This window comes from Musa acuminata, chromosome BXJ3-3, assembly GCF_036884655.1.
Source record: "Musa acuminata AAA Group cultivar baxijiao chromosome BXJ3-3, Cavendish_Baxijiao_AAA, whole genome shotgun sequence".
NCBI lineage: Eukaryota > Viridiplantae > Streptophyta > Magnoliopsida > Zingiberales > Musaceae > Musa > Musa acuminata.
In genome coordinates, this window is record NC_088351.1 from 16,088,149 (window position 1) to 16,160,237 (window position 72,089).

At 40.3% G+C, this 72,089-nt stretch overlaps 1 protein-coding gene across 1 annotated transcript; it reads right to left on the minus strand.

The window, feature by feature from the left end:
• Positions 1–30,582: 30,582 nt before the first annotated feature.
• On the minus strand, positions 30,583–35,786 carry LOC135634077 (uncharacterized). Its single transcript, XM_065144258.1, has 2 exons — positions 33,624–35,786; positions 30,583–30,849 (listed from the first exon to the last, which is right to left on the minus strand). The coding sequence occupies exon 1, from the start codon at positions 35,625–35,627 to the stop codon at positions 33,768–33,770; it is 1,860 nt and encodes a 619-aa protein (XP_065000330.1). The 5' UTR covers positions 35,628–35,786; the 3' UTR covers positions 30,583–30,849; positions 33,624–33,767.
• Between the last annotated feature and the right edge of the window lie 36,303 nt (positions 35,787–72,089).

Sequence of the window (72,089 nt, forward strand, 5' to 3'; positions counted from 1 at the left end):
CGCTCTAATCGGATTCTCCCGGAGAACTCTTTCTCTCTCAACCCGAATGACCCTGGCCAGGGATTTGTCTGAGCAAGAACACATGGGATATTCCTCTCATGATACCGAGAGTGGATGATCCTCTATCGACACTCAATAGCCCTCGTAAGGTCGACTACCACTCCCAATGACCAGCTGTACTAGATCTGGGAACAGCCAAACCTATAAGTCTGGTATCAAAGAGTGGAGCACTCATACAGGACATCCTTGGTGTCTCAAGTCTAAGAACCAGATACACCACTAGGACTACGGAATCGTTGTCTGACAATAAGGCATCATCAACCATCCAGCATTCCGTAAGCGGATCAATCAGTGAACTCATTCTCCAATGAGCACCTGTACTGTATCCCTAGTGTCCCTACACGAGCAGCTATGAGACCAGCTGCATCCATCATATGAACGGGTATACAGCACACCAGTCTATCCGGTTATCACGATGTCCCTCTCGAGTAACCTATGACCGGGATTATTTAAGATATGTGTTTAAAGGTGAATCGATCTCATTATCGTGATCTCATCACGATCCGATTCCCATTGCACAAATCCAAGGACATCACAATATATATGCATTTATGTAATAGTTATAAAGTGATATACGCCAAAATATAATAAGCAAAAAGATTCTGTATCAAGTCACACGTGCCATCACTCACGTGATTGGCTTGCTGGGCACTTATGACTAGCATATTGAACTTATAACTTTCGTAAGAATGTAAGGAGAAGATCAAGGAGATTTGCAATAAAGTAAATTGCACAAAATGGAGATTTGTAGTAAAGTAAATTGCATAAAATAAAAAGCATACCAGAATTTAGAGTGGTTCGGTCAATGAGACCTACATCCACTTCGGATTCCTCCTCCGTCGAGGTAACCGGTGTCCCCTAAAGGCCTTCCTTCAATAGGCGAAGACCAACCACCTTTTACAGTGCTTTCTCCTTTTGCCAGGTGTAGAAGACAATCCTTACAAGTTTCACTCCTCTTTCTTGTATGGTTACAAGGCTAAGAGAGGGAGGAAGAGAACTCTTCTCACTTTTACAACACTTTTCACACCCCAAACACTTAGAATTTTTCACACATATGATAGCACTTTGTTGCCTTTTCATGCAGAAAAGGGTGGGGTAATTATAGGCCTCAATGACTACAAAAGTTGGAGCTAAAAAATTCAAATCCTTGGATTTCGAGATGCTGGCAGGACCACGGCAATGAATGGGCGGTACCACCGCCTAACAGAGCTCAGAGACCGAGCTCTAGCGATACCACCACCTGACAAGGGTGGTACCACCGTTGGCAACATTAATTGTGAGCGGTACCACCGCCCAGACCACTTGGGAGACTAGGTCTCCCAAGCGGTGACACCGCTGGCCATGTTTTCAAGGGTAGAATAGGTTGTTAAATCCGGCCCAATTAAGCCCTGTTAATGGCCTAGTTGGCCCCTAATTAAGTTAGTGTGATTACTGTTAGAACCCTTGCAGATTCTAAACTTGGGGTTGATCTCTTTAAGAGATCGGCCTCCTTGGAACTCTATAGGGGTTCCTCCCTCCAAGTTGCTACTCAAAGGCTGCAGAAAAGATTCATCTATTGCTTATCAAAAGAGAAGGAATACATGGCTATTTATAGGGCTTCTAAACCCTAACTCCTAATAGGACTCCTATTTAAGACTCTTACTTCTAACCAACTCCTAGTCAAGACTCCTATTCCCTTATAACTCCTAATTCTTCTCTAAGAAAACACCTCCTACATGAATGCCCCTCTCAATTAGGACTCTCCTAGCTAGAGTCCTAACAGTTTACATGAATGTCCCTCTCAATTAGGACTCTCCAAGCTAGAGTCCTAACAGACTCGCCCTCTTCAAATCAGCCTTGTCCTCGAGGCCGATGATTCGTGAATTCTGGGAATTTGATCTTCAAGTCGTCATAGTTTTCCCAAGTGGCATCTTCTATTGGTAGGTTCGTCCACTATATTAGCACTTCATTAGTGGGTCGTCGTCGTCGAGTCATGATCCGTCGATCAATAATGGCACTTGGCTGGGTCTGGAGTTCTCTTTAGGTAGTCATATTTGGTGTGTGGCTTTGGGCTGTCTCCAAGCACCTATTTAAAACTTCCGTCTGGCTGTTGGTTTGTGGGTGATATGTCGTACTCCTTTCTAATTTAGTACCCTGCATATGGAATAACTTTGTCCAAAATCTGCTCTTGAAGATGTAAGTAGAATTTGTCACAAGCACAATGTGTCCCTTATAGCATAATTCTTTTGAGTCCCGATTGTAATGAGCCACGGAGCTTGGTGCTTCCTCTAATTTTTTTTGTATCTTACTGGTCTCTGAATCTTCCTGTCATTCCATCTTAATATCATCAAGGAAGTCGCTGGTTGGAAGTAAAACGACCGAAAATTCAGCTTGCTCAGGTAGTTGCGAAAGCACATCTGCAACAATATTCTCTTTCCATCTTTTGTAAGTTATTTCATAATCAAATCCAAGAAGTTTTGTTACCCATTTTTGCTGCTCAGGGGATGATATCTTTTGCTCCAAAAAGTACTTGAGGCTTTTATGGTCGGTTTTAATTTGAAATCGTCGACGAATCAAGTAGGGTCTCCACCGCGTTGCTGCGCGCACAATAGCGAGCATCTCCTTATCATATGTTGACTTATTTTGATAGGAGGGAGATAATGCCTTACTAGTGTATGCGAGTGGTCGACCATCTTGTATGAGAAAGACTCCAATTCTGACTCCAGATGTGTCAGCCTCAATAATGAAGGGTCGATTGAAATCTAGTAGTGTTAGCACCGGCGTCGTCGTCATGGCTGCCTTAAGTTTGTCGAAGGCAGCGAAGGCTCTGTCAGACCATTGGAAGACATCTTTTTTCAGTAAGGAAGTAAATGGTGCACTAATCTCTCCATAGTTTTTCACGAACTTGCAGTAGTAGCCTGTTAAACCCAGAATGCCATGTAGCAATTTTATGTTCCTCGGGGTCAGCCAGTTTTGCATTCCTCCAATTTTGAAGGGGTCTACTGCCACACCTTTCTCTGATATTATATGCACAAGATATTCCACCTTCTTTTGAAGAAAGCAAAAATTCATAGTGGTTGTTGTGTGTTCAAAAGGTGGTTTTCGGTATGTCTTCTTCGCATACTCGTATTTGATGATACCCGGATCGAAGGTCCAACTTTGTGAAGATTTGTGCTCCCTTAGCAACTCATCTACTACTGGAATAGGGTATTTATCCTTGATGGTTATGCCATTGAGAGCTCGGTAATCAACACATAATCGCCATATTCCATCCTTCTTTCGTATGAGGAGCACCGGTGAAGAGTAAGGGCTGCAACATGGCCGAATAACTCCTGTTTTGAGCATCTCTTTTACAATCCTTTCTATTTCATCCTTCTGGAGATGTGGATACTGATATAGCTGAGAATTTGCTGCATATTTGCTTGGAAGAATCGTTATACAATGATCATGCCAACGGGTAAGAGGTAGGTTGCACGGTTCATCAAATATATCTGAAAATTCAGCAAGCAAAGGAAGTAGATTTGGATCTTCAAATTTTGTTGGCTCTCCCTTAGTTTGCTGCTCAAGTTGTACCAAAAGGCCGCTGCATGCTTTATGCAAAACCTTCTTCATTTGTTGTGTGCAAATCGTCATTATGTCGCCCTCACGTTTCCCGTTCAGTATCACCTGTTTCTCCTTACTGTAAAATTTCATAATTAGTTGCATAAAATTCCAAGAAATATCACATAATGTCATCAACCATTTAATTATGAGCATGGCCTCATGATCATTAAGAGGGAGAAGGAAGAAATCTGCAATTATCTCTTGGTCCTACAGCAATAGTTTCTCCTGCGGGCACCTACGATCACAATTCAAAATCCGTCCGTCGACGACCTTAACGTTAAACCTGCTGCAATTCTCAATAGGTAAGGCCATCTGGATAGTAACCTTACTATTTATAAAGTTATTAGAACTGCTTGTGTTGTAATATCCCTCGCTTTTAAAAATTATTAATAAAGATTTATATGTAAATTGGAGGACCTATATGTAAATATAGAAATTACAAGGACTAAACTGCTAAGTTGCAAAAAAAAGAAAAAGAAAAGGGAAAACCGAAAATTCGGTATTATCCCACCGCCTCCCACGCACTCTGTTTCTTCCAGAAACAGAGAGAGCGGTGGGGCGTGAGGAGAAGAAGGAGAGTGGTAGAAGAAGAGAGGAAGAAGAGGGAGAAGAGAGAAGAAGAAGAAGAAGAAGAAGAAGAAGAAGAAGAAGAGGGAAAAGAAGAGAGGAGGAAGAAGAGGGAGTAGAGAAGAAGAAGAAGGAGAAGAAGAAGAAGAGGAGGTGGCTGCAGCGAGGGCTGCAGCGAGAAGCTGTGGGGCGTGGGGAGAAGAAGAGAGGAAGAAGAGGGAGAAGAGAAGAAGAAGAAGAAGAAGAAGAAGAGAAGAGGATAGCTGCGGCAAGGCTGCAGCGAGGAGGTGTGTGGGGTTGGGGAGGAAAAGGGAAGAGGAGAAGAAGAGGGAAAAGAGAGGGAAGAGGGAGAGGAGCGAGAGGTGGCAGCAGCTAGGGCTGCAGCACCTCTGTTTCCTGCAGGTGGAAACAGAGGAGAGGTGTGGGGCGTTCGAAGAGGAGAAGAAGAAGAAGAGGAAGAGAAGAGGAAGAGGAAGCAGGGGAAGAGGTTGTGATACCTCTGTTTCCTGCAGAGGAAACAGAGGAGAGGGTGTGGGTGACGTCGGGGAGAAGAAGGGGAGGAAGGAGAAGAAGAGAAGAAGAAGAAAGGAAGGAAAAGGAAGAGGAGAAGGGAAGAAAGTAGCTGCGGCTGCGGTTGTGGCAGCTGCAGCTGTGGCAGGGAAAGAAGAAGAGAAAGGAAGAAGGGGAGGAGAGGAAGAAGAGTAGGGGCTGCGGCTGCGGCGATGGCAGCTGCAGTTGGAAGAGAAGAAGGAGAGGAAGATGAGCAGGGGAGGAAGAAAAGGCTGTAGCCGTGGCTGAGGCTGCGACTGCAGCATGCAGCTGGGAAAGAAGAGAAGGAAAGGAAGAAGAAGAGAAAGGAAGAAGGGAAGGAGAGGAAGAAGAGAAGGGGCTGCGGCTGCGGCGATGGCAGCTGCAGTTGGAAGAGAAGAAGGAGAGGAAGATGAGCAGGGGAGGAAGAAAAGGCTGTGGCCGTGGCTGAGGTTGCGACTGCAGCATGCAGCTGGGAAAGAAGAGAAGGAAAGGAAGAAGAAGAGAAAGGAAGAAGGGAAGGAGAGGAAGAAGAGAAGGGGCTACGGCTGCGGCGATGGCAGCTGCAGTTGGAAGAGAAGAAGGAGAGGAAGATGAGCAGGGGAGGAAGAAGAGGCTGCGAGTGTGGTGGCTGCGGCCGTGGCTGCGACTCCGGTTGCGGCTGCAACGTTGGCTGCGGTAGCTGCGGCAGCGGTGGTGGCTGCAGTAGCTGCAGCAGCTGCTTTTGGGAAAGAGAAAGAGTAGGAACGAGAGAAGGGAAGAAGGAAATAGTGCAGTGGAAGGGGGCTGCGGTTGTGACCGCAGTCGCGGTCGTGGCTGCGATTGTGGCAGCGGCAGCGGCGGCGGCTGTGGCAGCTGCGTTTGGGAAAGAAAAAAAAGGAAGGAATGAGAGTAAGAGAGAGCAGGTGACTGTGCCTCGATGTTCGACACGTGATGTAGTTACGAAGAAAGGAAGAAAACGGGAGCACAAAACGAAACAGAGAGAGGACACGGAGAAAAAGTAGAAGGATTTGGGCTGGCACCTTCTTTGGATCTTCGGATCGAAATCTTTGAAAGGCAAGTTTCCCGCTTGTTTCAATCCTTTCTATTGCAAGTTCCCTGTTCGTTTCTCCTATAATTGCTCTGATATGCCTTATTGCAAGTTCCCTGATCGTTTTTCCTATAATTGCTCTTATATGTCTTATTGCAAGTATCCTGATCTTTCCCCACTGTCATTTTTATCTCTACATTTGCTTTGATTATGAGGAACTTTGAATTGTACTAGCCTTGCATTTGTTATATCTCCTGTTTACATGTAACGATTCGAATCTGTGCAACTTTTGAGATTCTGATCTTTTGATACCGAGCTGCCTATAAGACTTTGTGGAAACTCTGATTTGTTCAAAACTGATTTCATTGGAAACTAGACTCGTAGACCTTTCTTTGATATATGGATTGAAAGATCTGAAATCCAAACACCTGCCCAGTTATCTGTTGAATCTGACATTATGAATTCTGCCAACAGAGATTTTGTTCTATGACTCTTGCTTACCAAATTATTTGTAACTCTCTCTGTTGGACAGTTCAATTCATATGAAGCCTATCTTATCTGAAAGTATTATCCAATGATTATTTCTGAGTAAATTGGAGCACGATTGATAGTTTGAATCATTTGTTCAATGTGCCTTCTGTATTCTGCCAGAAATCGAGCTTTGGTCGATTTCTCATATTCTGGTTTCATTCCTTTGGAAATTGATATCCTTTAGCCTTCTTATTCAATTGAGCTTTATATTACTACTTTGAATTCTTGTATGCTCTTGTCCTTAAAATTATTGCATTCTTGAAAACTGTTATGTAACGTTTATGCTATATCGTATTGACTCATATAGGCACATGTATATCCTATTGTTCCGCATTTGCTTTCGATATGTGCCTATTCCAGTTTCATTCCTTTGGACATTGAATTCATCAAATCTTCTTAATGAATTGAGTTATTTGTGATTGCTTGGATTCCATATGTGCCCTTGCTTTCAATTCCCTTCAAATCTGAATATACTTGTGAAAGATTATTGCTTACTTCGGATTGACTCGTAAAGGCACATGTACGTTTGTTGTTCCGCGTGTGCTTCCGATATATGCTACTTATTGTTGATACTGTCCTTTTGTACTCTGGTGTGTGGGATTGTCTGGACCTTTGCCAGAAATGGTAAAGGGTATGCGCTGATTTGCCCGCTATGTGGGGTCCCGCTATGTGGGATATTCTGGTATGCGCTTATTTGCCCGCTATGTGGGGTCCCGCTATGTGGGATATTGCTTAGAGCCTGCGATGCTCTGCCGGCCCCCTTTGACTTCACCTAGACGTGGGTGGATGGAACTCCCAGACGTGGGAGACTTTTGTCATGTGGTCATTCAGAAATGGATGAATCACATTCTGACTGAGATCCCACTACACCTTCTGTATGTTTGATATGATATCCAGAGCTTTGGTTATGTGTTTCTGTACATGCTTTGGATAAGATTGATATGTTTGCAACGTCAAAGACGACGTTTGAGCTTCTGTACGATATTTGTTTTCGATATGTTCTGAAATGCTTCATTCACTGATGATATGCTTCGAAATGTTCCATATGCCTTGATATGCTCCGGAACATTTCATATGCCATTGATATGCTCCAATTACTCTGTGCTCCATTTGCTATGAACTGATATGTTCTGAAATGTCCTATCTGCCATTGATATGTTCCAATTACTCTATGCCCCATTCGTTATGGATCAAATATGTTTTTGAAAGACATGATACGTATGATTTGGTATCTATTGAGATGGTATCCTTGAGAATTCTTGTATTCTGCCTTGCATTATGATACCTTACTCGTTTGAAACCGTTCCTTTTGTTCTAAATATGCTTTGTCACTTGCTGAGCCGTTTTTGGCTCACTCCGTTGTTATATAAATCTTTCAGGTCAGCTTGTCACTCTTCGAGATGTTTGATTTGGGCTGAGGCAGTGGATAGCTATTCAGAATAATGGGCAAGTCTGGTTGGTTATTACGATATTGTTGTATAAGTATGTCTTGTATGTAATGAAATGTTGTCGATGAACCGAAATGGATATACTGTGTCAAAGTGTTAGGAGATCTCTCTTATTTGGAATTTCAGAATGTTAAGTCTAATTTATGGTGATATGAACTTGTGGTGAATAGTTGGAGTTCTGATTGTATAATTTATTTAGCTTGTGGATTTATAAATGTTGTTCATGTTTGTCAAGTTGGCTTGGGTTGCCATAAATGTGAATTATCGAGTGATGTGATATATGATTATAAACTGCACAGGTTTTATGGATGTGAATATGAATAGAATGTTTTCAGTGTCCTCAAACGTTAGTTTGGATCCTGGATTGGTCTGTGACGAAAATTTTAAAAATCATGGATATTTTGAGGGGCGTGTCAGAGGTGGTATCAGAGCATTGTTTGAGGATTACTGAAATATTTGATATGAATTGCACAGGGATATGAATTGGTAGATTATAGAAGTGAAATTTTTGATCTGAATGTTTTCTTAGTGACCTCAAATGTGTGTTTGGATCCTGGGTTAGTTATGATGAAAAATTTTTAATATCATGGATATTTTTGGGGCGTGACAGAGGTGGTATCAGAGCATTGTTTGAGGATTACTGAAATATTTGATATGTTGACGTGCAAAATATATTGAGGTCTAATGAACTATAGTGATTGGTGGAAATTTTCTTTGATGTATTTTAGGAATCTGGGATGATGAGGACATTTGGTCCTCCTATTTCATTGTTTCTGAATAATTAAGGGGAATGAAAGGATTGATTGGGGATATTGAATCAGAGTGGCGCAGCGGAAGCATGGTGGACCTAATTTCATTGGTGGTAGAAAAATGAATGATGCAAACAGAGAAGATATTTGATGTACAAAATTGTTTTGATGATCAAAAGATTTCTTTTGCCACCTTATATTGGAAGTAGAGGCTGATTATTATTGGCAACAATGAAAAGAATTTTTGGAGATCAGTGACAAGAATGATAAGGACAAGTTTACCAATAAGAATATGATTGGAAATGAATCAGAAAGTACTGACAAGAGGGTCAAGACATTTGGATTTGAAAAGGAAAGTCACCACCAAAGACTTAATCATGTGTGAATTACAAGTTAAATTATGAAACAAGTTTGTGTTTTCGGGTGATTGGAGTCTATTTTGCTTGTAGAAAGTTGGATCATAAAATAAAAGTTTGCCCTTTGAACAAGAAGAAAGAGTCACTGCCTCCTAAATCATCAGCCCATGTAAGAGTGTATGCTATCACTGAATATGATTCTGAAACTTCTGAATTAGTGGTCAAAGGTATTATGCATGTTTATGAAAGAATGCAAATATTTGTTCGACCATGGGTCCAATCTACGATTTGATTCGTAATATTTTGCTTATCACTTGGGTATTCAACCTAGACCACTACATTATGTGCTATAAGTAAATACGATCATTGGAGATTCTTTGATAACGAAGTTGAATCTGGTCCTCTTGTCTGATTCTTATTGGAGAACTTGAATTTATGCTGATTTAGTTCTCCTAGAGATTTGGAGTTATGATATTATACTTGGTATGGATTGGCCATCTTCTTATCAGACCAGTATGGATTGATATATAACAAATGATCACTTTTTGTATATTTGATCAGTCGATCTTTTACTTTGAGAGTATGGGACATGATTTATCTCCTTGCCTAATGTATCCAGGATGACTTGCTTGGATTACCTCCAAATGTGACTTTGCTTTTGATTTGGTCCTTGGGATAATCCCAAAATCTAAGCCTCTCTACAGAAAGATATCATTTGAGTAAGTGGAATTAGAAAAGCAACTACAAGGATTATTAAATGAGGATTTTATTTGGCTTAATATTTCATCATGGGGTGCTCCGGTGTTAGTTAAAAGATGGATGGAACATTGAGGCTTTGTATTGATTATAGATAGTTGAATTAGGTGACCATCAAAAACGAGTATTTTCTGAAGTAACGACTTGCTCGATTAATTACAGGGTACGCAAGTATTTTTAGAAATTGATTGAAGGTCGGGTTACCGTCTATTGAGGATCAAGGAGGAGAATATTTCGGTCACTCGTGGATAATTATGTAATTGTATTGTATTGATGAAACTATTTAAGAGTAGGAGGAGGAAATAAAGATATCATAATCCTCATCTTTTCATCGATTGAGCTATGATCAATTTAGAGGACTAAATTTTCTTTTAAGGGGGGGAGAGTGTAATATCCCTCGCTTTTAAAAATTATTAATAAAGATTTATATGTAAATTGGAGGACCTATATGTAAATATAGAAATTACAAGGACTAAACTGCTAAGTTGCAAAAAAAAGAAAAAGAAAAGGGAAAACCGAAAATTCGGTATTATCCCACCGCCTCCCACGCACTCTGTTTCTTCCAGAAACAGAGAGAGCGGTGGGGCGTGAGGAGAAGAAGGAGAGTGGTAGAAGAAGAGAGGAAGAAGAGGGAGAAGAGAGAAGAAGAAGAAGAAGAAGAAGAAGAAGAAGAAGAGGGAAAAGAAGAGAGGAGGAAGAAGAGGGAGTAGAGAAGAAGAAGAAGGAGAAGAAGAAGAAGAGGAGGTGGCTGCAGCGAGGGCTGCAGCGAGAAGCTGTGGGGCGTGGGGAGAAGAAGAGAGGAAGAAGAGGGAGAAGAGAAGAAGAAGAAGAAGAAGAAGAGAAGAGGATAGCTGCGGCAAGGCTGCAGCGAGGAGGTGTGTGGGGTTGGGGAGGAAAAGGGAAGAGGAGAAGAAGAGGGAAAAGAGAGGGAAGAGGGAGAGGAGCGAGAGGTGGCAGCAGCTAGGGCTGCAGCACCTCTGTTTCCTGCAGGTGGAAACAGAGGAGAGGTGTGGGGCGTTCGAAGAGGAGAAGAAGAAGAAGAGGAAGAGAAGAGGAAGAGGAAGCAAGGGAAGAGGTTGTGATACCTCTGTTTCCTGCAGAGGAAACAGAGGAGAGGGTGTGGGTGACGTCGGGGAGAAGAAGGGGAGGAAGGAGAAGAAGAGAAGAAGAAGAAAGGAAGGAAAAGGAAGAGGAGAAGGGAAGAAAGTAGCTGCGGCTGCGGTTGTGGCAGCTGCAGCTGTGGCAGGGAAAGAAGAAGAGAAAGGAAGAAGGGGAGGAGAGGAAGAAGAGTAGGGGCTGCGGCTGCGGCGATGGCAGCTGCAGTTGGAAGAGAAGAAGGAGAGGAAGATGAGCAGGGGAGGAAGAAAAGGCTGTGGCCGTGGCTGAGGCTGCGACTGCAGCATGCAGCTGGGAAAGAAGAGAAGGAAAGGAAGAAGAAGAGAAAGGAAGAAGGGAAGGAGAGGAAGAAGAGAAGGGGCTGCGGCTGCGGCGATGGCAGCTGCAGTTGGAAGAGAAGAAGGAGAGGAAGATGAGCAGGGGAGGAAGAAAAGGCTGTGGCCGTGGCTGAGGCTGCGACTGCAGCATGCAGCTGGGAAAGAAGAGAAGGAAAGGAAGAAGAAGAGAAAGGAAGAAGGGAAGGAGAGGAAGAAGAGAAGGGGCTACGGCTGCGGCGATGGCAGCTGCAGTTGGAAGAGAAGAAGGAGAGGAAGATGAGCAGGGGAGGAAGGAGAGGCTGCGAGTGTGGTGGCTGCGGCCGTGGCTGCGACTCCGGCTGCGGCTGCAACGTTGGCTGCGGTAGCTGCGGCAGCGGTGGTGGCTGCAGTAGCTGCAGCAGCTGCTTTTGGGAAAGAGAAAGAGTAGGAACGAGAGAAGGGAAGAAGGAAATAGTGCAGTGGAAGGGGGCTGCGGTTGTGACCGCAATCGCGGTCGTGGCTGCGATTGTGGCAGCGGCAGCGGCGGCGGCTGTGGCAGCTGCGTTTGGGAAAGAAAAAAAAGGAAGGAATGAGAGTAAGAGAGAGCAGGTGACTGTGCCTCGATGTTCGACACGTGATGTAGTTACGAAGAAAGGAAGAAAACGGGAGCACAAAACGAAACAGAGAGAGGACACGGAGAAAAAGTAGAAGGATTTGGGCTGGCACCTTCTTTGGATCTTCGGATCGAAATCTTTGAAAGGCAAGTTTCCCGCTTGTTTCAATCCTTTCTATTGCAAGTTCCCTGTTCGTTTCTCCTATAATTGCTCTGATATGCCTTATTGCAAGTTCCCTGATCGTTTTTCCTATAATTGCTCTTATATGTCTTATTGCAAGTATCCTGATCTTTCCCCACTGTCATTTTTATCTCTACATTTGCTTTGATTATGAGGAACTTTGAATTGTACTAGCCTTGCATTTGTTATATCTCCTGTTTACATGTAACGATTCGAATCTGTGCAACTTTTGAGATTCTGATCTTTTGATACCGAGCTGCCTATAAGACTTTGTGGAAACTCTGATTTGTTCAAAACTGATTTCATTGGAAACTAGACTCGTAGACCTTTCTTTGATATATGGATTGAAAGATCTGAAATCCAAACACCTGCCCAGTTATCTGTTGAATCTGACATTATGAATTCTGCCAACAGAGATTTTGTTCTATGACTCTTGCTTACCAAATTATTTGTAACTCTCTCTGTTGGACAGTTCAATTCATATGAAGCCTATCTTATCTGAAAGTATTATCCAATGATTATTTCTGAGTAAATTGGAGCACGATTGATAGTTTGAATCATTTGTTCAATGTGCCTTCTGTATTCTGCCAGAAATCGAGCTTTGGTCGATTTCTCATATTCTGGTTTCATTCCTTTGGAAATTGATATCCTTTAGCCTTCTTATTCAATTGAGCTTTATATTACTACTTTGAATTCTTGTATGCTCTTGTCCTTAAAATTATTGCATTCTTGAAAACTGTTGTGTAACGTTTATGCTATATCGTATTGACTCATATAGGCACATGTATATCCTATTGTTCCGCATTTGCTTTCGATATGTGCCTATTCCAGTTTCATTCCTTTGGACATTGAATTCATCAAATCTTCTTAATGAATTGAGTTATTTGTGATTGCTTGGATTCCATATGTGCCCTTGCTTTCAATTCCCTTCAAATCTGAATATACTTGTGAAAGATTATTGCTTACTTCGGATTGACTCGTAAAGGCACATGTACGTTTGTTGTTCCGCGTGTGCTTCCGATATATGCTACTTATTGTTGATACTGTCCTTTTGTACTCTGGTGTGTGGGATTGTCTGGACCTTTGCCAGAAATGGTAAAGGGTATGCGCTGATTTGCCCGCTATGTGGGGTCCCGCTATGTGGGATATTCTGGTATGCGCTTATTTGCCCGCTATGTAGGGTCCCGCTATGTGGGATATTGCTTAGAGCCTGCGATGCTCTGCCGGCCCCCTTTGACTTCACCTAGACGTGGGTGGATGGAGCTCCCAGACGTGGGAGACTTTTGTCAGGTGGTCATTCAGAAATGGATGAATCACATTCTGACTGAGATCCCACTACACCTTCTGTATGTTTGATATGATATCCAGAGCTTTGGTTATGTGTTTCTGTACATGCTTTGGATAAGATTGATATGTTTGCAACGTCAAAGACGACGTTTGAGCTTCTGTACGATATTTGTTTTCGATATGTTCTGAAATGCTTCATTCACTGATGATATGCTTCGAAATGTTCCATATGCCTTGATATGCTCCGGAACATTTCATATGCCATTGATATGCTCCAATTACTCTGTGCTCCATTTGCTATGAACTGATATGTTCTGAAATGTCCTATCTGCCATTGATATGTTCCAATTACTCTATGCCCCATTCGTTATGGATCAAATATGTTTTTGAAAGACATGATACGTATGATTTGGTATCTATTGAGATGGTATCCTTGAGAATTCTTGTATTCTGCCTTGCATTATGATACCTTACTCGTTTGAAACCGTTCCTTTTGTTCTAAATATGCTTTGTCACTTGCTGAGCCGTTTTTGGCTCACTCCGTTGTTATATAAATCTTTCAGGTCAGCTTGTCACTCTTCGAGATATTTGATTTGGGCTGAGGCAGTGGATAGCTATTCAGAATAATGGGCAAGTCTGGTTGGTTATTACGATATTGTTGTATAAGTATGTCTTGTATGTAATGAAATGTTGTCGATGAACCGAAATGGATATACTGTGTCAAAGTGTTAGGAGATCTCTCTTATTTGGAATTTCAGAATGTTAAGTCTAATTTATGGTGATATGAACTTGTGGTGAATAGTTGGAGTTCTGATTGTATAATTTATTTAGCTTGTGGATTTATAAATGTTGTTCATGTTTGTCAAGTTGGCTTGGGTGGCCATAAATGTGAATTATCGAGTGATGTGATATATGATTATAAACTGCACAGGTTTTATGGATGTGAATATGAATAGAATGTTTTCAGTGTCCTCAAACGTTAGTTTGGATCCTGGATTGGTCTGTGACGAAAATTTTAAAAATCATGGATATTTTGAGGGGCGTGACATATGTCGACGAGAATAGTGATCGGTTGTTGTTTGAGAAGGCCTCCAACTTTCATCGTTTTTGGGTTTGAGTAGCCGGCTAGTGCATGTACCGTAACTTCAGTCGGTTGTGGGTCTTCTTCTGCATCTTCTTCTTTATGTTCAAGGCTCTCTTCTGGATGTTCAATAATCTCTTCTTCTATTGGTTCAATCATAAGAAGTCTCCCTTTACCACAGCGATGCTCACGGCTCCACGGCTCCACGGCTCGTCACAATGCCAACATAACCCCTTCGCAGATCGCTCTTGAAGCTCTTCTCTTGTCAACCTTTTTGGTGCAGGGACTTGGTCAACAGTAGGGGGGGCTAAGGGCTTCAATATTACTGGTTGAGGAGTGACCCTAGTCCTTCGAGCTTCATGGTTCAATTGCTCCTCTTGATGTCGTGCGAAAGAGATGGCTGCCATAAGCGTGTACGGTTGTCGTGCTTTAACTTCTCCTCGGATCTCCGGCTTCAAGCCCTCAATAAAGGTCCTCAATAGCTATTTTTGAGACCAATCATGAGTTTGATTAGATAACCTTTCAAACCTGGTTTGGTACTCCTGAATGGTGGAAGTTTATCGGATCTTTGCTAGTTGTCCGTCAATATTCTCGTAATCGGTTGGTCTGAAGCGGATCAGCAGTCCTTCTTTGAATTGTTGCCATGAAAGGACTCCATAAGTATGTTCAATCTGGTCAAACCACTGTATAGCATCCCCTTCAAGATTTATAGCTGCAATTTTCACCATAGATGCATCCGCGGTTTTGTGGTACCGAAAATATCGCTCCGCGTGCAAGATCCAACCAATCGGGTCTCCTTCCTCCCATCTAGGGAAGTCCACCCTTATGCGTGGATAGTTGGGATCGATCATAGAGCCTCCCCTCCCTTGGAACTCATCTCTTCGGGCCTGGTGCGATTGGGCAAAGCTCTCTCCGTGATATGATTTTTTCGGGCTTAGTAGTCGGCCCAATCTGAGTTTGGTAAAGAGCGTCCGAATCTTATCCTCCATTCGTGCCTCCAAGGCTTCGAATTTAGCATCGATTGCCTCCTTAGATGCCATAGTATATGCCTCCAAATCTATGATGTTAAGATCTCTCTTTTGTTGTCAGGTTAAAGGCATGTATAGGTTGAGAGAAGTGATGATCGAAAGGGTTGGTGGATCGGTGGATGTAGGCTACGATTTAGGCTGATTTTGTGGTTGTTTTGGGTGCAGTTTGAGGGTGTGGTTTGGTGGAGTTTTAGGGCTGTGGATGAAAGTTTTGGATCTGTGGTAGATGGCAGCAAAGGTTTTGTTGAATCTCGGATTTTGATGATGAAGTCAATTGTCATTTGTTGTCTAATCTATGTGTTGAGATAAGTGTGCAGGATTAACTACGATGAAAGTAAGACATGCAGCAGGAGTTGCGCCGGAGTCATGACAATGATCACGTTGGGAGTTCGAGAGCTCGACGGAAGTTCGGACAGTCGTCGGAGGTTCTGCGGGAACAAATCCGAGAAGTCCAGAAGCTTGCCAAAGGAACTCGTCGGAACTTGCCAAGTGGATCGTCGCAGTCCAGGAGTTTACCGGAAGTCCGTAGGAGTATCACCGAGGGTTCATCGGATGATCGACGGAAGTTCGCCGGAAACTCGTCGGAAGAAGCGAGTGACGCACCAAAGCAAGCTGCAGAATATGTCTTAGGAAATAATCGTAGTTAGCACTTTTATTAAGAAATGGGAGGTGATCCCATTAGCTTAATCCTGGGGCAATTGGGCCCCTGAAGAACTCAGATTGGGTCGAATGGTTCAACCCATTCGGACCCAGGTTGCTGTGGGAGGTGCAACCGCCCAGGCTGTGTCTCCCAGCGAGACTGGGAGGTGCAACCACCCTAGCCGAGAGGTGCAACCGCCCAGGGCTCAGTCTTCGAGCGAGACTGGGCGGTGCAACCTCTCTAGTCAGGTGGTGCAACCTCTCCAGTCAAGAAGTGCAACCACCTGAGCTCGGTCTTCGAGCTCTGGCAGAGAGGTGCAACCGCCTCTAACAGAGGTGGCACCGCCCAAAGGCTCAGTCTTCGAGCTCTGCCAGGCGGTGCAACCTCTCCAGTCAAGAGGTGCAACCGCCTGATCCCGGAATTCCGGGATTTGATCGTTTTGAGCTCCAAATTTGAACTGGGTTCGGGCCTATAAATACCCCACCCATTCAGCACTGAAAAGATACAGATCCACACCGAATTCCTGATCTTTTCTGTGATTCTAAGAGCTCAAATTTGTGTAAAGTCCAAAAGTTCTCCTCTTTCTATTCTTCAAGTCTTGAGTTGTAAAGAGAGGAGAGAAAGGATCTGTAAGGGTTGTCTCCTGAGCCTGTCAAAAGGAGAGAAACTGTAAAAGGGCAGTTGGCCTTCGCCTATTGAAGGAAGGCCTCTAGTTGACGTCGGCAACCTCATCAGTGGAGGAAACCAAAAGTGGAGTAGGTCAAGGCTGACCGAACCACTCTAAATCTCAGGTTTGCATTTATTTTGAGCACTTTATCATTACTGCAAACCTCCTACATAGCTACTGCCCTCTGCGCTTTTACGAACGATTCTCTAAGTTCAGATCTTTCCGAATCTGCATTAAGACGTAAATCGGTGTTTTCGTACGATCTTTACATTACAGTTTACGTTAACGTATTGATTCCATTTATAACTGCAAACTGCTTTCTGCGCATTCATAAAACGCTTTTCAAAGTTCAGTATATGCGTTTAGACGTAAAATTGCGTTTAGACGTAAAACTGCATTCAGACGCAAAACTGCGTTTAGACGTAAAACTGCATTTAGACGTAAAACTGAGTTTAGACGTAAAATTGCATTCAGACGCAAAACTGCGTTTAGATGTAAAACTGCGTTTAGACGCAAAACTGCGTTTAGACGTAAAACTGCGTTTAAACGTAAAACTGCGTTTAGACATAAAACTGAGTTTAGAGGTAAACTGAACTTGGACGCAATTTGCGCTTAGTCGCAAACTGCGATTAAATACAAACTGTGAATCGGCTTTTGCATCATAATAGATTTTATCGAATGAACGCACCTTTCGGTTTTTAATTGCTGTAAGATTTCCGCTGCACTAATTCACCCCCCCCCTCTTAGTGCTCTCGATCCTAACAATTGGTATCAGAGCAAGGTTAACTCTCTAACGGATTAAAACCCAAAGAGAAATGGCATACGCCGGAAACCAATAGGGGCATTCTATTACGCGTCCACCCATGTTCAGTGGGATAGACTACACCTACTGGAAGACCCGAATGAGGATCTTTCTTATTTCTATGGATTTTGAACTGTGGAATCTTATCAAAAACGGATTTTCGAAGTCTTCTCTTCCAATGATCGATTGGAATGATTTGGAGAAGAAGGCTTTCGCTCTTAATGCAAAGGCTATGAATGCCTTATTTTGTGCACTTGATAAAAACGAGTTTAACCGTGTTTCAACTTGTGAAACTGCATTTGATATTTGGCACACACTCGAAGTGACCCATGAGGGCACAAGTAGAGTAAAAGAGTCAAAAATCAATTTGCTGTTACATTCTTTCGAACTTTTTCGGATGAAAACAAGTGAAACCATTGGCGACATGTTTACCCGTTTCACGGATGTCGTCAACGGTCTAAAAGGACTCGGAAAGAGCTTTTCAGATTTTGAGCTTGTTAATAAGATACTAAGATCCCTTCCTAAGAGTTGGGATCCTAAAGTCACTGCTATTCAAGAGGCAAAAGATTTACGAAATTTCCCTCTTGAAGAACTAATCGGGTCATTAATGACCTACGAAATGACTTGTAAAGCTCATGAAGAGCAAGAAGACATCCTTCCAAAGAATAGGAAGGATATGGCACTCAAAACTTCTGAATGCCACTTGAGAGAAAACTCAAGTGATGAGGATTGTGATGATGACTTGGCACTTCTAACCAGAAAGTTTAAAAAGTTCTTTAAAAGAAACAAGTTTAAGAATGATGCAAATAATAAACTTGAACCCAAGAAGGACCAAGTAATTTGCTATGAATGCAAAAAGCCGGGACACTACAAGAGTGATTGTCCCCAAGTCAAAAGGAGAACGTCAAAGAAAAAGTCGCTTCAAGCAACATGGGATGACTCAAGCGCATACGAAGAAGAGGAGTCCAATACCGAGCAAGTTGCTCATTACGCCTTAATGGCCATCGAAGATGAGGTAACAAATTCAATAGATGCAGATTTATCATTCGATGAATTATTAAATGCTTTCCATGAATTGTTTGATGAGTGTAAGACTATCAGTAGTAAATACAAATTGCTAAAAAAGGAGCATGATAGTCTTATTTGTAATTTTGATAAGTTAAATGCTGAACATCATGATAGTTTAAGCCCATGCATAAAATGCCATGATCTAGAAACTCTCCAAAAAGAAAACTTGCTACTTAAGGACACCTTGAAGAAATTCGAGGTTGGTAGCAAGTCATTGAACATGATCCTTACAAACAAGGGTCACATTCCCAAAAGAAGTGGAATTGGATTCGTGAGAAGTCCTCACCAAAATCCAACCACCTTCATAAAAGGCTCCATCCTACATATTCGACATCAAGACAAATGTAACTTCTGTTGTAAATTTGGACACAAGACACATTGTTGTCCATTCAAGAAAATAAGTCCAAACAAATTGATTTGGGTTCCTAAAGGAACCATGATAAACTCTATGCAACATGATAAACAATGCAGATCTATCTTTGAGGCACCCAAAAGCAAATGGGTACCTAAAAATCATCCTTTCTTGTAGAAACCCACACCATCGCAAGCTAGGAGCAAGAGATGGTACCTTGATAGTGGATGCTCAAGGCATATGACCGGAGATCCATCTCATTTCTCTAAGCTCACTAGCATAGACGAAGGCTATGTCACCTTCGGAGACAACAACAAGGGTAAAATCATTGGCAAAGGAACCATAGGTAACAAATCCAACCTTTTTATTGAAGATGTTCTGTTAGTTGATGGTTTAAAACATAACTTCTTGAGTATTAGTCAATTATGTGATAAAGGATATACTGTCAAATTCGAATCTAATGCTTGCATCATTGAAAAACCACATAAAAATATGTCTATGATTGCATTAAAACAAAATAACGTATACACTATTGACATCAATGACTTATGTGATGAAATGTGTTTTGCGGTTATGAATGAGGATGCTTGGCTATGGTATAGAAGATTAGGTCATGCTAGCATGAAACTAATCACTCAAGTATCATCTAGAAAACTTGTAAGAGGAATTCCTCATATCAAGTTCATCAAAGACAATGTATGTGATGCTTGCCAATTAGGTAAACAAATTAAGGGTAGTTTCAAAGTTAAGAATCAAATAAGCACCTCTAGGCCCTTACAATTGATCCATATGGACTTATTCGGACCAATCTCTACTTCGAGTCTTGGAGGTAGCAAGTACGCCTTTGTCATTGTTGATGACTATAGAAGATATACATGGACCTACTTCTTAAAACAAAAAAATGAATGCTTTAAATATTTTACCAAGTTTTGTAAACTTGTTCAAAATCAGAAGGGTTCTATGATTTCGTCAATTAGAAGTGATCATGGTGGAGAATTTCAAAACCATGACTTCCAAGAATTCTGTGAACTCTATGGATATAACCATAACTTCTCTACTCCAAGAAATCCTCAACAAAATGGAGTAGTAGAAAGAAAAAATCGAAATATACAAGAAATGGCAAAAACCATGTTGAATGAACATAGCCTACCCAAATATTTTTGGGCCGAAGCCGTAAACACTACATGCTATATTTTGAATAGAGTTCTAGTAAGACCCTTACTCACCAAAACTCCTTATGAGTTATGGAATAACAAAAAACCCAATGTTTCATATTTTAAAGTCTTTGGGTGTAAATGTTTCATCTTAAATGAAAAGGATAACTTAGGAAAATTCGATGCTAAATCTGATGAAGGAATCTTTCTTAGTTATTCTTCGGTTTCTAAAGCTTTTCGTATTTTCAATAAAAGAACTTTAATTATTGAAGAATCCATCCATGTTGTTTTCAATGAGATTTCCGAAATTAGGAAAAATGATCTTGACGATGATGTTAATTTTGATTCTTTGAATTTAAACGAAACCCCATCTCCAACTAGCAACTTGGATGCATCCACTTCTTAGATTTCCTTACCCAAGGATTGGAAGTATGTAGATGCTCATCCTAAGGAGCTAATCTTAGGAGACACATCAAAAGGGGTTCAAACACGATCTTCTTTTAAAAATTTCTATGCCAACGCCGCCTTTCTCTCCCAAATTAAACCCAAATGTGTTGATGAAGCCATGAAAGATGATTCATGGATTATCGCAATGCAAGATGAATTGAATCAATTTGAGAGAAATGAGGTGTGGACGCTTGTTCCTAGGCCAAATGACCATTTAGTTATTGGTACTAAATGGGTCTTTAGAAACAAGCAAGATGAAAATGGTATCGTGGTTAGAAACAAGGCTAGATTAGTGGCCAAAGGTTTCAACCAAGAAGAAGGTATCGACTATGAAGAAACCTTCGCTCCTGTGGCTCGATTAGAAGCCATAAGAATGCTCCTTGCCTACACTAGCAGTATTAATTTTAAATTATTTCAAATGGACGTTAAAAGCGCTTTTCTTAATGGCTTTATTTCCGAAGAAGTCTATGTTGAACAACCTCCTGGCTTTGAAAATAATAGTCTCCCTAATCATGTGTTTAGATTGACTAAAGCTCTCTATGGTTTAAAACAAGCTCCAAGGGCGTGGTATGAGAGACTTAGTTCCTTTCTTATTGAAAATAATTTCATAAAAGGCAAGGTTGATACTACATTATTCATCAAAGACTTTGAAAATAATTTTCTCATTGTTCAAATTTATGTTGATGATATTATCTTTGGTTCTACGAATGAATCTCTTTGTGAGTCCTTTGCTAAAACTATGAGTCGTGAATTCGAAATGAGTCTAATGGGAGAATTAACATTCTTCTTAGGTCTACAAATCAAACAACTAAGCAATGGCATCTTTATTAGCCAAACTAAATATGCTATGAGTTTACTAAAGAAGTTTAATATGAATAACTCAAAAGCTATTAACACTCCTATGAGCACCTCCACTAAGTTAGAAATTGATGAAAGTGGAGAAAGCTTCGATCAAAAAACCTATAGGGTTATGATAGAAAGTTTACTTTACCTCACTGCAACTAGACCAGATATAATGTTTAGTGTAGGACTTTGTGCTCGATTTCAATCAAACCCTAAGATATCTCATCTCAAAGCAGTTAAAAGAATACTCAGATATCTTAATGGTACCACAAATCTAGGATTATGGTACCCAAAATCAGAGAAGTTTGAGTTAACTGCTTATGCTGATGCGGACTTCACTGGTTGTAGATTAGATAGAAAAAGCACATCAGGAACATGTCAATTCTTAGGACATGCCCTTGTTTCCTGGACATCTAAGAAACAAAACTCGGTTGCACTATCAACAATCGAAGCTGAATATATAGCAAGCGCATGCTGTGCACAAGTTGTTTGGATGAAAAATACCTTAGAAGATTATAAAGTTCATCTCAGAAATATTCCCATTAAATGTGATAACACAAGTGCAATATGCCTAACAAAAAACCCTATACAACACTCGAGAACAAAACATATTGATATCAGACATCACTTTATACGAGATCATGTTACGAATCATGATGTAATCATAGAATTCATTGATACGAAACATCAACTAGCTGACATCTTTACAAAACCTCGAAGTGAAGAACAATTTGATTTCATAAGAAGCGAATTAGGAATGTTGATGTGTCTGAATAGATAAACTTGTTAAAATTATTTTTCGGACTATATTGAATGATCAAATCACTTGATTACCATGTTTCCATGATTATTTTTGAAAATTTGTAACATAATCTTGTTCGAATGCATCTCATTATTCGAATGCTATAAAACAGATTTTCTCGTACACTTTCAAAAAATAAGTTTCTGAAATAAAGTAGTTCCTGTGTATGTGTTCCATCTTGTAATATCTTTGCGTGCACAATGGATTATAAATTATAACAAAAAGGGGAAGAAGCTTTCAAAACAATCTATGTAAAATTCCTCTATAAGCTTGTTAATATTATTTTCCTGGTATCACAATTACCAAGCTTTTTGTTGATGACAAAGGGGGAGAAACATATGAATTGATAAAAACTGCCATGATCATGTCATACTTGCAAAATACTTGAGTGATGCTATAAACAATGTTATGATTATGCCATCCTTGCATCACCAAGAGATATATGAACGTGTGCTATAGTTTGCATTATGCCTTAAGTTGATATCTTACCATGAAAAATAAAAAATAATGCAAAACTCGCTAGAAAATTTGAAATGTGTGCATCATGTAATAGTGCTTCACAGCTTTAATGATAATGTTCAACTACATGATGACAAGTTACAAACACAATCATACAAACTTGATGATGTATGTCAGGCCTTGACATCATCCTTGAAGAGATACATCATGATGGGTATCATGATAGGAATATTGATAAGTTTAACTGATCTAACTTATCAATATGTCACTTGAATTCTAAGATCATGAATTCAAGGTTGACTTATCTCAACTATGGCATGTAGACAGGGGGAGTTAAGGTTAACTCCATTATCAATTGATTATCATCATCAAAAAGGGGGAGATTGTTGAATCTCGGATTTTGATGATGAAGTCAATTGTCATTTGTTGTCTAATCTATGTGTTGAGATAAGTGTGCAGGATTAACTACGATGAAAGTAAGACATGCAGCAGGAGTTGCGCCGGAGTCATGACAATGATCACGTTGGGAGTTCGAGAGCTCGACGGAAGTTCGGACAGTCGTCGGAGGTTCTACGGGAACAAATCCGAGAAGTCCAGAAGCTTGCCAAAGGAGCTAGTCGGAACTTGCCAAGTGGATCGTCGCAGTCCAGGAGTTTGCCGGAAGTCCGTAGGAGTATCACCGAGGGTTCATCGGATGATCAACGGAAGTTCGCCGGAAAGTCGCCGGAAGAAGCGAGTGACGCACCAAAGCAAGCTGCAGAATATGTCTTAGGAAATAATCGTAGTTAGCACTTTTATTAAGAAATGGGAGGTGATCCCATTAGCTTAATCCTGGGGCAATTGGGCCCCTGAAGAACTCAGATTGGGTCGAATGGTTCAACCCATTCGGACCCAGGTTGCTGTGGGAGGTGCAACCGCCCAGGCAGGGAGGTAGCACCGCCCAGGCTATGTCTCCCAGCGAGACTGGGAGGTGCAACCGCCCCAGCCGAGAGGTGCAACCGCCCAGGGCTCAGTCTTCGAGCGAGACTGGGCGGTGCAACCTCTATAGTCAGGCGGTGCAACCTCTCCAGTCAGGAGGTGCAACCGCTTGAGCTCGGTCTTCAAGCTCTGGCAGAGAGGTGCAACCGCCTCTGACAGAGGTGGCACTGCCCAGAGGCTCAGTCTTCGAGCTCTGCTAGGCGGTGCAACCTCTCCAGTCAAGAGGTGCAACCGTCGGATCCCGAAATTCCGGGATTTGATCGTTTTGAGCTCCAAATTTGAACTGGGTTCGGGCCTATAAATACCCCACCCATTCAGCACTGAAAAGATACAGATCCACACCGAATTCCTGATCTTTTCTGTGATTCTAAGAGCTCAAATTTGTGTAAAGTCCAAAAGTTCTCCTCTTTCTATTCTTCAAGTCTTGAGTTGTAAAGAGAGGAGAGAAAGGATCTGTAAGGGTTGTCTCCTGAGCCTGTCAAAAGGAGAGAAACTGTAAAAGGGCAGTTGGCCTTCGCCTATTGAAGGAAGGCCTCTAGTTGACGTCGGCAACCTCATCAGTGGAGGAAGCCAAAAGTGGAGTAGGTCAAGGCTGACCGAACCACTCTAAATCTCTGGTTTACGTTTATTTTGAGCACTTTATCATTACTGCAAACCTCCTACATAGCTACTGCCCTCTGCGCTTTTACGAACGATTCTCTAAGTTCAGATATTTCTGAATCTGCATTAAGATGTAAATCGGTGTTTTCGTACGATCTTTACATTGCAGTTTACGTTAACGTATTGATTCCATTTATAACTGCAAACTGCTTTCTGCGCATTCATAAAACGCTTTTCAAAGTTCAGTATCTGCGTTTAGACGTAAAACTACGTTTAGACGCAAAACTGCGTTTAGACATAAAACTGCGTTTAGACGTAAAACTGCGTTTATACGTAAAATTGAGTTTAGACGTAAAATTGCATTCAGACGCAAAACTGCGTTTAGATGTAAAATTGCGTTTAGACGTAAAACTGCGTTTAGACGTAAAACTGCGTTTAGACGTAAAACTGAGTTTAGACGTAAACTGAACTTGGACGCAATCTGCGCTTAGTCGCAAACTGCGATTAAATACAAACTGTGAATCGACTTTTGCATCATAATAGATTTTATCGAATGAACGCACCTTTCGGTTTTAAATTGCTGTAAGATTTCCGCTGCACTAATTCACCCCCCCCCCCTCTTAGTGCTCTCGATCCTAACAGGTTTGAGAGAAATCAGTGGAAGTTGCAGCAATTATGTGCTGTCTTGTAAGAGCAGAATTGTCGTCGAAGAAACAGCGGTTTCTCGACGTAATTGCCACCAAAAACTTGAGAGAATTGAAAGCAAAAACACAGTTTATATGACAGCAAGGATGACTAATTTAATCATGAAAATTTTGGCAGTATAACAACAAGGAAATTGGTGCAAGTTGCGATAGCAGAATTGTCGTCGAAAAATTTCAGCGGGTTACGATGAAAATTTGCAGCAACATAAAATCGTTTTTAGAGATGAATTTCTTAATAGATCAATCTTAGATGGAAGCCAAGATGATCTATGAAGTGTATAAGAAATTTCATTCAAAAAAGATTGCAAATAGATGGGTTAAGGCAACGATATGCAGCTGAAATTTTCTGCAGCATAGATTTTCAAGTGCAGTAGATTGGACATAAAAGATCAATAGTTTATATTGAGAATTTTTCGATGAAACCAAAGGGAAATCTACTGTTATGAAGTGTCAAAGATGTCATAAAAATTTCATAGAAATTTGGAAAGAAAAAGGACAGTAGCAAGATCAAACAGATGGTGCTATGCGGCTTGAATTCTGCAATGTATCTTTCGTCGTAGAGATGAAAACTTTGTGAAGAAAAGTTTATGCAGCAATATAGGAACAATTTTTTTTTTTTTTTGGATTTTCGAATAAGGATAACTAAATTGCAGCAGCAGTAAGATAGGAAACCAGAACCTGTTGCAATTCACGAGGAGATTAAAAGATGATCCGTGGTGGTGGAGATGATGGCGGAATTCGGTGACGATCTTTTAAGCAATTGTGGGAATTGGTTTGGATGGTTGTAGAGGGTTGATGGATGGCTGTGGAAGGGCAGCGAGACGCCAAGAACGCTGGTCTTATACCAGGTGTTAGAACCCTTGCAGATTCTAAACTTGGGGTTGATCTCTTTAGGGGATCGGCCTCCTTGGAACTCTATAGGGGTTCCTCCCTCCAAGTTGCTACTCAAAGGCTGCAAAAAAGATTCATCTATTGCTTATCAAAAGAAAAGGAATACATGGCTATTTATAGGGCTTCTAAACCCTAACTCCTAATAGGACTCCTATTTAAGACTCTTACTTCTAACCAACTCCTAGTCAAGACTCCTATTCCCTTACAACTCCTAATTCTTCTCTAAGAAAACACCTCCTACATGAATGCCCCTCTCAATTAGGACTCTCCTAGCTAGAGTCCTAACAGAATGTCCCTCTCAATTAGGACTCTCCTAGCTAGAGTCCTAACAGTTTACATGAATGTCCCTCTCAATTAGGACTCTCCAAGCTAGAGTCCTAACAATTACCTCCCAATTCTAACTCAATCAACCATCTAACTACAATAACTAAAACATAATCAAAGCACTCTTGTTCTGGTATGTTAATTACTCTTCCGGCGATCTTCTGGCGAGCTTTCAGCGATCTTCCGACAAGCTTCCGGCGATCTTCCGACGAACTCTTGGCTATGTTCCGACGGACTCCCGACAAACTCCCGGACTTTACAACGATCTTCTTGGCGAGTTCCGATGAGATTCTTTGGCAAGCTCCTAGACTTCTCGGTTAGTTCCGGCAGAACTTCCGACAAATGTTCGGACTTCCGACAAACTCTTGAACTTCCAACGAGATCTCGATCTTGACTCCGGCACAATACATGCTTTATGTCTTACTGCTATCGTAGTTAATCCTGCACACTTTTCTCAACATTGAGATTAGTTCAAATAATTTACATTTGATTTCATCATCAAAATCCAAGATTCAATGGAAAAGACTTTTGAAAGTAGTTTTCCACAATGTTCCACAACTCAAAATCCATAGAAATGAGAAATATCCTCATTCTAGTTCACCAATAGGTGTAGTCTATCCCATTGAACATAAGTGGATGTGTGATTGAGTGACCCTCTTGGTTGCCAGTAAATGCCATCTCTCTTGGGTTTTAAACCAAAATGAGAGTGATCTCGCTAGAATCAAGAACAGCACAAAGAGGGGGGGGTGAATTAGTGCAACAGTAAAAATGACGGTTTGAAAAACTTTCATTCGATTAAAATCATTTTGACAAAGCTTGTATCAGAAAGTAATCAAAGTAATGACTTAAGAGTGAATATAAAAAGAAGTGAGCAGCTAAGTAAATAAAATAAGTAGTAAGGAAAAAACACACCGGAATTTATAATGGTTCGGTCGTTGTGACCTACATCCACTTCCGATTCCTCCTCCGTTGAGGTCACCGATGTCCACTAATGGTCTTTTTTTAATAGGCGAAGACCAACCACCTCTTTATAATACTTTTTCCTTTTTATAGGTTTAAGAGATAACCCTTCAAAGCCTCACACCTCTTCTTGGATAATTACAAAGCTAAAGAGAGAGAGAGGAGGAGGACTCTTTACACTTTTACAACACTTTTACATCCCAACACTTCAAAGATTTTTTGACACTATGATTGCACTTTGTTGCTCTTTTATGCAAAAAATGGTAAGATATTTATAGGTCCCAATGGCTTCAAAATTAGAGCCAAAAAGTGTCTTATTATGGGTTACTAGGGCACTGACGGTACCACTGCTTGTGTTAGGCGATACCACCGCCTGTAGCACTGACATTGGGCGGCACCACCGCCCAGTCTGGCGGTACTACTGCCTGATAGATCCTCGGAGACTAGGCTTTGGCGATACCACCGCTTGATAGGGCGGTACCACCGCTTGGCAGTAATAACTACCGGTGGTACCACTGCCTAGACCACCTGGGAGGCTGAGCCTCAAGCGGTTCCACCGCCCACCCTAGGCGGTGCCACCACCTGACAAGATTCAGCAACCTGTTTGGGCCTTGAATCTAACTCAAACCAGTCTAATTACGGGCCCAATTGGCCCTTAACATGGTTAATGGGATTACCTCCTAAACCTAACCCTAATTATGTGCTAACTTTGATTCTTAAGGCATACAATAAATAAAACAAGCCCGATAAGTCTAAGTTTCTTTCGGTGATCTTCCGATGGACTTCCGATGATCTCTCGGTAATCTTCCAACGGACTTCCGGTAAGCTCCTAGACTTTACAACTTCTTTTACAAGGATTCTTTCCCTCTTTTTCAACTCAATTTCATGTTACTACATGTAAGAAAAGCTGGGGTATTTATAGACCCCAAATAGCTTCAAAATCGGAGCAAAAAAAGGTCTCATCTAGGGTTTTTCGGGTCCTAGCGGTACTACCGCCTATGCTAGGCGGTACTACCGCTTGCAACACTAACACTAAGCGGTACCACTGCCCATACTAGCAGTATCACTGATTGACATAGTCAGGGAGACTATGTCTCGACGGTACCACTACCTAGACCGACGGTACCACCGCTTGACATTAGGCGATACCACCGTCCAATTTGGCATTCTCAGAGACTATGTCTTGGAGACTGAGCCTCTAGTGGTACAACCACTTGACGCAACCTTTTGGTCACTAAATGGGTCTTTCTCGGCCAAAACCAGCCCTAACATTGGCCTAATTGACCCATAATTGAGTTGGCCTAATTCCAACCCAATTACAACTTAAAACTACTTCGATCTAGATAATTATTACAAAGCATTAATCACATGTTGTCCGACATGTCATTGGTTCATCGATGCTTCGTCCTATCCTTTGGTGCATCGTCCTCTTTTGTGGCCATTTGTCTAATCGGCATGTTGATCTGTGCAACTCCGATCTCCTTGGTGCAATGTCCGCTATTTTAGGCTTGATGCCCAAACTCATGACACGAAGTCTTCTGTCGACATGTCAACCGATCCTCTAGCTCGACGTCCAATCTTCTGACATGTTTCACTCTAGCCCAACATTGATACTTCCTAATGTAATTGTCTCTTCATGATCGAAGCTAGTCCTTCGTCTTTTAATACGCATATTAGATCATAAACTTATCAATTAGTTTTATTATCAAAATCTGAGATTCAATACACCAAACCACTATAAATCTAATTTATAATTACTTTATACTTTTTATTTTTATTATAAACTGATTTACTTGCTCACTACTCTTACGAACGTTTAAAGTTAAACTCATTTCTAATGTGAGCTTTATCGAACGAAAGTTTTCTAAATCAAAATCATAATTTTATGACAGCACTAATTCACTCCCCCGCCTTCTCCTCCTCTCTCTTAGTGCAATTTACGGTCCTAACACTAGTATGGCACATACACAATCATGTGTAATGCATAACCAATACATGGGTTGGCCTAACATAGCATTGTGTTATGTAGTCTATTTTGTTTGATGTGGGCCCTAATTGAACTAAATAAAATTTAATTAGTTTATATTAATTCAAGATGATTACGAATCTATTTGACTTATTTAAATTTATTTAATCTAAATTATACCATTCAAATTATACTAATGTAATGTAGTTCTAAACTAGTTAAATGAGGATTAGAGATTAATTCAATTATATTCTAGTTAAAATGAGTTTAATTGGATCTATTAAACTATGATTTAAGTTAGTTGAAGGGTAATGATATTATTTAACTTTAATGATATTTAAAAGATATATTTTAATATATTATTTTATCCCGATATAAATATAACCAATATGAGATAATATTGCTTTACTATCAAAGATAAGTAGGATGATTTCGTATGATATAAATTTGTTTCCATCTGTTGGGAGAACACAATCTGTTGGGAGAACACAAACTCATCCGATATGACAAATTCTCTCCGACTACTATCTGGGAGAGTGATCATTAAGTATTTGATGGAATGTTGATTATTAGTCATATATGTATTCTATATGGATAAAAGAATCTAAATTGTGCTTCAAGTACTCATTGTTATAAAGTTCTACTTTATATTGATGAGGATTCCAAAACACACAAGCATTACATCTCCCCTTGGTCATCAAGATGTATCTGATAAAATCCTCTAGGAGCAATCAGATCAGCACATCACAAATATCTAAATTTTATTTTTCATTCAAATCCCTGTTCCAGATTACATTATATATATGAATGAGGATTCCAAAACACACAAGCATTACATGTCTCCCGTCGGTCATCAAGATGTATCTGATAAAATCCTCTAGGAGCAATCAGATCAGCACATCACAAATATCTACATTTTATTTTTCATTCAAATCCCTGTTCCAGATTACAGCACAGCAAGCATTGGTTCCATGTCAAAACAACCTACTAGGAAAAGCCATAAAAACCACATCTAACAAAAACCCAACCACAGATCCATTCCCCACCTCAATAATACATCTTTAACTCTGGCTACAGATGGTGTATCAGACAACCTGATACATCTTTGACCAACAGCATAAAGGCTACTACAATTTTGACGACATACAACAATATTATTCATCAAAGATTGACACCATCTGACATACTACCATCATATGCTGTACCAATAGAAGCAATCACTGAGTAGACAACTAATTCCGGATACTGATTTCAGAAAAGATTCAGCATTTCATTGCTATGGCATGTGTCCAAATTTACATTGTGAAGAAAGCTCTACATTTCTCCAATCATTAACATATCTAAATGAATGACTTACAAATCACCTAATCTATTAACAAGTTACAACAAGATGAGAAAGACAACTGCCATATCTAAGCAATGACTTGGGCATCACCCTAATCTATCAATCAATACCTACAAGGGGGACAAAAAAAGAACTGCCTTATCTAAGAAATCACTTGGAAATCACCCAATCTATCAACCAGTTACAGAAAGAATGAAAAAAAAAAAAAGTAATTAAGAACAGGCAGATCCAAAATCTCATTCCCATGGTGTCTGGCTGACCAGAGTTACTGTTGGGCATGGTCTTGAAGGACCACCAATATCAATGTGTGGCCACTTTATCAGTTTCAGTAACCCTGCCAACCATGTGCAGCCTTTGATTGACACCATGACAAACCTTGCAAAGAGCTATATAAAAACATGATAATAGTTCCATGTCTGATATAGCATAGCATAACTGATGGAGTGTCTATAATAGTTCTTTCAGCAGACCAATCACACTACCAAGTCCCATATATCATGTCAAAACTTACCACCCAGTAGTTCAATTTTAATTCAAACAGCATGCACCAACGAGGCAAACCACAATCTCGATGCTTGAAGGTCAATGACAACACCAAGAAGAAATTGCCCAGGGTTAGGTGATAAAAGAAACTTCAGCTGCAGATGGAAGACCAAATACACAGAGTCAACTACGTATTTCAGCATACCAGTTCTGTCTATAAGAAAACTAGAATATATATATATATGCACACATATATACACACATATATACACACACATATTATATATATATATATAATATATATATATATATATAATAAATTTCTTGCCTAATGTTCACAAAGCAAAGTTAACATTTAAGGATTTAACGAACAAGTCAATGGATTTAAATTAAATCCTCAGAAGAAGAAGGATGTGTTACGTGTTGCAACTAAATTAAGTCGCCAATTACCAAAATGCAATGAAATATACATGCACAAAGTAAGACTGCTGGTTCAAGTAATTAAACCAGTATCTTATATAACATAAAAGTGTACTTTGCAGATTTCCATATGCTCACTCTTCTTATATCCATATGCAGCATCTAAACTTATCAATTTCTATACATATGCAATTAATAATTGGATTGATGAAAGCAATTATCAAGTCAAGTAAGCATAGATGAGACTTATAGGATACGGGACAACTTCCCCCAACACGCCCAATGGGATAAAAAGGGAACCCTACCTTATAGAAGCATGATTTTTTAGAAATGGCAGCATGCCAGGTTTTTACAGGTACCAACACCTACCTGCTTAGACCAGACATACACATTGATCAGGTTCAAGACAAGCACCAATAGAAAAATAGGTATCAAGTTAGACTTGAACAGGTTCGGGTACATGGCAGTTTGTTTTCATTTTTTTTATGGTACAACCAGCTTCATGAACAGATAAAGAAATTCATGGATACCCATTGCCATCCTTAACATTGTGGAAACTTGGTGTTATAGCATCTTCGGCAACAGCATGCATTATATAATTCTCATATTTGTTCAGATATAAAAGCTACAGAATTTTTTTGTCATGGAACTTTCACTAAAACAACTAACACAACTTTAAAGATTTTGTGACAGAACATGGTGTTCATGATGGTTGCCTCATCAACCAACATTCAAACAAAAAAACTTCTTAAGGTCATTCAGTCACTTAGAAAGAGATTCCCCTCTTGCAGACCTACCTAATTTGCTACCATGTGAGGACATCATCCTTTCCGACTGGACATGATAGTCCAGATTAAACTCCAAGTAAACAAATCCTGTATGGAAAGACACTCAAGCCTAGATAAATTTTAGACTAGTCCTTAAAGTACCTCATTTCAAATGTCTGATCTAATTCCTAGGCAACCCCTGAGAAGGACCATGGTTCAATCTAACTCAACTCAGCTGGTTATAGGCAAGAAAAGAAGGGATCTTGGCATAATCATATATCTATTTATCATATCCTAGGATAGTCTAGGAAGGACCATGTGTCAACAATAGCACAACCCATACAGATCAAAAAGGAAAATCACAAATGCACAATGTAAAATATCAGTAACTAAATAGAAGGATATGAAGAACCAAAGATTCTTGCACTTTGCAGCTTTGTTAGCACCAACTAGTATGCGGAACACTTGGTTTCAGTTAAACTCAATTGATACTGCCCATATCAACTAATTGAAACTTGTTGAAAAAGAAACACAAGATAAAATTTACAAAACACTCCAGTTTTGTTGTAACACTCTCTCATTGTCTCCTCTTCCACTACCCCTCAACCACCACCACTCACCAAATCCGACCAGCTGCCAATTCTCCTCCCTTTGGCAACCCCTCCAGGACACTGACTGTGTGGCAGGAGGAGAAAACGAAAATATTCTTTCTGATTATTCTTTTTTTTACTTTTTTAATTGTTTTGTATGGCAGTGATACACCATACCAACCTATAGCAGAAGTCTGATCAATGACCAGTATGATTTCACATACTATTTCAAAGTACCCAATGTAATTAAAACTTAGCTGACATAATAAGTAATTCAACTCTTATTCATCCAGCAACATAGCATAGACAACACTACACATACAGATATTTTAGTCAACATAGCTGCAAAGAGATGGCCTAAAACTAAGTTTCCTGATAAGTTTGTTAAGTTAATGTTACCACAGGCAGTTGAAACAATCCTCAACGAGCCTAAGCTATCATTCCCAACCAATACACATATTTGCACACATGACTAGTTATATGTTCTTGTATGAATATGATGAATATGTATCTGCATTAGCATATACAACTCATATGTTACTTGGCTAATATACAAAGTGTCTCTAAGTTCAACATACCTACAATACTAGAAATAGCTTCCAAGTTCTTCTGTGTCTTATTGTTCCTCTAAAGAGAATTAATGAACAATATAGTTTTCTTTTTGAAAAGGAGAAAATTTGTGATAACTTATATACATTAAATAGCTCAAATGGAAAACCAACTTTAAGTGAAGTTTGTGGCTCAGACTATTGCACAGGAATCTAGGACTCGATAAAGGTATACTCCATATCAACCACCTGCTATGCTTCAAATGTGGTAATATGAAGATTCTATCAAATGAGAAATAAAAGGAATATCACTATCTTAAAAAAACATGAAATAATTCCCAATCATACAAAACAATACTAATTATTCTAATGAAACTTGGGCGACGAGCTTATGTCAAAAACCTTATGTGAAACCAAACCAAGCCTCAATTAATGAGTGATGAACAACCAACTCAGGTCAAGTAATAGACTCATTGGATGATCATAATATTATTAAAATATATATTTAAAGGTTATGAGATGTCTTTTTGATGAAGTACATCAGCTACCAAAGAATTACATACCAATATGTGTACGAGTACAGAGGAAATGAAAATCAGCTTACCTCTTTGGTCATATCACTTAGCAGGGCCCTCGCAAGGATTCTCAAAAAAGATATATTTAACCTGTCAAAAGAGCAGATACTAAAACATATGCTTAACAGCTTAATAACATCTTTCCGCGCTGAGGACATTGCAAAGGGCCTAAATCATTCAGATGATGGACGGCGCCTCTTTGAATGTTCAACCTCCCTCGACTTGCTGCGAGGCCTAGATGATCTCCCTCTGTCCCGGTCATCATCACGATCTGGCTCCCGATCCCTGTGCCTATAGTGATCACTACGTCTATCTCTGTCATCTCGATATCTATTGCGTTCTCGATCAACTTCGTGCTCCCTTTCCCTATCTCTTTCTCTGTCCCTCTCCCTTTCCCTCTCCCATTCTCGATCCCTCTCAGGACCCATTTCCTTATCTCTCCCTGTATCCCTTTCCCTCTCATCACGGTATCTTCTCTCTGGCCAGTCCTGCCCAGAACCCATATCTTTCTCCCTTTCAGGTTTCCTGTCTGGAGCACTGTAGCGGTCCCTTTCCACCATCCTATCCTTCCCATGGCTCCCTTCTCCATACTGCTGATCAGATGTGGCATCCTCTCCATAGCTGGACTGCTCTTCACCTCCCCATCCACCCATATTGGGATCAGACCACATCCCAATGCCACCAGGAGCCAATCCCCGCCCAAAGAAAGCTGGGTTGACATGAGGAGCCACAACAGGCGGGAACGACGGCATCATTCCAGGAAAAGGAGCCCCAGCTGCACCGGCGGGAAAACCTCCAAAGCCAGCACCCATTCTCCCCATTGCTGCTCCATAGCCCGTCGGATCGAAGCCTTGACCAAGCATAGCTCCAGGATGCAACACAGGTGGCGGTGGGGCAACAATTCCACCATTACCCATGATACCCCTTCCACCAACTGGACCTATTCTGTTTCTCATATTACCCATCGGCCCTCTGTTTCCCATCCCACCACCTCTTCCCCAATTCCCACCACCACCGCCACCTCCACGTCCACCAACTGAAGGCCCACCACCTCCTCTACCCTTCTGAGCAAGTGCAGGTGGCTGGGACTGGGCTGATGCCTGCTGGTTCTTGTTCACTTGGTTCTCACCCATTCGCCGAACAGTGTGTGGTGAAGCTAATGCCACAACACAAGGCCTACCATTGAAAATGTACCCATTCATACCCTCTTTGCAGGCTGCTGCAGCCATTGGGTCATAGAAATCAACCTGACAGTATCCTTTTGATTTCCCGCTCGCCCTCTCATCAAAAAATTTCACTTCTTTCACCTGTCCATATTTGCAGAGCTCTGCCTCAAGCTCTGCATCCGTCGTCCACCAATGGAGTTCGCCAACAAAAAGAGTGGTGCCACCAACTCCGGCTCCGCCACTGCCACCTGCATCAGCCACGCCATTAGAGTTACCTGCAAGTACAACTACACCTCCGCCACCTCCTTGCCTCTGGAAACCCTCGTTCCCAAAGCCACCCCCCGGCCTCTGTAAACCCTCGTTGACGTAGCTAGTATTCTCATTATGTCCCTGGATCTGGACAGATCTACTGGAAGACTGACCCAGATCAGTTCTACCTGTACCCGACGCCACCGGAAGCCGCGGTGGAGGTAGCAGCGCAGGCTGTCTAGCCCCATCTACCGACTCGCCCCCTGGTCTAATCCCTGGGTCGGGGAAACCGCCGGATCTATCAGCAGGCCGCTCGATCTTCGGCTCCCCGGCGATTCCGGGTATCTGAACCCTTTCCAAGGGCTCCACCACCGGCTGCTGGGGCGGATCCTGAGGCGGTGGCGGCGGGTGGTCGCTCAGTCTCTCGTCCCGATCCTGGAAGCCCCTTGCATCGTCGCCACCGTGGAACGTCTGGTGGAATCCCTCCCCGACGTTGACGTCGCTGTAGAGGTCGTCGTATTCATCGTCCTCCCCGTAGAACTGCTCCTCGTCCTGCACGGCGGAGATCGCCTCGCTCCGATGGAACCCTCCGCCTCCCCCGCCGCCGCCGTGGTCCATCGTTGAGGAAGGGAGATCTCCGGTTAGGGTTTCAAACGAATTACAGCAGTAAAACCCTAATCGTGAAAAGCTATGCGCAAGGACGAGAGAGAGAGACAGAGAGGAAGAAGGAGAAGAAGGGGAACGCCTCTTTTTCGCGTGTTGAAGTTCGACAACTGTTCTGTTAATTCTTCGGATCAGTTCAACTAAAACTATAGCTTATGGTTTACCCTTCATGTTGTTATGATCTACTTTGAGATTGGCATTTTTTGTGATGGAATTCCACAGCGACGATGCGCTTGCGGGCACCGAGTCGCAGCCATCGTAACAGCTCACATGAGCCTATGAATAATAAATAACGATCTCATGCGTCAGTTTTTCTCACGTGATGATAACGAACGATAGATATCTATACCATTTGGAGTTCGCATGACCCTACGAATAATAAATAGACAAACGATCTCATGCGTCAGTTTTTCTCACGTGATGATAACGAACGATATATACCATCTATACCATTTGGAGTTCGCTGTTTGAAGCTAGTTTAGTTCTTAAGGGTAGACTATGGTGGCCTATATTTTAACTAGAAATTTGTTATTTAAGTGATAGGATGATTTTTTTTTAACAAAATACTCAATAGGTATTTCTCAAAATCATCCCTCTTTTATTTTTTTTTCAATTTGGTGATCCTTTAATTTTAAAATCTCAAAATTACCCCTTCCAAAAGTTGATCTCTCTTTTCCCACAGTGTGCTATATCCTATGGATCAGTTCATGTGAATGGATCGGCGGCCTGATCCATTGGAGTCAGTTTAGGACTTTATATTGTTTAGATCGAGGGTTCCTCTCTTTCGCTTCAGCACACCCCCTTCTTGTATCAAGTTGTGATTGTAATCTCCCTTCAAAGAAATCATTGTGTTTTATGTTCTTCCAATTAGGGGATTATTTGAGGTAGGTGTTCTTTCAAATCTTATGTTCTCTTTTTGTTTTCTCTTCTTTAAATTATTTCTTACTTATGTTGACAGTGTCTTGTAGGTTTTCTTTCCCTATCAATCCCAAGAGTCTCATTGGTAAAAATGTAAGTTTAATCAATCTTTTTCATTAATTTCATCATGTTTTATTTCTTTTAAAATTGTTTCGTACATGAATATATTGAATGATTAAGGTTTTACAATATTTTCTGAATACAAATGAAAATATTGTAAAGTCAACATAAAAACACTATCAACGAGATATTTTCATCACTTGCATAATAAACATGATGCCGAGTATATACTACTGTAATTATTTAGATGGTATGGGTTGGAATGAATGAAAGAATTAGAAAAATGAAACCTTTACATTATTTTTATGTGAACTTTACAGTATTCTTTGTATACGAATAAAAACACTTTAAAGTTAATATAAAAACACTTTACAGTATCAATGAAAGTAGGGAAACAGAGCCTTTACATTATTTTTATGTTAACTTTATAATATTTTCTGAACATGATTGACAATACTGTAAAGACTTCATAAAAATGTTGTAACAATATTTTTATATCACTTATTTAAAAAACATGATGTAAATGATGTCATATATTGTTTAGATGATATGAACTGAAATGAATAAATAAGTAGGGAAATGAAACCTTTACTGTGGTTGATGCTCTTCTAGATGATGCTTTCTCTATTCTCAACTACATTGATAAAAAAAAAGGATAAGTTTCCAATGGGAGATGAGTCATTGGTCAGCACATACAATTGACAGAGAAATCACTTATGACAAAAACATTCGAATGCGAACTTACGGATTTGACTTAAATGATAGTGATGATATAGTAAAAATTGAATTGGTTGAGGAACATATAGTAAATTAAGTTGAAGAAAACATTCATCAGAATATATATATATATATATATATATATATATATATATATATATATATATATATATATATATATATATATATATAGCTTGTGATATTGTCGGTGATATTGTCTATATAAATGAGGGTATGCAGAAGAATGTTGGTGATATAGTCGGAGGTAATTAGTGTTAGCTATGGAGGACTAAGGATCTTTTACTAGTATATGGAGGTAATGGCCTTAAGATTGAAGGCTACACAGACTCAAGTTTTCAGTCTGATGTCGATGATAGCAAGTCGAATTCAGGGTATGTGTACACCTTGAATTGAGGAGCAGTGTGCTGGAAGAGTTCCAAGCAAGATACCACTGCTAACTCGACCACAAAGGCGGAGTACATTGCTGCATCAGATGTAGCAAAGGAGGGAGTCTGGTTGAAGAAGTTCATTACAGATTTGGGAGTTGTGCCGGGTAGCGAGGAGCCGATTTCCTTATATTGCGACAACTATGGGACGATTACTCAAATAAGAGAACCCGGGTCTCATCAGAAGTGTTCTGAGGAGGTTCCAACTTATCAAAGAGATCGTAACCCAAGGATATGTAGAAGTGGAAAGAGTTCCATCCGAAGATAACATTGCAGATCCACTAACAAAGCCGTTGTCTCATTTTATCTTTGAGCGTCACAGGGGTCTGATAGGGATCAGACACATAGGTGATTGGCTTTAGGTCAAGTGGGAGATTGCTAGTCATAGGTGCCCAACAAGCCGATCACGTGAGTGATGACACGTGTGACTTGATACAGAATTTTTTTGCTTATTATATTTTGGCGTATATCACTTTATAACTATTGCATAAATGCATACATATATTGTGATGTCCTTGGAATTGTGCAATGGGAATCGGATCGTGATGAGATCACGAGAATGAGATCGATTCACCTTTAAACACATATCCTAAATGATCCCGGTCATAGGTTACTTGAGAGGGACATCGTGATAACCGGATAGACTGGTGTGCTGTATACCCATCCATATGATGGATGCAGCTGGTCTCATAGTTGCTCGTGTAGGGACACTAGGGATACAGTACAGGTGCTCATTGGAGAATGAGTTCACTGATTGATCCGCTTACGGAATGCTGGATGGTTGATGATGCCTTATTGTCAGACAGCGATTCCGTAGTCCTAGTAGTATATCTGGTCCTTAGACTTGAGACACCAAGGATGTCCTCTATGAGTGCTCCACTCTTTGATACTAGACTTATAGGTTTGGTTGTCCTAGATCTAGTACAGCTGGTCATTGGGAGTGGTAGTCGACCTTATGAGGGCTATTGAGTGTCGATAGAGGATCATCCACTCTCGGCGTCATGAGAGGAATATCCCATGTGTTTTTGCTCAGACAAATCCCTAACCAGGGTCATTCGGGTTGAGAGAGAAAGAGTTCTCCGGGAGAATCCGATTAGAGCGAGACTCGAGTAGAAACCGTATGGGTCTGACAACACCATGCTCGATATACGGTCTCTGGGATATTAGATGGATGAGGGATTATAGGTACATGGTAACTGAGGACAGACAGGTCCAATGGATTGGATTCCCCTGTATCGTTTGGGGACTACGGCGTAGTGGCCTAGTACTTCCGTAGTCGATGAGTCAAGTGAATTATTACAGAGATAATAATTCACTGAGTTAGAAGGAGTTCTGACAGGTATGACTCACGGCCAGCTCGATATTGGGCCTAGAGGGTCACACACATATGGTAGGCATTGCGATGAGTAGAGGTTCGGATATGAGATATCTGACGGAGCCCTTGTCTTATTGGATGCAGATCCAATACCCACTAGGGGAGGACCCATTAGGGTTTGACAGGGGACCTCTATAAATAGGAGGGATTCAGAGCCTCATAGGCTAGAGCCTTTGCTTGCCTTTCCTATTCTCCTCTTCCTCTCCACCTCAGATCAGGCCTGGAGTTTCTTGAGGAGCATCGTCGCAACCCTGCTGTGTGGATCACCGCTAGAGAGGAGGACGCTTGACCTCCTTCACCCTCTCCTAAGGATCTGCAAGGAAATAGGGATATACGATCTCCCTAGGTAACACAATCTACTCTATACGCAGTTTTATGTTTCGCGGATTTTGCGCACCAATCTTCGCACGACGACGAACATCTTTTTGGGAATCGGGGATTTTGTTTTCTTGTTCTTCCGATGCGCATGTGATGTCGCCCCCATGATTTTCCAACAAAGATGGGCATTGGAAGAGGAACTACAAAGAGTACCTTGCAGAGAGAGCAAAATAGAAGCTTGAAGAAGCTTCAGGTACATTCATGATCAATCTATAATTGTCAAATTTTTGTGATAGTGCATTGGTATTGGATACCAGTATTGCTTATCACATCTACAATTTATTATAAATTCTAGCAAAGCCGAGGGGAGATTGGCGAGAGGAATATTGTATAAAGGTTTGTTTGTGCTAGATACTACTCCACCTATCATGAATGTAAGTGTGTCTAAGAGAAAATGAGATTAAGTGAACAGTACATACCTATGACATTGTAGGCTAGGTCACATCCATGAGGGAATGATTCAAAAGTTGCTAAATGATGGATATGTAGATCCATTCAACTATGAGTTATATGCAACTTGTGTGCCTTGCTTTCGTGGAAAACTGACCAACTCTCCATTTAGTGGAACTGGAGAGAGAGCCACTGAGCTGTTGGAACTCATACATAGTGATGTATGTGGACCCATGTCAACTCATGCCATTGGTGGTTACTCCTACTTCATTACCTTTAGTGATGATTTCTCAAGGTATGGATATGTGTATTTAATGAAGTACAAGTCAAAGGCTTTTGAGAAATTCAGAGAGTATAAGACTATTAGAGGAGAGGATGTTGAGGATATTGATCCTCAGACCTACGAAAAGGCTATTATGAGTATAGACTCCGGGAAGTGGCAAGAAGCCATGAATTCTGAGATGGATTCTATGTACTCCAACAAGGTTTGGAACCTAGTTGATACGCCCGAAGGTATTGTTCCCATCGATTGCAAGTGGATCTTTAAGAAAAAGATCAGAGTGGATGGAAAGGTAGAGACCTATAAAGCAAGGCTAGTGGCTAAGGGGTATCGTCAAAGGTAAGGTGTTGACTATGGTGAAACCTTCTCACCCATAGCAATGCTAAAATCCATCAGAATTCTATTAGATATTGTAGTACACTATGATTATGAGATCTGGCAGATAGATGTAAAAACTGCATTCCTCAATGGGAACCTCGAGGAGGAGGTGTATACCAAGCCATATACCAAAATATTATAAACATTAAATAAAAAATTATAATGACCAAATGCACTGTATCACTTATAACTAAGCCATATACTAAAGCAGTATATATTTACTCATATAAAAAAAATAACTATAATTACTATCGAAAATATGTTTAATTTAAAATATGAGTAAGTGTAGTAAGTAATTAAATAAATAAATAATAATAATAAATAGCATAAAATGAAATGTACATTGGATTTATAGTGGTTCGGTCATCGTAACATATGTCCACTCCCGATTCCTTCTCTGTCAAGGCTATTGACTTTTACTAATAATCTTCTTTTCGATGGATAGAAGATTAACTACCCTTGTTATAACTCTTTTCTCCTTTTCACAAACTTATGAGAGAACTTTTATAACTCTTTTTTATAAGTAATCCTTACACTTCCCTTAGAATGACTTAGATGCTTAAGGAGGAAAGAACTCAACACTTTCAATAGAGTTTATACACTTCGAATCGTAAGTTTTTTGTGCTCTTTTCTTGCTATCTTAAGTAAGAATAAGTGGGTGTTAGGACTCTAGCTAAGAGTCTTAATTGAGTTTCATTGAAAAGGGGCATTTATGTAAAACCCACCTAGCTGACCCCTATTAAAGAGGTGAAGAGGCCGGCTAAGGTTAGGATTAGTTTGGAGGTTGCTTCTTAGAGAAGCATTAGGAGTTGGTTAGAAGTATGAGTCTTAAGTAGGAGTCCTATTAGGAGTTGGTCAGAAGTAGGAGTCTTGAGTAGGAGTCCTATTAGAAGTTGGGGTTTAGAAGCCCTATAAATAGTTATGTATTCATCCTCTTTTCTCAATGAATAGATCAATCCTTTTAGCAGCCTTTGAGTAGCAATCTGGAGGAAGAAACCACTATAGAGTTCCAAGGAAGCCGATCCCCTAAATGATCAACCCCAAGCTTAGAATCTATAAGGGTTCTAACACTTGGTATCAAAGCAGCATTCTTGGCGTCTCACTGCCCTTCCACAACCATTTATCAACCCTCCACAACTGCCCAAAGCAATTCTCACAATTGCTTAAAAGATTATCGTCGAATTCTGCCGTCATCTCTACCACTGCGGATCATCCTTTGATCTCCCCATGAATTGCAATAGGTTTTGGTTTCCTACCTTACTGCTGCTACAATTAGTTATCCTTATTCAAAAATCCAAAAAAAAGTTGTTCCTATATTGCTACATAAACTTTTCATCGTAAAGTTTTCATCTTTACGATGAAGATGTACTGCAGAATTCCAACCACATAGCATAGTTTGTTTGATCTTGCTATTGCATTTTTTTGTCCAAATCTCTACAAAATTTTTACAATAGCTTTGACACTTCCTAATAGTGGATTTTCATTTGGCTTCATCAAAATTTTTTTTAATATAAACTACTAATCTTTTATGTCCAAACTACTACACTTTAGACGTAAAAATCCACTACAGTACTTATATAAAAAAAAATCCACTACAGTACCTTTCCGTGATCCTCAATTTTTTTGAACCTTCCACCACCCCATGCCATTAACATATCAATAGAAAAAAGATAGGGACATCTCTGATCTACAAGTATATGCTATGGCTTCTAAAAATATAATTGATGCCAAATTTGAAGCATTGGAATCTCAGACTGAATCGCGGCTTGAATCACGCTTGAAAGACAAATTGCGCGCTTTGTTTGTAGAATTTAGAATTGGACAACCGTTGAGTCCAACCAAATTTTAGCAAGGAGAGAGTTCAAAGAGGCCTCTAGAGAAGAAGGGACTACCCTCGGACATGCTTCAGCCACGTATGAGGGTGGACTTCCCGCGATGGGAAGAAAGGGACCCGCAAGGTGCATTTCGCACGTCGAATGTTATTTTTGCTACTACAGAACGTCGGATGATGCTATGGTAGAAATTATTGTCATCCACCTTGAAGGAGATGCTATTCAATGGTACAATTGGTTGGAATACAATCGTGGGGCTCCGACATGGAATCAATTTAATAATGCACTACTGAATCATTTAGGACTTACGGAGTATGAAAATATTGATGACCAACTCACAAAGATTCAACAAACCTCTACGAGTCAAGAGTACCAAACTAGGTTTGAGAAGCTATACTACCTTGCTCATGATTGGACTGACTGTCAATTGTTAGGAACATTCATCGAAGGACTCAAGCCAGAGAGAAAAGTGGAGGTTAAAGCACAACAGCATCGTACCATGACAGCTACGATTTCTTTTGCCTGAATACAAGAACAATGGCTCAACCAAGATGCTCAGAGGATGAGAACCTTTCCTAGGCCCACGACATATAAGCCTCTTTCTACTCCCAACCGTCCTTCGTGCTAGTCATAGGTGCCCTATAAGCCAATCACATGAGTGATGGCACGTGTGTCTTAACATATAGTCTTTTTGCTTATTATATTTTGGCATTTATCACTTTATATTACTTATTGCATATATGCATATATATATATATATATATATATATATATATATATATATATATATATATATATATATATATATATATATATATATATATATATATTGTAATGTCCTTGGATTTGTGCAATGGAAATCGGATCATGATGAGATCATGATAATGAGATCGATTCACCTTTAAACATAAATATTAAATAATCCCAATCATAGGTTACTCGAGAGGGACATCGAGATAACCGGACTAACTGGTGTGTTGTATATATGTCCATATGATAGAGGTAGCTGATCTCATAGCTGCTTATATAGGGACACTAGGGTTATAGTGGAAGTACTCATTGGAGAATGAGTTCACCGATTGATCTGCTCACGGAATGCTGGATGGTTAATGATATCTCTTTGTCAAACAACGATTCCGTTATCCAAGTGATGTACATAGTCTTCAGACTTGAGATACCAAGGATGTCTTATATGAGTACTCCACTCTTTGATACTAGACTTATAGGTTTGGAAGTTTCAAATCTAGCACAATTAGTCATTGAGAGTGGTAACCAATCTTGTAAGGACTATTGAGTATCGATAGAGGATCATCCACTCTCGATGTCATGAGAGGAATATCCCATGTGTTTTTGCTTAGAAAAATCCCTTGCTAGGGTCATTCGGATTGAGAGAGAAAGAGATTTATAAGAGAATTCAATTAGAGCGAGACTCGAGTAGAAACCGTATAGGTCTGACATCACCATGCTCGGTATACGATCTCTAGGATATTATATGGATGAGGGACTATAGATACATGGTAATTGAGGGCAGATATGTCAAAAGGATTGGATTCCCTTGTATCGTCTAGGGGCTGCGTCATAGTAGCTTAGTATGTCTATAATCGATGAGTCGGGTGAATTATTATGGAGATAATAATTCATTGAGCCATAAGGAGTTCTGACAGGTATGACTCATGGTCAGCTCGATATTGGGCCTAGTGTTAGGATCGAGAGCACTAAGAGGGGGGGGGGTGAATTAGTGCAGCGGAAATCTTACAGCGATTAAAAACCAAAAGCTGCGTTTGTTCAAAAACTATTATGATGCAAAAGCAAATTCTCAGTTTGTATCTAAGTGCAGTTTGCGTCTAAGCGCAGATTGCGTCTAAGCGCAGTTTTGCGTCTAAGCGCAGATTGCGTCTAAGCGCAGTTTTGCGTCTAAGCGCAGTTTTGCGTCTAAACTCAGATTTACGTCTAAATGCAGATTTACGTCTAAACGCAGATTTACGTCTAAACGCAGTTTTACGTCTAAACGTAGTTTTACGTCTAAACGCAGTTTTACGTCTAAACGTAGTTTTACGTCTAAACGCAGTTTTACGTCTAAACGTAGTTTTACGTCTAAACGCAGTTTTACGTCTAAACGTAGTTTTACGTCTAAACGTAGTTTTACGTCTAAACGCAGTTTTACGTCTAAACGCAGTTTTACGTCTAAACGCAGTTTTACGTCTAAACGCAGTTAGACGCAGATTTACGTCTAAACTTTGAAACTCGTTTGTATACTCGCAGAAGGCAGTATGCAGTTGAAACCAAGACGTAAACGTGAACTGAAATCTGATGATTGAGCGAAGAAAGCCGATTTACGTCTGAATGCAGTTTTACGTCTAAATGTTGAAACTCGTTCGTAAAATCGTAGAGGACAGATTGCAGTTATTAATAGGATTAAAATGTAAGCGTAAACTGCAAGGAAGCTCGTTCGTAAAAGCACGGAAAACAGTTCTGCAGAATCAAACGTAAACGTAAACTGTAATGTATGAAAATACGAGTTTACGTCTGAATGCAGATTTGGAAGAACAGCACTTAGAACTTGTTCGTGAAAGCGCAGAGAGCAGTAGTGATGAGGGAGGTTTGCAGTAATGATAAAGTGCTCGAAAATAAACGCAAACCAGAGATTTAGAGTGGTTCGGTCAGCCTTGACCTACTCCACTTTTGGCTTCCTCCACCGATGAGGTTGCCGACGTCAACTAGGTGCCTTCCTTCAATGGGCGAAGGCCAAACTTCCCTCTTACAATTTCTCTCCTTTTGACAGGCTTAGGAGACAACCTTTACAGATGTTTTCTCTCCTCTCTTTACAACTCAAACTTGAAGAACAGAAGGAGGAGGAAAACTAGCAGTTTTGAGCTCTAAGAACCACTGAAAAGATCAAGATTTCGGGTCAGTTCTTGCTCTCTTCAGTGCTGAATGGGTGGGGTATTTATAGGCCCCAACCCAATTCAAACTTCGAGCTCAAAACGATCAAATCGATCAAATCCCAGAATTCTGGGATCAGGCGGTTGCACCTCTCGACTGGAGAGGTGGCACCGCCTGGCAGAGCTCGAAGACTGAGCTCTGCCGATTGCTTCTCTCTGCCAGAGCTCGAAGACTGAGCTCGATGGTTGCATCACCTGGCAGAGCTCGAAGACTGAGCTTGGTGATTGCATCACCTGGCAGAGCTCGAAACAGAGCTCGGTGGTTGCATCACCTGGCAGAGCTCCAAGCTGAGCTCAGGCTGATCCACCTCTCTGCCAGAGCTCGAAGACTGAGCTTGGTGAATGCATCACCTGGCAGAGCTCGAGACTGAGCTCAGGCTGATGCACCTCTCTGCCAAAGCTCGAAGACTGAGCTTGGTGGTTGCATCGCCTGGCAGAGCTCGGAACTTGAGCTCTGGCGGTGCAACCTCTTGGCTGGGGTGGTTGCACCTCCCAGCCGTGCAGCCCTGGCGGTTGCACCTCCTGGCTGGGGCGGTTGCACCTCCCAGCCTCACAGCCCAGGCGGTTGCACCTCCTGGCTGGGGCGGTTGCACCTCTCAACCCCACAGCCCAGGCGGTTGCACCTCCTGGCTGGGGCGGTTGCACCTCCTGGTGCAATCAGGGTCCGAATGGTTCACTCCATTCGACCCACTTTGAATCTTTTCAGGGGCCCAATTGCCCCAAGATTAAGCTAATGGGATCACCTCCCATTTTCATGCTTAATCATCGTGCTAACTACGATTATCTCTAAGACAACTTCTGCAGCTTGCTCCGATGCGTCAATCGCTTCTTCCGGCGAGTTTCCGGCCAACTTCCGTCGATCAACCGATAACCCTCGGTGATCCTTCTGCGGACATCCGGCATACTCCTGGACTTTGCGACGATCCACTTGGCGAGTTCCGACGAGCTTCGCTTGGCAAGCTTCTGGACTTCTCGGATCTGTTCTCTCTGAACCTCCGACGACCGTCCGAACTTCCGTCGAACTCTCGAACTCCCAACGTGATCATGATCTTGACTCCGGCGCAACTCCTGCTGCTTGTCTTACTCTCATCGTAGTTAATCCTGCACAACAAATCAAAACTTCGATCGAGACAAATAATCCTAAGCAATTAACCAAGTTGTCCGACATGTCATTGGTCCCTCGACGCTTCGTCCGATTCTTCGGCGCATCGTCCTCTCGTGCAGCCTATTGCCCAATCGGCCAGTTGACTCCGCAACTCCGATATCCTTGGCACAATACCCGCTCTTCTTGGCCCGATGCCCGAGTCCACGGCCCGAAGCCTTCTGTCGATACGTCGACCGATCCACCGGCCCGACGTCCAATCTTCTGACATGATCCTTCGGCACAACATGATTTTCCTGCTTTAATTGTCTCATCCTGATCGAAGCATCCTGCGTCACTCAAAACGCAGATTAAATCATAAACATATATCAAGTAGTTTCATCATCAAAATACGAGATTCAACAATCTCCCCCTTTTTGATGATGACAACTACTTGATGACGGAGTTAAACTTAACTCCCGGAGTTTAAACAAACTCCCCCTATCAATATGCCATATTGATAGAACCTCTTAGATTCAAAAATCTAAGCAACATGTCATCATAAACGGAGTTAACCTTAACTCCCGGAGTTTAAACAAACTCCCCCTATCAATATGCCATATTGATAGAACCTTGAATTCACACTGAATTCAAGTCATTGCAATATTCATCATGAATACTTGCAACACGTCAACATGAACTTATGCATAAACTTATGCATCACATGTCATGTCATCAACATACTTCTCCCCCTTTGTCATCAACAAAAAGGAGAAGTACTACAATCAAGTGTGTGTGATATTGGTTCAACTCATTGCATGAAGAACATAGTATCAAGTTTTATCATCATGCAATCTTGGAGCTAGAAGATTTAGCAAGTGTTACATCATGCTTTGAACATTCATGCTATCAAGTTTTAGATATGCAAGTTTTATAGCATATAAGATAGCACTTTTGGTAATGTTCAAGATAGCAAGTTCTACATCATGCAAGCTAGCAAATTAGAGATGTTCAAGAAGGCAACTCTTGCTTCTTGAAAATTTTGCTCACTTTGCTAGATGCGCAAGTTAGCATTTTTGCCTCTTGAGATAGGCAAGATAGCACATTTGCTTCTTTTGAGATAGCAACTTTTTGCTTCTCTTTAGACCAACAAGCTAGCAATTTTTACGATATACAAGTTTCACAATATATAAGCTAGCAAAAATTTCGAAAGCAAATGCAAGATAAATTTCTTGTGTAAGCTCATGATTCTTGCTTCCTATTACAATGTGCAAATTGCAAGTTTTGCTTCTTGAGATATTCAAGATAGTGATGTTCAAGAAGACAATTTTTCTTCTTGAAATAAGCAAGTTAGCAATCTTTGCTTCTTAAAATAGGTGAGCTAGCAAATCAAGTTTTTGCATCTTCTTGACTTGTACAAGCTAGCTATCTCCCCCTTTGTCATTGTAAAAAAAAGAAAGAGAGAATACAGTTTTGTAGTTCTCTTTTCCTTTTAGAACGATTTCAAAATCATGACAAATGATGGATAATCAAGTTATGAATGTCAAGACAATTTTTCATCATGAATATTTTATCATTGCATGCATCATTATCATAAATTGAAGTATTACATGCATGATATCATATCACCATTCATAATTACATTAATATTTCAATATAACAATTTCTTCTCAAAATGTGTAACTTGGCACTCATAGCATTTTAAATTATGCAATACATCATAATTAGAAAGCACAAGTATTGCATGCATAATTGTACATCATAAATGTTTCATATCATGATGGTATCAATTTTGTCAAATTATATCCTACCATGCATGATCAAAACTTCTCCCCATTTTATCATTGAAAACAAGAAGAAAATAGGGGGTAGAGCATAAAAGTGTTAAATATTTTAATCATTTCAAGGCATTTATATCATAGATCAAGTCATGATTCGTAATTCATCATAAAGCAGATTAGTTTTCAATCATCACATAAGGCATTTAAGGAATCTTTGAAACATAGGAGAATGATTAAATTAAGCATATAATGTTTCAATCCAATTCAAGTAATGAATATCAATGCTTTCATATTGTGAGTATCAATTCATGAATACCATGAGATATTATTTGTGACTTCAATTTTGCAAGATCAAGATTATGATTTAGATAAAACTTATTCAAATTAAATCATTAACTTGAAGTTCATAATCAAGTCTTTAAAATTAATTTCGAGATTCATAAAATATCATGAAATCATTAATCTCGATCAGATGGGAAAAGCATTTTTTAAGAGATTCTTTTTCTGCACATGAATCATAGGAGATATGAACGTGAAACAAATCTTTGTAAGCAAAAACACTATCATTCATATTTCAAGATGGAATTTATAAGCAGGAATCATTTCATCAAATCCATTTTAGAAAAATATTTTTCATAAGTGTATGAGAAAATCTGATTGTTAGGATACCAATTGTTAAGTGAATCCGAAAATGAAATTAACACTTTCATATATTCAAACATGATTTTTGCTATAGATCTTGAAATTAAGTCAAGAAGATCAAACAAGCTCATGATCATGGATAACTTAAAATCACATGCATAAGATTGTTAATAACCATTTCATATTACATCTTTATGCATTACTTTAAATCAAACGTGATTTCATTCAACAATGTTAATCAAACATGATACACATTATTACTTCTTAACCATGATCAAAATCATTTTGTTTGTTTATCATAAAATATGCAATATTATTTTCGAAATTATCAGCATGATCATAATTTTTGTATTTTTATTTTTAAACATGTAATTTTCAAGAAAATTAATTCTAAACTAAAAAAGAAAATATATCATGAAAGCATCAAGTAATTTCAAAATAAACCAAAGGCATTTTAATTACCTCAATGTCGTAGGCTAGTAAGGCGTAGTTTGCCGCCTCGCTTTTGTTGACTTTCTCGTCTTCAGATGAGCTCGATTCATCCCAATTTTTGTTCTTCTTCTTGCGTTTAAAGCAAGTAGTTCCATTCTTTTTGCTTTTTAATTTTCGTTTCATTTGTAGTTTAAGTTCACCATCACTTGAGCTTATGCTCGAGTGGTCTTCAAATGTTCTATGTCCCAAATCCTTCCTGTTCTTTGGAAGGTTGGTTTGTTCATCATTGTCCTCATCACTTGAGTCATCGCTCAAGTGGCATTCATTTGTCCAGAGTTCCAAATCCTTCCTGTTCTTTGGAAGGTGGTTCTCAAGTTCTTCACGTGCATTGCACGTCATTTCATATGTGATCAATGAACCAATTAGTTCTTCAAGTGGAAAATGGTTCAAGTTTTTCGATTCTTGAATAGCAGTTACTTTTGAATCCCAAGTTTTAGAAAGTGAGCGCAAAACTTTGTTAACGAGTTCAAAATCCGAAAAGCTTTTACCAAGTGATTTTAAACCATTGACGACATCCGTAAAACGGGTGTACATGTCAACAACGGTTTCGCTTGGTTTCATATGAAAAAGCTCGAAATCAAGCAGTAGAATATTAACTTTCGAGTCTTTGACTCTACTAGTTCCCTCGTGCGTGATTTCAAGAGTGCGCCAAATATCGAAAGCTGTTTCACACGTAGAAATCCGATTGAACTCATTTTTGTCCAATGCGCAAAATAAGGCATTCATAGCCTTTGCGTTTAAAGAAAAATTCTTCTTCTCCAAAACCGACCATTCGTTCATCGGTTTGGAGGGAAGTTGAAAACCGTTTTCAATGATATTCCATAAATCCAGATTTAGAGAAATTAAGAAAACTCTCATTCGAGTTTTCCAATAAGTGTAGTCCAATCCGTTAAAGAACGGTGGACGAAAGACCGAACAGCCCTCTTGAAAAGTCATTTCTCTCGGGTGTAAATCCGAAATGAGAAAAACCCCGCTCTGATACCAATTGTTAGGATCGAGAGCACTAAGAGGGGGGGGGGTGAATTAGTGCAGCGGAAATCTTACAGCGATTAAAAACCAAAAGCTGCGTTTGTTCAAAAACTATTATGATGCAAAAGCAAATTCTCAGTTTGTATCTAAGTGCAGTTTGCGTCTAAGCGCAGATTGCGTCTAAGCGCAGTTTTGCGTCTAAGCGCAGATTGCGTCTAAGCGCAGTTTTGCGTCTAAGCGCAGTTTTGCGTCTAAACTCAGATTTACGTCTAAATGCAGATTTACGTCTAAACGCAGATTTACGTCTAAACGCAGTTTTACGTCTAAACGTAGTTTTACGTCTAAACGCAGTTTTACGTCTAAACGTAGTTTTACGTCTAAACGCAGTTTTACGTCTAAACGTAGTTTTACGTCTAAACGCAGTTTTACGTCTAAACGTAGTTTTACGTCTAAACGTAGTTTTACGTCTAAACGCAGTTTTACGTCTAAACGCAGTTTTACGTCTAAACGCAGTTTTACGTCTAAACGCAGTTAGACGCAGATTTACGTCTAAACTTTGAAACTCGTTTGTATACTCGCAGAAGGCAGTATGCAGTTGAAACCAAGACGTAAACGTGAACTGAAATCTGATGATTGAGCGAAGAAAGCCGATTTACGTCTGAATGCAGTTTTACGTCTAAATGTTGAAACTCGTTCGTAAAATCGTAGAGGACAGATTGCAGTTATTAATAGGATTAAAATGTAAGCGTAAACTGCAAGGAAGCTCGTTCGTAAAAGCACGGAAAACAGTTCTGCAGAATCAAACGTAAACGTAAACTGTAATGTATGAAAATACGAGTTTACGTCTGAATGCAGATTTGGAAGAACAGCACTTAGAACTTGTTCGTGAAAGCGCAGAGAGCAGTAGTGATGAGGGAGGTTTGCAGTAATGATAAAGTGCTCGAAAATAAACGCAAACCAGAGATTTAGAGTGGTTCGGTCAGCCTTGACCTACTCCACTTTTGGCTTCCTCCACCGATGAGGTTGCCGACGTCAACTAGGTGCCTTCCTTCAATGGGCGAAGGCCAAACTTCCCTCTTACAATTTCTCTCCTTTTGACAGGCTTAGGAGACAACCTTTACAGATGTTTTCTCTCCTCTCTTTACAACTCAAACTTGAAGAACAGAAGGAGGAGGAAAACTAGCAGTTTTGAGCTCTAAGAACCACTGAAAAGATCAAGATTTCGGGTCAGTTCTTGCTCTCTTCAGTGCTGAATGGGTGGGGTATTTATAGGCCCCAACCCAATTCAAACTTCGAGCTCAAAACGATCAAATCGATCAAATCCCAGAATTCTGGGATCAGGCGGTTGCACCTCTCGACTGGAGAGGTGGCACCGCCTGGCAGAGCTCGAAGACTGAGCTTTGCCGATTGCTTCTCTCTGCCAGAGCTCGAAGACTGAGCTCGATGGTTGCATCACCTGGCAGAGCTCGAAGACTGAGCTTGGTGATTGCATCACCTGGCAGAGCTCGAAACAGAGCTCGGTGGTTGCATCACCTGGCAGAGCTCCAAGCTGAGCTCAGGCTGATCCACCTCTCTGCCAGAGCTCGAAGACTGAGCTTGGTGAATGCATCACCTGGCAGAGCTCGAGACTGAGCTCAGGCTGATGCACCTCTCTGCCAAAGCTCGAAGACTGAGCTTGGTGGTTGCATCGCCTGGCAGAGCTCGGAACTTGAGCTCTGGCGGTGCAACCTCTTGGCTGGGGCGGTTGCACCTCCCAGCCGTGCAGCCCTGGCGGTTGCACCTCCTGGCTGGGGCGGTTGCACCTCCCAGCCTCACAGCCCAGGCGGTTGTACCTCCTGGCTGGGGCGGTTGCACCTCTCAACCCCACAGCCCAGGCGGTTGCACCTCCTGGCTGGGGCGGTTGCACCTCCTGGTGCAATCAAGGTCCGAATGGTTCACTCCATTCGACCCACTTTGAATCTTTTCAGGGGCCCAATTGCCCCAAGATTAAGCTAATGGGATCACCTCCCATTTTCATGCTTAATCATCGTGCTAACTACGATTATCTCTAAGACAACTTCTGCAGCTTGCTCCGATGCGTCAATCGCTTCTTCCGGCGAGTTTCCGGCCAACTTCCGTCGATCAACCGATAACCCTCGGTGATCCTTCTGCGGACATCCGGCATACTCCTGGACTTTGCGACGATCCACTTGGCGAGTTCCGACGAGCTTCGCTTGGCAAGCTTCTGGACTTCTCGGATCTGTTCTCTCTGAACCTCCGACGACCGTCCGAACTTCCGTCGAACTCTCGAACTCCCAACGTGATCATGATCTTGACTCCGGCGCAACTCCTGCTGCTTGTCTTACTCTCATCGTAGTTAATCCTGCACAACAAATCAAAACTTCGATCGAGACAAATAATCCTAAGCAATTAACCAAGTTGTCCGACATGTCATTGGTCCCTCGACGCTTCGTCCGATTCTTCGGCGCATCGTCCTCTCGTGCAGCCTATTGCCCAATCGGCCAGTTGACTCCGCAACTCCGATATCCTTGGCACAATACCCGCTCTTCTTGGCCCGATGCCCGAGTCCATGGCCCGAAGCCTTCTGTCGATACGTCGACCGATCCACCGGCCCGACGTCCAATCTTCTGACATGATCCTTCGGCACAACATGATTTTCCTGCTTTAATTGTCTCATCCTGATCGAAGCATCCTGCGTCACTCAAAACGCAGATTAAATCATAAACATATATCAAGTAGTTTCATCATCAAAATACGAGATTCAACAATCTCCCCCTTTTTGATGATGACAACTACTTGATGACGGAGTTAAACTTAACTCCCGGAGTTTAAACAAACTCCCCCTATCAATATGCCATATTGATAGAACCTCTTAGATTCAAAAATCTAAGCAACATGTCATCATAAATGGAGTTAACCTTAACTCCCGGAGTTTAAACAAACTCCCCCTATCAATATGCCATATTGATAGAACCTTGAATTCACACTGAATTCAAGTCATTGCAATATTCATCATGAATACTTGCAACACGTCAACATGAACTTATGCATAAACTTATGCATCACATGTCATGTCATCAACATACTTCTCCCCCTTTGTCATCAACAAAAAGGAGAAGTACTACAATCAAGTGTGTGTGATATTGGTTCAACTCATTGCATGAAGAACATAGTATCAAGTTTTATCATCATGCAATCTTGGAGCTAGAAGATTTAGCAAGTGTTACATCATGCTTTGAACATTCATGCTATCAAGTTTTAGATATGCAAGTTTTATAGCATATAAGATAGCACTTTTGGTAATGTTCAAGATAGCAAGTTCTACATCATGCAAGCTAGCAAATTAGAGATGTTCAAGAAGGCAACTCTTGCTTCTTGAAAATTTTGCTCACTTTGCTAGATGCGCAAGTTAGCATTTTTGCCTCTTGAGATAGGCAAGATAGCACATTTGCTTCTTTTGAGATAGCAACTTTTTGCTTCTCTTTAGACCAACAAGCTAGCAATTTTTACGATATACAAGTTTCACAATATATAAGCTAGCAAAAATTTCGAAAGCAAATGCAAGATAAATTTCTTGTGTAAGCTCATGATTCTTGCTTCCTATTACAATGTGCAAATTGCAAGTTTTGCTTCTTGAGATATTCAAGATAGTGATGTTCAAGAAGACAATTTTTCTTCTTGAAATAAGCAAGTTAGCAATCTTTGCTTCTTAAAATAGGTGAGCTAGCAAATCAAGTTTTTGCATCTTCTTGACTTGTACAAGCTAGCTATCTCCCCCTTTGTCATTGTAAAAAAAAGAAAGAGAGAATACAGTTTTGTAGTTCTCTTTTCCTTTTAGAACGATTTCAAAATCATGACAAATGATGGATAATCAAGTTATGAATGTCAAGACAATTTTTCATCATGAATATTTTATCACTGCATGCATCATTATCATAAATTGAAGTATTACATGCATGATATCATATCACCATTCATAATTACATTAATATTTCAATATAACAATTTCTTCTCAAAATGTGTAACTTGGCACTCATAGCATTTTAAATTATGCAATACATCATAATTAGAAAGCACAAGTATTGCATGCATAATTGTACATCATAAATGTTTCATATCATGATGGTATCAATTTTGTCAAATTATATCCTACCATGCATGATCAAAACTTCTCCCCATTTTATCATTGAAAACAAGAAGAAAATAGGGGGTAGAGCATAAAAGTGTTAAATATTTTAATCATTTCAAGGCATTTATATCATAGATCAAGTCATGATTCGTAATTCATCATAAAGCATATTAGTTTTCAATCATCACATAAGGCATTTAAGGAATCTTTGAAACATAGGAGAATGATTAAATTAAGCATACAATGTTTCAATCCAATTCAAGTAATGAATATCAATGCTTTCATATTGTGAGTATCAATTCATGAATACCATGAGATATTATTTGTGACTTCAATTTTGCAAGATCAAGATTATGATTTAGATAAAACTTATTCAAATTAAATCATTAACTTGAAGTTCATAATCAAGTCTTTAAAATTAATTTCGAGATTCATAAAATATCATGAAATCATTAATCTCGATCAGATGGGAAAAGCATTTTTTAAGAGATTCTTTTTCTGCACATGAATCATAGGAGATATGAACGTGAAACAAATCTTTGTAAGCAAAAACACTATCATTCATATTTCAAGATGGAATTTATAAGCAGGAATCATTTCATCAAATCCATTTTAGAAAAATATTTTTCATAAGTGTATGAGAAAATCTGATTGTTAGGATACCAATTGTTAAGTGAATCCGAAAATGAAATTAACACTTTCATATATTCAAACATGATTTTTGCTATAGATCTTGAAATTAAGTCAAGAAGATCAAACAAGCTCATGATCATGGATAACTTAAAATCACATGCATAAGATTGTTAATAACCATTTCATATTACATCTTTATGCATTACTTTAAATCAAACGTGATTTCATTCAACAATGTTAATCAAACATGATACACATTATTACTTCTTAACCATGATCAAAATCATTTTGTTTGTTTATCATAAAATATGCAATATTATTTTCGAAATTATCAGCATGATCATAATTTTTGTATTTTTATTTTTAAACATGTAATTTTCAAGAAAATTAATTCTAAACTAAAAAAGAAAATATATCATGAAAGCATCAAGTAATTTCAAAATAAACCAAAGGCATTTTAATTACCTCAATGTCGTAGGCTAGTAAGGCGTAGTTTGCCGCCTCGCTTTTGTTGACTTTCTCGTCTTCAGATGAGCTCGATTCATCCCAATTTTTGTTCTTCTTCTTGCGTTTAAAGCAAGTAGTTCCATTCTTTTTGCTTTTTAATTTTCGTTTCATTTGTAGTTTAAGTTCACCATCACTTGAGCTTATGCTCGAGTGGTCTTCAAATGTTCTATGTCCCAAATCCTTCCTGTTCTTTGGAAGGTTGGTTTGTTCATCATTGTCCTCATCACTTGAGTCATCGCTCAAGTGGCATTCATTTGTCCAGAGTTCCAAATCCTTCCTGTTCTTTGGAAGGTGGTTCTCAAGTTCTTCACGTGCATTGCACGTCATTTCATATGTGATCAATGAACCAATTAGTTCTTCAAGTGGAAAATGGTTCAAGTTTTTCGATTCTTGAATAGCAGTTACTTTTGAATCCCAAGTTTTAGAAAGTGAGCGCAAAACTTTGTTAACGAGTTCAAAATCCGAAAAGCTTTTACCAAGTGATTTTAAACCATTGACGACATCCGTAAAACGGGTGTACATGTCAACAACGGTTTCGCTTGGTTTCATATGAAAAAGCTCGAAATCAAGCAGTAGAATATTAACTTTCGAGTCTTTGACTCTACTAGTTCCCTCGTGCGTGATTTCAAGAGTGCGCCAAATATCGAAAGCCGTTTCACACGTAGAAATCCGATTGAACTCATTTTTGTCCAATGCGCAAAATAAGGCATTCATAGCCTTTGCGTTTAAAGAAAAATTCTTCTTCTCCAAAACCGACCATTCGTTCATCGGTTTGGAGGGAAGTTGAAAACCGTTTTCAATGATATTCCATAAATCCAGATTTAGAGAAATTAAGAAAACTCTCATTCGAGTTTTCCAATAAGTGTAGTCCAATCCGTTAAAGAACGGTGGACGAAAGACCGAACAGCCCTCTTGAAAAGTCATTTCTCTCGGGTGTAAATCCGAAATGAGAAAAACCCCGCTCTGATACCAATTGTTAGGATCGAGAGCACTAAGAGGGGGGGGGGTGAATTAGTGCAGCGGAAATCTTACAGCGATTAAAAACCAAAAGCTGCGTTTGTTCAAAAACTATTATGATGCAAAAGCAAATTCTCAGTTTGTATCTAAGTGCAGTTTGCGTCTAAGCGCAGATTGCGTCTAAGCGCAGTTTTGCGTCTAAGCGCAGATTGCGTCTAAGCGCAGTTTTGCGTCTAAGCGCAGTTTTGCGTCTAAACTCAGATTTACGTCTAAATGCAGATTTACGTCTAAACGCAGATTTACGTCTAAACGCAGTTTTACGTCTAAACGTAGTTTTACGTCTAAACGCAGTTTTACGTCTAAACGTAGTTTTACGTCTAAACGCAGTTTTACGTCTAAACGTAGTTTTACGTCTAAACGCAGTTTTACGTCTAAACGTAGTTTTACGTCTAAACGTAGTTTTACGTCTAAACGCAGTTTTACGTCTAAACGCAGTTTTACGTCTAAACGCAGTTTTACGTCTAAACGCAGTTAGACGCAGATTTACGTCTAAACTTTGAAACTCGTTTGTATACTCGCAGAAGGCAGTATGCAGTTGAAACCAAGACGTAAACGTGAACTGAAATCTGATGATTGAGCGAAGAAAGCCGATTTACGTCTGAATGCAGTTTTACGTCTAAATGTTGAAACTCGTTCGTAAAATCGTAGAGGACAGATTGCAGTTATTAATAGGATTAAAATGTAAGCGTAAACTGCAAGGAAGCTCGTTCGTAAAAGCACGGAAAACAGTTCTGCAGAATCAAACGTAAACGTAAACTGTAATGTATGAAAATACGAGTTTACGTCTGAATGCAGATTTGGAAGAACAGCACTTAGAACTTGTTCGTGAAAGCGCAGAGAGCAGTAGTGATGAGGGAGGTTTGCAGTAATGATAAAGTGCTCGAAAATAAACGCAAACCAGAGATTTAGAGTGGTTCGGTCAGCCTTGACCTACTCCACTTTTGGCTTCCTCCACCGATGAGGTTGCCGACGTCAACTAGGTGCCTTCCTTCAATGGGCGAAGGCCAAACTTCCCTCTTACAATTTCTCTCCTTTTGACAGGCTTAGGAGACAACCTTTACAGATGTTTTCTCTCCTCTCTTTACAACTCAAACTTGAAGAACAGAAGGAGGAGGAAAACTAGCAGTTTTGAGCTCTAAGAACCACTGAAAAGATCAAGATTTCGGGTCAGTTCTTGCTCTCTTCAGTGCTGAATGGGTGGGGTATTTATAGGCCCCAACCCAATTCAAACTTCGAGCTCAAAACGATCAAATCGATCAAATCCCAGAATTCTGGGATCAGGCGGTTGCACCTCTCGACTGGAGAGGTGGCACCGCCTGGCAGAGCTCGAAGACTGAGCTCTGCCGATTGCTTCTCTCTGCCAGAGCTCGAAGACTGAGCTCGATGGTTGCATCACCTGGCAGAGCTCGAAGACTGAGCTTGGTGATTGCATCACCTGGCAGAGCTCGAAACAGAGCTCGGTGGTTGCATCACCTGGCAGAGCTCCAAGCTGAGCTCAGGCTGATCCACCTCTCTGCCAGAGCTCGAAGACTGAGCTTGGTGAATGCATCACCTGGCAGAGCTCGAGACTGAGCTCAGGCTGATGCACCTCTCTGCCAAAGCTCGAAGACTGAGCTTGGTGGTTGCATCGCCTGGCAGAGCTCGGAACTTGAGCTCTGGCGGTGCAACCTCTTGGCTGGGGCGGTTGCACCTCCCAGCCGTGCAGCCCTGGCGGTTGCACCTCCTGGCTGGGGCGGTTGCACCTCCCAGCCTCACAGCCCAGGCGGTTGTACCTCCTGGCTGGGGCGGTTGCACCTCTCAACCCCACAGCCCAGGCGGTTGCACCTCCTGGCTGGGGCGGTTGCACCTCCTGGTGCAATCAAGGTCCGAATGGTTCACTCCATTCGACCCACTTTGAATCTTTTCAGGGGCCCAATTGCCCCAAGATTAAGCTAATGGGATCACCTCCCATTTTCATGCTTAATCATCGTGCTAACTACGATTATCTCTAAGACAACTTCTGCAGCTTGCTCCGATGCGTCAATCGCTTCTTCCGGCGAGTTTCCGGCCAACTTCCGTCGATCAACCGATAACCCTCGGTGATCCTTCTGCGGACATCCGGCATACTCCTGGACTTTGCGACGATCCACTTGGCGAGTTCCGACGAGCTTCGCTTGGCAAGCTTCTGGACTTCTCGGATCTGTTCTCTCTGAACCTCCGACGACCGTCCGAACTTCCGTCGAACTCTCGAACTCCCAACGTGATCATGATCTTGACTCCGGCGCAACTCCTGCTGCTTGTCTTACTCTCATCGTAGTTAATCCTGCACAACAAATCAAAACTTCGATCGAGACAAATAATCCTAAGCAATTAACCAAGTTGTCCGACATGTCATTGGTCCCTCGACGCTTCGTCCGATTCTTCGGCGCATCGTCCTCTCGTGCAGCCTATTGCCCAATCGGCCAGTTGACTCCGCAACTCCGATATCCTTGGCACAATACCCGCTCTTCTTGGCCCGATGCCCGAGTCCACGGCCTGAAGCCTTCTGTCGATACGTCGACCGATCCACCGGCCCGACGTCCAATCTTCTGACATGATCCTTCGGCACAACATGATTTTCCTGCTTTAATTGTCTCATCCTGATCGAAGCATCCTGCGTCACTCAAAACGCAGATTAAATCATAAACATATATCAAGTAGTTTCATCATCAAAATACGAGATTCAACACCTAGAAGGTTACACACATATGATAGGCGTTGCGACAAGTAGAGATTCAGATATGAGATATCTGCCGGAGCCCCTACCTTATTGGACATCCAATAAGTCCCTAAATTATTGGATCCTATAGATTGTTGAATCTCGAATTTTGATGATGAAGTCAATTGTCATTTGTTATCTAATCCATATGTTGAGATAAGTGTGTAGGATTAACTATGATAAAAGTAAGATATGCAGCAGGAGTTGTGCCGAAGTCAAGACTATGATCACGTTGGGAGTTCGAGAGTTCGACGGAAGTCCGGACGATCGTCGGAGGTTCTGCGGGAACAAATCCGAGAAGTCCAGGAGATTGCCAAAAGAAGCTCATTGGAACTCGCCAAGTGGATCGTTGTAAGTCCAGGAGTTTGCCGGATGTCCGTAGGAGCATCACCGAGGGTTCATCGGATGATCGACGAAAGTTCGTTAGAAGCTCGCTGGAAGAAGTGATTGACAAACCGGAGCAAGTTGCAGTAAATGTCTTAAGAAATATCGTAGTTAGCACGATGATTAAGTTAGAAATGGGAGGTGATCCCATTAACTTAATCTTGGGGCAATTGAGCCCTTGATAGACCCAAATTGGGTCGAATGGATCAGCCCATTCGGACCCAGATTTCTTAGCCAGCGGTGGCATTGCCTAGGTCGGCAGTGGCACCGCCTAGGGCTCAGTCTCCGAGCTAGGCTGGGCGGTGCAACAACCCCTGACAAGCGGTGGAACCGCCTGAGCTCGGTCTCCGAGCTTTGCCAAGTGGTGCAACCGCCCCAGTCAAGCGGTGGCACCGCCTGGGCTTAGTCTCCTAGCAAGACTGGGCGGTGCAACCCCCCCTGTCAAGCGGTGGCACCACCCAGAAGCTCAATCTCCGAGCTACCAAGCGGTTGTACCGCCCCAGTCAGGAGGTAGTACCATCAGGACCCCGAAAATCCGAGAACAGATATTTTTGAGCTCCAAATTCAAACCAGTTTAGGGCCTATATATACCCCACCCTTTCCTGCATGAAAGGGCACCGAAAATCCAATCTTACTCTGTGATTTTTAGAGCTCAAAAGTGTTGTAAAGGCTAGAAGTTCTCCTCCCTCTTTTCTTCTAAGTTTTGATCTTTCAAGAGAGGAGAGAAAAGTTTGTAAGGGTTGTCTCCTAAGCCCGTCAAAAGGAATGAAACTGTAAAAGGGTGGTTGGCCTTCGCCTATTGAAGGAAGGCCTCTAGTGGACGTCGGTGGAGGAAGCCAAAAGTGGATGTAGGTCAGAAACACCCTTCTCCAACTAGCAACTTGGATGCATCCACTTCCGAAACACCCTTACCCAAGGATTGGAAGTATGTAGATGCTCATCTTAAGGAGCTAATCCTAGGAGACACATCTAAGGGGGTTCAAACATGTTCTTCTCTTAAAAATTTTTGTGCTAACATCGCTTTTCTCTCCCAAATTGAACCTAAATGTATTGACGAAGCCATGAAAGATAATTCATGGATTATCGCAATGCAAGATGAGTTAAATCAATTCGAGAGAAATGAGGTGTGGAAGCTTGTTCCTAGGCCAAATGACCATTTAGTTATTAGTACTAAATGGGTCTTTAGAAACAAGCAAGATGAATCTAGTATCTGGTTAGAAACAAGGCTAGATTAGTGGCCAAAGGTTTCAACCAAAAAGAAGGTATCGATTACGAAGAAACCTTCACTTTTGTGGCTAGATTAGAAGCCATAAGGATGCTCCTTGCCTATGCAAGTAATAACAATTTTAAGTTGTTTCAAATGGATGTTAAAAGTGCTTTTCTTAATGGCTTTATTTCTGAAGACGTTTATGTTAAACAACCTCCCGGATTTGAAAATAATAGCCTCCCTAATCATGTATTTAAATTAACTAAAGCTCTCTATGGTTTAAAACAAGCCCCAATGGCTTGGTATGATATACTTAGTACTTTTCTTATTGAAAATAATTTCACAAAAGGCAAGGTCGATACTACATTGTTTAACAAAAATTTTGAAAATAATTTTCTCATTGTTTAGATTTATGTTGATGATATTATCTTCAGTTCTATGAATGAATCTCTTTGTGAATCTTTTGCTGAAACCATGAGTCTCGAATTTGAAATGAGTTTGATGGGAGAATTAACCTTTTTCTTAGGCTTACAAATTAAGCAACTAAGCAATGACATCTTTATTAGTCAAACTAAATATGCCTTAGATCTACTAAAAAGATTTAATATGAATAGCTCAAAAGCTATTAACACTCCTATGAGCACCTCCACTAAGTTAGAAGTTGATGAAAGTGGAGAAAACTTCGATAAAAAAATTTATAGGTGTATGATAGGAAGTTTACTTTATCTCACTGCAACTAGACCAGATATCATGCTCAGTGTAGGACTTTGTGCTAGGTTTCAATCGAACCCTAAGATATCTCATCATAAAGCGGTTAAAAGAATACTTAGATATCGTAAAGGTACCACAAATCTAGGATTATGGTATCCAAAATCTGAGAATTTTGAGTTAATTACGTATGCTGATGCAGATTTTGTTGGGTGTAGATTAGATAGAAAAAGCACATCAGGATCATGTCAATTTTTGGGACATTCTCTTGTTTCCTGGTCATCTAAGAAACAAAACTCGGTTGCACTATCAACAACCGAAGCTGAGTATATTGCAGCTAGTGTATGCTGTGCACAAGTTGTGTGGATGAAAAACACCTTAGAATATTATAAAGTCCATCTTAAAAACATTCCCATTAAATGTGATAACACAAGTGTAATATGTTTAACAAAGAATCTCATTCAATATTCAAGAATAAAACATATTGATATTAGACATCACTTTATACGAGATCATGTCACTAATCATGATGTAATCATAGAATTCATTGATACTAAGCATCAACTAGCTGATATTTTTACAAAACCTCTAAGCGAAGAATAATTTGATTTCATTAGAAGAGAATTAGGAATGTTAATGTGTTCGAATGCATAAACTTGTTAAAATTATTTTTCAGACTTTATTGATTGAATGATCAAATCACTTGATTGCCATTACATGCCTAAAATTACATGTTGGAAATTATGTGTTTTGGATACAAAGATTTCTATAACAATGAACATGTTTTGTCTTCATGATTGTATTTGAAAATCTATAGTATAGTCTTGTCCGAATGCATGAAAGTGTTAATTTCATTTTCGGATTCTCTTACCTAGTGGTATCCTAACAATCGGATTTTCTCGATACATTTTTCTCTTCCGAACTTAATAAGCATATGTCATATCGAGTTTGATTCTCATCATTGATTTTTGATATATGAAATCAACTAGCAAATACATCTCTCATACACTTATCATGTGAAAAATATTTTTTTAGAAATGGATTTGATGAAATGATTCCTGCTTGTAAATTCCTTCTTGAAATATGGATGATAGTGTTTTTACTTACAAGGATTTGTTTCACATACATATCTTGATCCTTGTAAAAATGAAGTATGATTTAATCTCTCATCGATTTTAACTTCATTCAAAGTAAACTCACAAATAGCTGGTATCACAAATAGCCTTCCTCCTTCATGCAAAAAGATAATAACAAATAAAAAGGAAGAAGTATTCAAAGCTATCTCCATGTCATGTTTTCCTTGAGATGTTTGCATAATTGGTATCCTATCACTCACTATTGGAAAATGACATTAAACTAGTTATGACATGAATAATTACCGCACTTATGCTTAAAATTTGCTTATATCGTTCTCCTTTTTATTGATGACAAAGGGGGAGAAATATATGAATTGATACAATGAGTGCCATATTTGAATGAGAAATATATGAATTGATACTATGAGTGCCATATTTGCACTATGTTATTGCCATATTTGTACTATGTTATTGCAATATCATGATAAAATATCAAGAACTTGCATAGCAACTTTACTTGTTGATATCTTGCCATGTGATGCTACGATTGCTAAACACTTGAAATGTTTACTTTACGTTAAGATATCAAAAGCTTAAATTGTAAATTTACATGTTGATATCGTATGTTGAACTGCTAACATCATTCATATTTGAAATGTAAAACTTTAGAATGGATGTCAAGTCTTGACATTATTTTCAGTAAGATACATCGTAATAGGAATCATGATGGGAGTAATTGATAAGGTTAAGAGTTCTTAACTTATCAATAAGTCAATTGAATTCAAAGGCCTAGAATTCAAGAATGACTTATCTCAAGTATGACATATAGATATGGGGAGTTAAGGTTAACTCTGTTATCAATTGATTGTCATCATAAAAAAGGGGGAGATTGTTCAATCTCGGATTTTGATGATGAAGTCAATTGTCATTTGATATCTAATCCATATGTTGAGATAAGTGTTCAGGATTAACTACGATGAAAGTAAGACATGCAGCAGGAGTTACGCTGGAGTCAAGACTATGATCACGTTGGGAGTTCGAGAGTTCGACGGAAGTCCGGACGATTGTCGGAGGTTCTACAGGAACAAATCCGAGAAGTCCAGGAGCTTGCCAAAAGAAGCACGTCCGAACTCGCTAAGTGGATTGTCGCAAGTCCAAGAGTTTGCTGGAAGTCCGTAGGAGCATCACCGAGGGTTCATCGGATGATCGATGGAAGTTCACTGGAAGCTCGCCGGAAGAAGCGATTAACGCACTAGAGCAAGTTGCAGTAAATGTCTTAAGAAATATCATAGTTAGCATGATGATTAAGTTAGAAATGGGAGGTGATCTCATTAACTTAATCTTGGGGCAATTGGGCCCTTGACAGACCCAAATTGGGCCGAATGGATCAGCCCATTCAGACCCTGATTTCTTGGCCAACGGTGGCACCGCTAGGGCTCAGTCTCCGAGCTAGGCTGGGCAATGCAACCGCCCCTGACAGGCGATGGAACCGCTTGAGCTCGGTCTCCGAGCTCTGCTAAGCGGTGCAACTGCCCCAGTCAGGCGGTGGCACTGCTTGGGCTTAGTCTTCAAGCGAGACTAGGCAGTGCAACCACCCCTATCGGGTGGTGGCACCGCCAAGAGGCTCAGTCTCCAAGCTGCCAGGCGGTTGTACCGCCCCAGTTAGGAGGTAGTACCGCTAGGACCCCAAAAATCCGGGAAAAGACATTTTTGAGCTCCAAATTTAATCCAATTTAGGGCCTATATATACCCCACCCTTTCCTGCATGAAAGGGCATCGAAAATCCAATCTTACTCTGTGATTTTTAGAGCTCAAAAGTGTTGTAAAGGCTAGAAGTTCTCCTCCCTCTTTTCTTCCAAGTTTTGATCTTTCAAGAGAGGAGAGAAAAGTTTGTAAGGGTTGTCTCCTAAGCCCATCAAAAGGAGTGAAATTGTAAAAGGGTGGTTGGCCTTCGCCTATTGAAGGAAGGCCTATAGTGGACGTTGGTGACCTCGTCGGTGGAGGAAGCCAAAAGTGGATGTAGGTCAAGATTGACCGAACCACTCTAAATCTCGATTTGCATTTACTTTAAGCATCTTATCTTTATTGCAATCCTCCTCAGTAGCTTACTGCCTTCTGCTCATTTACGAATGTGTTTCATAGTTAAGTATTTTTCGAATCGACGTTAAGACGAGAATCAATTTTATCGTACGAACATCATATTTCACTTTGCGCTTACATTCTGATTTCCATCATAACTGCAAACTGCCTTTATATCTTTGCTTTAACTGCATCTCACTTGATCACAAGTTAAAGTGATTTACGAATCGACTTTCATACCGAAATCACTTTTATCGTATGAACGTCATATTCCAGTTTGCTGTTACATTCTGTTGTCTATCTTAACTGCAAACTGCCTCTATATATTTGCTCTAACTACATCTCGCTTAGTCACAAGTTAAAGTGATTTACGAATCGGCTTTCTTACCAAAATCGCTTTTATTGTACGAATGTAGTTTTAATCGTCGAAAGTTTTTCGCTGCACTAATTCACCCTCCCCCCCCCTCCTTAGTGCTCTTGATCCTAACATAGGTAAGATCCAATAAATGCCAATAAGATATTATTGGATAGAGATACACTAATCTAATAGGCTTGGGTAGTTGGATAGAGATCCAATACCCAATAGGGCAAGATCCATTATGGTTAAATTGATAGGGGACTTTTATAAATAGGAGGGAACCAAACATCCATATGCTACAGATTTTTGGTTGGCACCTCCTATTCTCCTCTCCCTTTCTCCTCCTTAGATAGCAGGTATAGAGTTTTGGGGGCAATGATTTGAGCAGTATCATCACAGCCCAACTGTGTGAATCATTGTTAGAGAGGAGGATGTTTGACCTCCTTCAGCCTCTCCTACAGATCTATAGAGATTTAGGGATATACGATCTCCCTAGGTAAAACACAATCTTTCATATATGTAATTTTTTATTTTGCGGATTTTGCCCACTAATCTTTGCACGACGACGAACATATCATTGGAAAATTTAGAGATTTTTATTTTTTGTTCTTCTACTGTATAGGTGATGTCGCCCATAGACTTCCCTACATGTGTCTAATGGTCTCGCTTGGTTTCATATAAAACAACACATAGCTATGAACCAAAAGATTAATTTTTGACTCTTTAACCCTACTTGTGCCATCATGTATGATATCGAGTGTGTGACAAATCTTATATGCAGTTTCGCATATAGAAACCCGATTAAATTTGTTTTTATCAAGAGCACAAAATAAAGCGTTCATTGCTTTAGTATTAAAAAAGAAAGTCTTCTTTTCAAAAGCGTTCTATTTGTTTATTGGTTTGGAAGACTTTTCAAAACCGCTTTCAACAATGTTACATAAATCAAAATCGATAGAAAGTAAGAAAATTCTCATTTTATTTTTCCAATATGTGTTGTCTATCCAATTGAACATATGAGGACGAGTGGTAGAAAGACCCCCTTAATTGCTAGTAAAAGCCATTTCTCTTGGGTGTTAAACCAAACAAGAAAAATCTTGGCATTGATACTAATTGTTAGGACCAAAATCGGTACTAGGGGGGGTTGAATTTGTGCTTTTATAAAAATGACGATTTGAAAACTTCATTCGACGAAATCATATCGAAAAGCATTTAAACTTAGAGAGCACGTTCATAAGTGTAGTGAGAGTAGTTAGCAAGTAAATTAGTTTTTAATATGAGAATGAAAAGCAGAATAGAAATGCAAATCAAGTACACCAGATTTATAGTGGTTCGGTCATCGTGACCTACATCCACTCTCGATTCCTCTTCACTTGAGGCCACCAGCTTCCACTACCGATCTTTTCTCCAATGGGCAAAGATCAACTACCCTTATAACTCTTTTTTCATTTTCACAGGTTTAGGAGTTAATCTTTACAAGCCACTCACCCCTCTCTTAAACTAAAACCGAAACTTAGAGCTAGAGGGGAATTCTCAAGGATTTGCTATAGAGTTTACACACTAATTTTGTTTCAGTTCTTGTCTTGACCGAGTAGGGATAAGTGGAGTATTTATTTATTTTTGGTAAGTAAAAGTAAATGGATTAAGTCTGAAGTTTATACAAAATAGCTTTGTCTACATAAGCCATAGACAAAAGCCTGATATCTCTTTAGAGCAATCTAGGAGAGTGTACCCTACCTCAAAAAGGTGGAATGGTCTGACTCCACCAAACTTATTTCCAAGAGTAGTCAAACAAAAATGTAGTCATGACTACACATGCTATAGACTATGACTTCTTACTATAGTCAACAAATAAAATGTATTTTCCTAATATGCCTAGACTAGCTGTGAGTACTTCACGTTATTAAAGAAAATAGCTATGGGATACATACAATTCATCAACATCATTCCAGAGATCATTTTTTTTTTTGGTAAGTAAAAGTGAATTGATTATGTATAATGTTTCTACAAATAGCTTTGTCTATCTCATAGACAAAGTCAGGTAACTCATTGAGTACACATGCTACGCCAAAGGGACTAGGAGGAGGAGATTCATTTCCCCTAAGAATTGGTGTTTCGGGGTGTTCTACTGGTGGGGAAATTGGATCAGTCCTTCTAGGTTGCCTAACCCATATACCGTTGCTAAATGTGCACCGAAGTCTTTTCAGCATATTTCTATTGATGATGTTATACCGATCACTTTGAATTGTTTCTTCATCGGGTGTGATACAAATGTCATGGGCAAGTAGGAATCGAGTGATTAACCCTTCATATAGCAACATAGTGTCTTTAGGTATAATATCTTCATGTGTTGCCAGATTGAGTATCCAAAACAGTTATGTTAATCGGTCATAATCCAATACATGGTGCTTATTTCTATTTGACTCATTTCATCAAGATGAAATTACTTAGGGAATAGTATGCTTGTTATGATATGATGAAGGATTTTAGAGTTAAAGGGCAGTAAGTGCTCGCAACTCTTGGGTATTATGCCGAGGTCTGGATTTGCAAAAATAATTTGGACGGCTTCAGAGTAAGTTGTTCCGATTATATTGACATCCCATTTAACTCTAAAATAACAGCCCCTATCTTTTTCAGTGATTTTAATTAGTTCACAAATAGTACTATCAAAAATTTTAATTTGTGTTCCTAGTAGGTAAGTACTTAGGCTATCATTATCCACATATAAGTTTGCATAAAATAGCCTAACTAACCTAGGATAAATTGGTTCATTTATTTGTAGTAGAGGTAGGGCATCTAGATGTGCAAACCATCTAATGGGTTCTAGGTTTCCTAGTTCATTGAGATCAACGTGTTTACCCTTATAGATACATCTTGTTTCGAAGTTTGGAAACCTAAGAGCTACTTCTTTGGATTTAAAAAGGTCTTGGTCATATGAATCTCCTTCAACCCTTTTCCCTTTTGATCTCTTAGGAGCTATTATCTAGACAAGATGATAGATGAAACTGTAAAGAGTAGGTAAAATAATGAGAAGAGAGGAAGGATTTCAGATTTTAACTTATTGAGGATTTCTTGGAAGATGGAGAGCTTGGACCAACAAGAATCCCTCTCCAAGGCTTCTAAATGCTGGAATGAAGGTTTAGAGAGGTTGTGGGAGAGTTTGAAGCAGGTTCTCACGGGTTGGGGGTGGTGTCACCACCGGCCATAACCCCTCGACTTATAAAGGGGCTCTTGGGTGGTGCCACCACCAAAACGAGCGGTGCCATCGCTGATTCTGGCGGTGCCACCGCTGGCTTGCCGTGGAAGAGAAGAAAAAATTCTTTCTTCCCCCCTTTTGTTTCTCAGAGGTGTTTGACTCAAGATAGGTTGAGATATTGGGTTGTACTTTAATATATCATTTGGAATCGAAAGAGAAGGATGAAATCAACTCCACAAAAGAACAGAACAAGGATGAGACATTTTTCAAAATATACATTCAAACAAGTTTATTTTCAGGGACAATTTAACATGCCAAGTTCCCTTCTAATGAATTCAAATTGGTCTTCATTTAAGGCTTTTGTAAAAATGTCTGCTAATTGATGCTTGTGTCAATAAATTTTAGAACGACATTATTGTTAAGGACATGATCGCGTATGAAATGATGCCTAATATCTATATGCTTAGTTCTAGAGTGCTGAATTGGATTTTTGGTAAGACATATGGAACTTGTATTATCATAATTTATGGGAATGTTTTTCAAGTGAATTCCATAGTCTTCTAATGTATTTTTCATCCAAACAACTTGTGCATAGCATGCACCTGCAGCAATGTATTCGGCTTCCGCCGTAGATAGTGGAACTGAATTTTGTTTCTTGGAAGTCTAAGAAACAAGTGCATGTCCTAAAAATTGGCATGTTCTGGATGTACTTTTTCTATCTATCCTGCATCCGCCAAAATTGGCATCTGCATAAGCTATTAAATCAAATTTATCAGATTTTGGATACCACAATCCTAAATTTGGAGTTCCTTTAAAATATCTAAATATTCTTTTAACCCTCTTAAGATGAGATAATTTGGGATTGTTGAATCTCGTATTTTGATAATGAAACCACTTGATATGTGTTTATGATTTAATTTGCATTTTGAGTGACGCAGGATACTTCGATCAGGATGAGACAATTAAAGCAAGAGGAATTGACGTTGCGCCGGAGGAGATCACGTCAGGATATTGGATGGCAGAACGCTTGCTTCGAACGACGGGTATCGGGCCAAGGAGAGCGAAATTGCGCCAAGGATATCAGGGTTGCGGAGGTCAACCGCCAATTGGGCAACAAGCCACAAGAGAGGACGATGCGCTGAAGAATCGGACAAAGCGCCAACCAATGACGTGCCGGGCAATAGATTGTCAATTCGCGTTGTAATAATTGTCTAGATCGGAGTAGAGTTTTGGCTTGTATGTGCAGGATTAACTACGATAACGACGAAGACATAAAGCGAAACAAAGTGTCAGAGTCAAGCGCGAAGGATTCGTTGCGAGATCGAGAGTTCGACGGAAGTCCGAAGGTTCATCGGGAATTCTGCCGGAACTAGCCGAGAATGAGTAGGGAGCTTGCTGAAGGGTTTTTCTGAAGCTCGTCGGAAAGTTCGTTGGAAGTTCACGGAGCTCACTGTTAGGACTTGTTAGAACCCTTGCAGATTCTAAACTTGGGGTTGATCTCTTTAGGGGATCGACCTCCTTGGAACTCTATAGGGGTTCCTCCCTCCAAGTTGCTGCTCAAAGGCTGCAGAAAAGATTCATCTATTGCTTATGAAAAGAGGAGGAATACATGACTATTTATAGGGCTTCTAAACCCTAACTCCTAATAGGACTCCTACTCAAGACTCCTACTTCTAACCAACTCCTAATAGGACTCATACTCAAGACTTCTATTCATTTACAACTCCTTATTCTTCTCTAAGAAACAACCTCCTAACCCTAGTCGGCCTCTTCACCTCTTTAATAGGGGTCAGCTTAGGTAGGTTTTACATGAATGTCCCTCTCAATTAGGACTCTCCTAACAGTTTTACATGAATGTCCCTCTCAATTAGGACTCTCCTAACAGTTTTACAAGAATGTCCCTCTCAATTAGGACTCTCCTAGCTAGAGTACTAACAGACCCCTCTTCAAATCAGCCTTGTCCTCGAGGCTGACGATTCATGAATTTTGAGAATTTGATCTTCAAGTCGTCATAGTCCTCCCAAGTGGCATCTTTTGTTGGTAGGTTCACCCACTATATTAGCACTTTAGTAGTGGGTCGTCATCATCGAGTCACGATCCGTCGATCAATAATGGCACTTGGCAGGGTCTGGAGTTCTTCTTGGATAGTCATATTTGGTGGGTGGCTTTGGGCTGTCTCCAAGCACCTATTTATAACTTTTGTCTGGCCGTTGATTTGTGGGTGATATGCCGTACTCTTTTTCAATTTAGTACCCTGTATATGGAATAACTTTGTCCAAAATCTGCTCGTGAAGATGCAAGTAGAATTTATCATAAGCACAATGCGTCCCTTATAGTGTAATTCTTTTGAGTCCCAATTGTAATGAGCCACGGAGCTTGCTGCTTCCTCCAATTTTTTTATAATCTTACTACTCTATGAATCTTCCTGCCATTCCATCTTAATATCCTCAAGGAAGTCGCTGGTCGGAAGTGAAACGACCGAAACTTCAGTTTGCTCGGGTAGTTGCGAAAGCGCATCTGCAAGAACATTCTCTTTCCCCTTTTTGTAAGTTATTTCATAATCAAATCCAAGAAGAAGAAGAAGAAGAAGTTAACTTATCAAAAAAAAAAATCCAAGAAGTTTTGTTACCCATTTTTGCTGCTAAGGGGATGATATCTTTCGCTCCAAAAAGTACTTGAGGCTTTTATGGTCGGTTTTAATTTGAAATCGTCGATCAATCAAGTAGGGTCTCTGTTAGGACTCTAGCTAGGAGAGTCCTAATTGAGAGGGACATTCTGTTAGGACTCTGTTAGGAATCTAGCTAGGAGAGTCCTAATTGAGAGAGACATTCATGTAGAAGGTTTTTTCTTAGAGAAGAATTAGGAGTTGTAAGGGAATAGGAGTCTCGAGTAGGATTCCTATTAGGAGTTAGGGTTTAGAAGCCTTATAAAAAGCCATGTATTCCTTCTCTTTTCACAAGCAATAGATGAATCTTTTCTGTAGCCTTTGAGCAGCAACTTGGAGGGAGGAACCCCTATAGAGTTCCAAGGAGGCCGATCCCCTAAAGAGATCAACCCCAAGTTTAGAATTTGTAAGGGTTCTACCACCTAGTATTAGAGTAGCATTCTTGGCATCTCACTGCCCTTTCACAGCCATCCATCAACCCTCCACAACCGCCCAAAGCAATTCCCATAATTGCTTAAAAGATCGTCGCCAAATTCCACCATCATCTCCACCACCACAGATCATCCTTTGATCTCCCCGTGAATTGCAACAGGTTCTAGTTTCCTACCTTACTTCTGCTACAATTTAGTTATCCCTATTCGAAAATCGAAAAAAAAAAAATTCATTCCTATATTACTGCAAATTTTCTTCTTAAGTTGCTAAAATTTTTCGACGAGAATTCTGCTATCGCAACTTACACTATTTTTCTTACTGTTACTATCAAAATTTTCTTGATTAAATTAGACATCCTTGCTACTATATAAACTGAGATATTGCTATCAATTCCCTCCTCAAATCTATCAAATTTTTTATGGAGATTTCATCGAGAAACCGCTGTTTCTTCGACGATAATTCTGCTCTTCCAAGACAACACAATTCTGTAGCAAACTTTCACTAATTTCTATCAAACCTATACATGCCTTTAACCCATCAACAAAAGAGAGATCTTAACATCACAGATTTGGAGTCATATACTATGGCATCTGAGGAGGCAATCAATGCAA

What these genes read in the sequence shown, in the direction of transcription:
- LOC135634077 (XM_065144258.1), bottom strand. Translation starts at nt 35,627, where the DNA reads ATGGACCACGGCGGCGGCGGGGGAGGCGGAGGGTTCCATCGGAGCGAG.